This window comes from Excalfactoria chinensis, chromosome 1 (assembly GCF_039878825.1).
Source record: "Excalfactoria chinensis isolate bCotChi1 chromosome 1, bCotChi1.hap2, whole genome shotgun sequence".
NCBI lineage: Eukaryota > Metazoa > Chordata > Aves > Galliformes > Phasianidae > Excalfactoria > Excalfactoria chinensis.
Genome location: NC_092825.1, coordinates 48,860,569 through 48,924,042, shown reverse-complemented (window position 1 = coordinate 48,924,042; position 63,474 = coordinate 48,860,569). Strand labels below are relative to the sequence as shown.

Sequence of the window (63,474 nt, the reverse complement as noted above, 5' to 3'; positions counted from 1 at the left end):
AGACCTCCTTGTCCTCATACCCAGCCCTACACCCCCATCTTCCACGTCTGTGTCAACCTGGAGGTTTCGACAAAGGGAAAGTGAAAGGAGGACAGTGGGGTTTGGCATCACCCACACATTGTTCTTCTTGGTGGAAAACCAGCACAAGTGACAGTGTGCTGCCAGAAGGGTTCACGTCTGCACCAGGCTGGGATTTGCAGCCCAGGACCTTGCCTCATTTTTGTGCCCATAGGAAGCAGCATAGCCCTTGCTCTTCTCAGAAATAATGGTGAAGCATTGAAACAGGCTGCCCGGGAAGGTGGTGGAATCACTGTCCCTGGGGGTGTTCCGGAACCATGTGGATGTGGCACTGAGGGACGTGGTCAGTGGGCATGGTGGGGATGGGCTGGTGGGTTGATTGGATGATCGTAGAGGTCTTTACCAGTCTTAATGGCTCTGTGATTCCTCTAGCATTCCTCTGCTGCTGGGAACTTGAGCTCTGCAGGAGAGCAGGGCCTTCAAGTTAGGCTCTTTGTGTGGGAACCTCCTGGAAGTGGCTGGACGTCTCCAGGCCATGCTTGAAAGTTATCCTCCCTTGCCACCCCAAACCATGGCCTCCTCCTCCTGCCTCTGCCACAGAAGCCTCCCTGCAGCAAGAAGGCCCTGTGGGGTACCTGCTTCTCTGTGAGGCCAGCCTTGTGATCAGACAATACCCAGGACTCCCAAGCAAGCCCTGTCCTTGGCCAGTCTCTCTCAGCCAATCTCCATAAAATCACAGAATCACTGAGGTTGGAAAAGACCTCTGAGATCACCTGGTCCAACCGCCAGCCCATCCCCACCATGCCCACTGACCACATCCCTCAGTGCCACATCCACACGGCTCTGGAACACCTCCATGGACGGTGACTGCACCACCTCCATGGGCAGCCTGTGCCACTGCAGCACTGCTCCTTCTGACAAGTTTTTCCTAATGTCCAACCTGAGCCTCCCCTGGTGCAACCTGAGGCCATTCCCTCTCACTCTATCACTATTACTTGGGAGCAGAGGCTGACCCCAACCTCATCACAACCTCCTTTCAGGTTGTTGTACACAGCAATAATGTCTCCCCTGAGCCTCCTCTTCTCCAGCCTGACCAACCCCATTTCCCTCAGCCGCTCCCCATCACACTTGTGCTGCAGACCCCTCACAGCTCCGCTGCCCTTCTCTGGACACGCTCCAGGGCCTCCATGTCTTTCTGATAGTGAGGGGCCCAGAACTGAACACAGGACTCAAGCTGCAGCCTCACGTTCCCCATTCCTTCTGTTGCTTTGCCTTCTGGTTTCAGGAGTGTCCCGCTATAGCAGTAAGGCAAGCAACCTGCATGCCTGGCACTTGGCCTCTCCCTTACAGCCGTTTGGCACTGAAAATTATCTGCAGACAAAAGCGCCATACCTGGGTCTTAATTTCCTCCCTCGCCAAACCATTACTACTAATTACTGCTCCTAGGTGTTGAAACCGTTTAAGCGACACTGCTAAATGCCCTGTGTTAATTTAATTGCCATGGAGCTGGGTTTTCCCGCATGCAGAGCTCTCACAGAGTCTCAGCAGAAGCAAAGCTGAGTCTCTCATTCATTCTTCAGCCCTGTCTTCGGGGGACTGGACATGTTGGCTGTTCTCAGTCACAAGGCAGGAGGTCTCTGACATCCCCTGGCCCTCTCCCTGCATGGTGGTGTGGAGGAGAAGGCTGTGGTGTATTCTTCATAGCCGGGGGCCAGTGGAACCAGTGCTGGGAGAAGTGAGTGGGGACAGGAGGAGCACCGTGACCCTGGGTGAGGACAGGGCTGGCACCCACCCAAACTGTCCGCATAGCCCAGGGGATGGGGCAGCGGAGGGCTGCTGTCCACGCGCAAGTCCATTGCATTGCTCAATGCGACAGATTCATTAGAGAATGTTAGGGAAGTGCTTTGAACGTGAGAAGTGCTGAGTGCTGCTGTTCCTTATTACTGCATGGAGGCCGGCCCTGTCTGGAGCACTGAGCAGAATTGGGTACGCCTGATTCCCAGACGTTACCTTCCCCCTCCTGCCCTGACCCACAAAAGCAAGGAGGAAGGCGGGCAACATGGAGGGGAAGAAGGGAGCACACCTTTAGCCCTAGTGAGGAAGGAACACCTCTTAGAGGTGGGGGCTGAGCCGTGCCCCCCATCATGGCTGTACACCGTGCAGGACATGGGACTGGAGCCACGTCTGGCAGCGTCCCACTTGCAGGGTTGGCTGCATCCTGTCCCGCTTTGCTGCCTCCCCCTCCCTGCCTGTGCCCTGATTTTATGAGGGAGGGGTCCCCGGGGAGGAGCCGAAATGGGGCAGCAGGTGGGGGAAGCAAGGGGAGCCATGGCTCAACCATCCCATCCTGCCCTGGGGAGCACGGCCGGGAATTTGGGGAGCAGTCAAGCAAAACCCTCAACGCACCCATCCTCATGGCCACTTCTGGAGGCTGAAGGACGGCATGGCTTGAGTTTACCTGTGCTCACTGTCAAGCAAAGCCTCATCGTCCCTCTTCTTCCTCCTTTGCCGGTGGAAGATGCGGGGCTCAGTGCCACCCCCTGGGTGAAGGCATCTGTAGGCAGGGCTCGATCCCCATTGCTGTTTTCCAGGTGTTCCTCCAGCGGGGCCCTTTTCACTTTAATTCCATCCCCCCCCAAAAAAATAAATCCACTTGAACGAGGACCGAGTTATATATATATAAAAAAAATCTTTATTTCATGTACCAGGATTTTTTTTTTATTTTATATTTTTTTTTATCATTTTCTCTTTTTTATTTTTTTTTTCTTTCCTTTTTTTTTTTTTTTTCTTTCATTTTTTTTTTTTTTTCTTTTTCTTTTTTAACAGTCTGAAAAAAACCCACGAAAGAAAGTAAATGGAGGTCGGTTTTTTCTTGTACTGCTTTGAGCTGGACATGTGCAATACCCTCGTTAGAACGCATCCCTGCCAGCCCTCATCCCTCCCCATCCCTTGTGAGGGGGTCTGGCACTCTCCTCCCCCACCTTTCCCTGTGAATGCTCTCCAGCTCCATGGAGCGTTTGGGTTTAACCCCAAACACTGCTTTCCTTTACGCTGCAGTCTGGGGGTGTGGAGAATCACTTATCCCTATGGGCTGGTGGGGGCTCGGTTTGAATGTTTGTCCCCTGTTTTTCTTTCTTTTACTAATATTTGTTAGAGTTTGATGGTAGGGGTGGGGAGGTAGGGGAGAATTGTGAGCAGGGATCTGGATATCCAACCTGCTCCCCTCGCCCTAACCCGGGGGCTGAGGTTGAGATATTTGGGGGCAATGGGGTTGGAAGCATCGGGATGTTTTTAAGCAGGAACCCCACTGGGAGCCGAAGCAGAGCCTTTCAGGCTTCTGAAATTGGAGCAGCAGGGACGGGAATGGAAAAAAAAAAAACCAACCCAACACTAAAAAACAAAACAAAAAAATACCCCCAAACCCACCATATTAAAACCAAAAATTGGGAAAAAATAGGTCTGAGCTGCCCCAGGGCTCGGCACAGCCATCCTGCACACCCCACAGCTGTGGGGGCAGCCCCTGTGGGTCCCATCCCCAGGGACCCTGACACCCCCCCACACCCTTCCCGTCCCCATTTCCTCCTGCGCAGGTGCACCAATGAATTCAGCTGAATCCAGGTGGGATGGGGGGGGCTGCTACAAAGGGACCACCCCCCAGTGGGAGAGGTGGGTGCCCTGGGTGGGGGGAATGGGGGCTTGTTGTCGGAGGAGGAGGGGTGGGGGGTGACCAGGTGCATTTAGGGAGCCCGTGAGCATTCACAGGGGAGTGAGTGCGTGCCCCCCACCCTGCTGCAGCCCCCCCTGCAGCAGCACGTTGAGCACTGTGAGCCCCTCTCCCCTCTGGGTCCTCCCTCCCTACAGCCCCCCCCCCCCTCCCATTTTGCTGCCCACCTTGATTTTTCACAGTTTAAAGCTGGAGAAAATAAAACCGAAAACAAAAATAATGCTATCTGTTTTCTCTTGCAAGTAAATCCACTTATTATATTTACATTTATTTATAGTTGCTGTTTTATTAAAAAAATTGCCACTTTTTTTTTTTTTTTAAGAAACCTTTTTTTCGACCTTTTCCCCCCCACCCTCCTCTTTTTTTTTTTTTTAATATATATATTTTTTTCTTATTTTTTCTCTTTGACATCGCGTGTCTTTGCTTTTTCACGCAGTCACTGCTGACCCTGGGTGGTGGGAGGGGAGAAGGGGGGTGTCCCCAGAGCCGGGGGAGCCCTCAGGACCCCTGGGTACACTGCAGGCAGCTCCTGCTCTCCCAGGGGATAGCAGCCACCCTTACTCATAGGGACCCGCAAGCAGCTCCTGGGCTCCCAGGGGAGGCTGAGTGGGTCTGGGGTGGGGGTGGGGGGGCTGAGTGCTCCCATGCACCCTGAGAGCCCCCACAGCCTTCGGGTGGCCTTGGGGACACGGAGGGGTTGTTGCAGGCCCGCGCCCCCCGGGAGCCTGCGCTGAGCTGAAGGAGGTGGGAAATGAACCATAAAATTAAAGAACCCCCTCCCGCCCTCCCCCCAAAACCCAAAGAGCTGCCACCTCCTTCATCCTCCTCCTCCTCCTCCCACTTGGTTTATTGTCGTTATTTCTTGGTTCCCTTTTATATTTTTTTTTTTTCGTTTAAATCTCTTTTTATTAAATGTTAAAATAATGGTACATGGGAAATCATGCATTTTCTTTTAAATTTATTTCTATTTTTTTTTTTTTTTAAATCTCTTTCTCTCGGTTTTAAAGTTTTTTTTTTCTTTTTTTTCTTTTTTTCTTTTTCTTTTTTTTTTAAGTTTTTTTTTCTTTTTTCTCCGTTGTTTCTTCCCTCACGTTTCCTTTAGTTTTTGTTTGTTTGCTCGCTGTACGTTTGCTTTACGTTCGCGTGCTCGTTTGTCTGCTTATCTCTTTGCTCGCCGGTCGCTCCGTATTTTATTTCCTATTTTCGCGCGTGTTTTTATTTTTTTAATGCTTTTTTTTTGTTTGTTTTTGTTTTGTTTTTTTACACTTTTCTCGCTATGTTTTTCTGTTTGTTTGTTTCTTCCTTTGTTTTTTTGTTTGTTTGTTTTTTGCGATTGCGAGGGCCCCACCCTGGGGGCGCTCACACCTCCTCCCACCCCGCCACCCTCTTTGTCCTCACCCGCTCGCCCACCCCCCCCTCCCCGCCCCCCACCCTGTCCTCCTTCCTCCTCCTTCCCCACTTGCAGCTCCTGGCGGCGGCTTCATACCGGGGTGGTCCGGCGGTTGGCTGTGTTGGTGTGGATCGAGTCCTTGTTCTCCTTCTGGATACAGTTGTGAACCTGGAGGAAGCTGTTATCCCTGTCGGAGTTGTAGGTAGCGGTAGGGGTGGTGGTGGCCTTCAGCGGGTCCCTGCTCAGGGTGTACATCGAGATCTCTGTTGATGGGAGGGTGTTGAACCCTTTGATCCCGACTGGAGAGGCATCCCTGGAGTGTGAAGGCTCGGTGGAGCGGGAGCTGGAGCGGCTGCGTCTCTGGTAGCGGTACCGGTAGCTGGGGATGCGGGTGATGGCGGAGGACTGGAGGTAGTCCGTGGCGCGAGCGTTGGCGCGCAGCTGTTTGTGCCGGTCAATGAACATGTGGACGGCCAGCACTCCCACCATCTCGGCTATAATGAAGGACAGGGCCCCAAAGTAGAAGGACCAGCCGTAAGAGTAGCTGTTCTTCTTGGAGTCGCTCTTCGAGGGGTCTCCAGCATTGGCTGATATGTATACGATGATCCCAATTATATTACTCAGACCTGGGGGAGAGGCAGCCGTCAGGAGGACAACCTGTGGCGGTGGCCATGGGATGAGACTCCTGCCCTCCTGCTGCCAGGAGGGGCAATGGGGTCCCAAACCTACCTGCTGGTCTCCATCACAGCTTTTCCAGGGCAAGCCCTTGCTCATGCTCCCCCCACACCCTGATGACCCCCCAAAGCCACCAGCCATGGGGATCCTCCCTCCCTATGTGGCAGATGAAGAGGCTTCCTCAGGGTGTTGCCTTCACCCCAGGTTGGAAATGCAGCCCTCCCGTAGCCCTGAGCCCGGCCCACACATGTCCCATTACCTGCAGACACGAAGAAGATGCCGGCACTAAGGATGATGTTGTGTCGAGTTTTGTAGAACTCGCTGGCTGCAATGCAGAGTCCACCCATGAAAAGCAGAATCACACTCAGGATCGGAAAAATACTAGAGGCTCTAACAGCCCCTGCGGAGGAGAGAGGGAGGGGGGCAGAGACAACAATGCACATGTCAGAGAGAAGAATCAGGGCTGTGGAAGCAACATGGGGCACGGGGACCAGAGGGCATGACCTGGGGGAGCCAGAGTAATTCATGGAGGAGTAAAAAGGGGGTGAGAAGAGAGACAAAGTGTGTCAGAAGGTGCTGGTGATGAAAGAGCTGGGCTTATTCCAGAGGACAGGGGTGGGTGTGCATGTGCCAGCTCCATACACACACCATTGGTCAGTAGTGGATAGCTCAGTTGGCAATGACACCGATGCACGCAGATGCACAATGAACCCCAGAGCTCCGGGGGAAAACTCACACATATTTGGGCAGTCTGGTTTGTGTTGGCACTGTTTGTGTTTTTTACCAAGAAGGGTTTCCCTCCTCTCTTCCCAAGAGGAAGTAATCTGTAAAGCATGAAATGAAGCCTTGCTTGCTAAAGAAAGGTATCAGACGGGCTGGTGCGATTTTGCTTGTGGAGCAAAGATTGGGAAAGAGGGAGGAAAGCCAAACCCTCCTTGCTTACAGGAACGGACCCTCCTGAAGCAAATCATGGAATCATAGAATATCCCATGTTGGAAAGAGTCCATAAAGATCATCAAGTCCAGTCCCTAAGTCCCAAAGGTGGGACATTTTCTGGTGCAAGAACAGACTTCTTTCAAAGACCCTGCTGGTCTTGGAGTCCCACCAGGCTGAAGGAACAGGGTCTTTGAATGGGGGGCCAAGCCCCTTGCCTGTGTTTTGAGAATGCAAAAAGTAGAGATAAACCTCTTTCTTGCTTTCTGTCTATCTTTGGCTGAGTTTCAGGAAACAGGAGAGTGATAATAACCATCTTAATAGCTTCTGGAAGGCAAGGCAGAATTCAACAAGGTGAAGCTAAATGGAGGTGAGCAAATATCAAGCGGGCATCCTCTGTTTGGAAGGTTTCTAGAGGGACGCTCACAACCCTGCTCTGACCTTATCAGTTTTAACTGGGTATTATTTCAGAATTTCCCACCTGCTGGGAGAACCAGAATGTGCCAGTCGATTTGGGGAGCTGCGGGTAGCATAAGAAGTGTGAGGGTAGCCTCTGCTTCCCACTCCTTGAAAGGACCAAGGAAGCAAAAAAGGGGCAGGGTTTCATCTGGTTTTCTGGATCCTCGAGGCTAAGGATAAAAGGGATTTGTGATGGTATTTTGGGTGCTCATAGCATCTGCCTATTTTCTAATTTCATTTTAGCAAGTGAACATAAGGAAGCCACTGCTTCCTCTCTAATGGGTGTTTAATTCTCAGAAACATGAGATACCTTCTGAAGATGTCTGGCGGGTATCAAGTCTGAGCCCTTCTAGACAGGCCATAGGCACTGTCCCACGATTATCCTGGTCCTTGAACCAAAGGGATCACTTAGGTTGATAACAGTACCCTTCTAGCTGCCCTTGCTAGCACCACCAGGCATTGCCCATGCAGAGCACCCATTTGGCAGAAGGCTTGGAGAAGCAGCTGCTTGGTGGGGTCCTTATGCAGCCAGGCAGCAGAAGCCCAACTCTGTTAAGGAAAGACTCCTTAACTAAGTGACCAAATCCCACTTTGAACCTAATTCTTCAAAAATGTTCTGTCTTAGGACACTCTCAGGTCCTGGCATCGGCCAGGTTCTGCATGTGGGTCTTGTTCCTTCTGAGGGAATGGATCCACAGCTCTTGGGATGCTCACTCCCTTCCCCCAGCTCTCCTTTCTGAAGTGCAGAGAATGCTTGCAGTTTCCTTGCTCCCAAACAACCGTGCAAGCAGTAAGAGCCATCTCTTTTCACATACAAATGAGCTTTTCAGAGCCTAAATTCTCTCTCTCATCTCTGCCGCAGGGGTGGGTCTCCACATCTGGCTTCCAGCACAGCTGGCTGACAAGGAGCAGCTCTGAAAGGCTGCTGGTCTTTGGAGACCTCTGATACTTCACCTTGGGAGGTCAAAATCTCTTGTCTCAGATTCCTGAATGGAGAAGATCTCTTATCATGGTGCCAAAAGATGTTGTGAGTGTGCAGAGGGTGGAAAAGAAGGCAAGGTGAGGACCTGGAGGGGGAGTGACTCCTGTTCAGCTGAGCTCTCAGGGTAGGAGGAAGTGGTGGCTCATTGCCAGCTGGGGTGGTGTGTGCTCAGGATCTGCTCTGTAGAGATGCAGTGCTTGAAGAGAGGGGAACAAGAGAGAAATGGGTATCTCCATTCACTGCAGTCCAGCAGATTTCTTAGATCTGATGCAATCAGAGTTTAAGTTGAGGAAGCACAACCTTGTTCTATGTGGGTATGTTTGAGTAGAAAGGATGCTTGAGTTAAATCAGTGGTACAGAGGGGAGCTCTGCTGTTCCTGTGCCCAGGATCTGGCTGCAGAACCAGCTGCAGCTATGAAGGATGGCCCCTGCAGCCCTCCTCTGTCCCTGTACTTCTTGTCCACTGGAAAGGGGCTCAGAAACTGCTATCATCGTGTGCCAAGTTCTGATGCATTTGGGTTAGAAGACTTGGGGTTTATATCACCAAGAATCGCTGCTAATAAGAAATGCTATTGGTTGTCATGACACTTGACCTGTCTCAATGGCAGGTCCAAGGGAGGTGAGACTGCAGCCAGATGCAAAGACTCAGTGGACCTGGGGGACCCCTGCCCACCTTTCACAGCTGTCCCTCCCTCTGCCCCTTGAGCCCCACGGGATCCAGGATCTGTGCTGCACTGTCTTCAGAGAGCAAAAGGCACCTGATGACAGCACTTATGAGCAGTTGCAGGGAAAAGGGCCTGTGGACTTACGGAGGAAATATTCTGCTGTATCGGCTTCATAATCTGCATCCTCAGGGAAGTGATCGATTTGCTTACACAGACCTTTAAAATTCCCTAGGGAACAAGAGAAAAAAAGAACAAATGAGAACACCAGCAACCTCCTTGAAGGAGCAACTGCCCTCTGTGTCGCTCCTTACTCCCTCCCTTCCTTTCTCCCAGGCAGCATGCACACTCACATGGGGACCATTAGGTTCTCTCCTCACATGCTCACACACCCATTTCCCTCTTCTTTGCACAGGAACATGGGCTGGGCACAGACTGATGTCCACTTGGACCAGTATTCCTTGCTCTGGGATTTGGCAGCACCGGAGGTTTTGGCCATGTGTGGACTAGGGGTCTGTCCCGCCTCTGTAGGAGGTGGAACTGTAGTCACTGATAGCAAAACTCATGAGTTAGCATTGCTTCTGTTGGCATTGACTGAGGCAACTTCGGATGTTTGCATAGTTACAGAGAGGCTAATTCTCCACTTGAATTTCACCTGGCATAGTCTCGGTGAATTCCAGTGGTGTTGCGTACAGAGGGCTGATTGTATTTGTGCAGAGAAGTGTTTGTTTTCCTCTGCTGTGAATTTGCTATACCTATTCATTTCACTGGTGGGATATGTTCCATTGTTCCGCTGTTGTACAAGAAGAACAAAAGCTCCTAATCTACTTGCTCCGTATGACTGCTTGCTTTGTGTACCTTTAGCAGGCCTCCTCTTGTGTCCGCTCACAGATTAAGCCTGCAAGAAGCTTGGCGTGAGTGTTGGGGTTCATTCCTACAGCCAAGGACCTCTTGTGCTGGATGAACCAAATCTTCTGCTGTGGTTGAGAATCTGTGTCACCCACGGATTCACCAGGCTGGTGAAAAGCCCGCATACAGGTGCTTCTACCAGCCTCTCTGCTTTAGCCACGGGGCACCCTCTTTAACTCACCCCGTGACCAGCAAAGCCATTTCACCAGAAGGTTAGAGAAATCTTCCCAGTCCATCATCATCTGAGATTTCTACCAGTCTCTTCTTTTCAACATCTGTGTCACTCTCCTCTTGAAATCAGCAATACCACTGCAGATTGGTAATCTTTGAGCATAGTCAACATCATGGCCATTGGTTGACTGGACATTGCTTAGTATCTTGAGATATCTGTTTGTTCATGTTGGTGTAGGGGTGGCCCTTGGGGAAGGAGGAGCACAGTACCCAAATGTGGTGCATGGCTAGGCACGGCAGCCCCAGGGGCTGATCAGCCATCAGTGTTTCAAACTGACTGAGCCCTCAGCAAGGGACTTTGCAGCCTGAATACTGAGAGTGGCAAGTGTTGTGGCAACCTGAGAAACCTTCCTGCCATCCTTGCCCAGCCATTGTACCATCCAGGTGTGCAGGGCAGGGGACTTTGAAGCCACAACCATAGATGTTGCCTCCTGGAAGGGTTGTTTCTGAGGAACCTAGAGCTCTTCCAGGCTAACTCTTGCCAGACTGAGACCTCAGACAAGTTTCTGAGTCATGTCTTGGAAGATTTGTTCCAGATGATTTCCAATGATCTCTCAGGTATTTGGGAAATATAGACAATTCTCCCTGGGTTTTTCTCCAGGCAAAGCCTTGCTGGAACAAGGTTTGAGAGGTTGCAGAGACTGAAGTTCCTCTGGGTCAGCTTCTATGCTTGGCTTTTCTGTGTCCTGTCAGTTTTTGCCTGGTAATTCTGAGAAACCTATCACCCTTTGCTGTTAGTTCAAGATGTTTCCAAGAAGAGGCCAGTCACAGTGGAAAGAAGTGTGTGTAAAAGGTAAGCACTAGGAGGAGAAAGTAGGAACAAAGCCTCTCCGTGTATCTTTGAAGTGTTATTCCTACATTTAACCCATGGGCTATAAGTTATTAATCACCCTTCCACAACGCAGTTACTGAGGAGCTGCTTTTCACCCCGGGACAATGCGCTACTCTGGTCTGGTCCTGGTTCAGCCTTACTCGTGTTTATGAGGACAACATGCACAGCACTGAGCTGCTGCTGTCTGTGATACCAGCATGAAGCCGTGGCTCCAGAAGACAGCTGCTTGCCTGTGCTGCCACAGCTTCTCTTCCAATGCCTCCTAGCTCATCTGGGCAATGGATGAAGAAAAGATGCAGAATTTAGGTCATTAACGTGGTGACTGGGAATAGGAGAGAACAAGATTCAGTTTCTGTTCTGCCACAGGCATGCTGCTGAAGCCATTTCTTATCTCTGCCTTGGAGACCCACCTCGTGTTGGGGGGACAGCACTGTTCTGCCTTGTGCTCCTCCAAAGGACACAGGGTGGCTGCATGACTGTCAAGGGCTGTGTGTGCGCTCAGGGCAGATGCAACGGCTCAGAAATCAGCTCAGTGTGGAGAAGTCGCTTCTCATGCCAAGGCAGCTTGGCAGTCCTCCCCTGGACATCTGTGGCCTGCTGGGATGGTGGGACAGCCTCCCCAGTTCCTGTGCCAGCGGAAGCCCCTCAGCCACTTGTGGGGAGGGTTTAGAGAAGCTCAACAGTGTTTCAGAGGTCTGACACAAGGCCCTTCTCCCATTCTACACATGCCATTTGCAAACCCAGAGAGGGAAGAATCATGTTTCACACCACAGTTAGTACCTCTGAATGCCTGAGCATGAGCATGCTTCTATTTTGGAGGATGTTCAGGACTCTGGGACCCCTTTAAGGAGAGAGAAATGATGTATTCTCATGCCTACTCATGTCCTTTTGCCCTTCCCATTCTTCCTGATGAACTACATCATGCTGTGAACCCCAGGCAGGTGTTGAGCACTGCGACTTCTGCAAGCCCATGAGACACTCAATCTATGCATTTCCACCCTCTCACTGCAGCTCTCCCAGCTTCCAGCTCTCCCCTCACCCTCCAGATCCTCCTCCCATTTCACAGTCTCATTCTCTACAGCCACCTTCCTCAGCCCAATATGTTGATGTGGAGCTCCTGGGGCAGTCTGAATTTGGATGTACAGAACAGCTTGGGAAGAGCTCTGACTTGTCTCAGGACCAAAAAGGTGTGGATGCCCAGGTCCATGGAAAACACCCCTGATCCTGGCCCTCAGCCTTCTGACACCATGGCAATATCCCAGAGCATCCTCTAAGATGCTACTGGGAGTCTTTCAGCCAGCCCCTCAGCATTTACCTGCCTGAGCTTTGGAAAGCTTGGTTGCAGAGGCAGCACTTTGGGCTGTGACCTGCCATAGTGCCAAGAGAGACTGAACATCTAAGACGCATAGACATCAACACTGACGGAGCGCTTGGTCTCAGAGAGGCCTCCTGCAAGGCGGCCAGCCATCGTTTGGGTACACGCTGTCTATGCAGGGCAGCTGGCAGCTGCCGGCTCTGCTGCAGCGCGAGCCGGACCAAGTTACCCCTGATGGGAACCTGGCTCAGTGTTGTTGATGGCATGGTTTATTTTTGTGCCGCTTTGTGCAGCCCCTGGCTTTAGCAGAAGACTCGCCTGCCTGCGGAGTGCAATCCGTCGGCAAATAGTAAGTTCCAAAGAATACAAAGCTGCTCCCTTCCCGCAGGGAGAAGGGAATGCTTTTAGATGGTCAGGGCTGTACATCTGAAAACTGGGAGCCAGAGGGAGAAGGAGAGACATCCAAAAGGAGAGAGGCAGACAAAGAGGGAAGAGAACAGAAAGACCTGTTTTTTCCCAGAATGATTTGTGGTATTTCCATTTACGGAAAAAAGCAATCCGCTGAAAGCTTTCCTTTAGCCTCCCTCTCTAATTTAGCAGAGGTTTTGGCATGGTGGCTTCTGGAGAAATAAATAAAGGTGGCTGGATATAGCTGTTGTCTCTAAAAGCTCAGAATGATGGCTCGGTGTTAGCCAAGGAATCAGCACCTCCACACATTTCCTGTATCATTTTAGCAAGTCACTTAACCCCACTCTTCTGTCACAGACAGAGGGAATAACGGCATTTCCCTGCCTTGGGGAAACAGCCTGAGGATATTTGTATTAAAAACATGAAGGAGATCAGACACTGGAGCTGTTTGGGCCAGATATTTCTCCCCAGTTTCCAGTTCAAACACAACATGCTCCTCCTTGACGTGACCTTCTCCCAGATGAACGCAAAGGCTGTGCCCACATGAAAGACTTCCCAAATCCACACTTGTGATTCCTGCCTTAGAAGTGATCGTCATTGCAGATTAAATTGATATTTACTTTTTGCCCATGAAAGAAATGAAGAAAACGGCACAGGAAGGGCAGGAGGGAGGACGGAGAGCTTGAACATTTCTTTCTGCTCCAAGGTTCTGTTTCTGAGATTATTCCCTTTGGGACCAGGTGCTGAAGCTTGGAACTTGGAGGACAAATTCCAGAGCTATATGGCAAACTGCTGGCATGTGAACTTTGCAAGTATTGCCCAAAAGACTTGCAAACCAGGAGAGAAGGTTCACCATCACTGTCCCAAAATGGTGCTGGTGATACCAGTGGGGTGGGGAATGAGGTCTGCAGGGCTTAGCCTGCACTTAGGACATAGTGGAGATCCTCTGGGAACTAAGGGCCATCAGAAGCCTCATCACCTTCTCATGTAAATGCAGCGTGCCTGCTTTGATGTGGCCTTCCCCAACATAAACGTGCAGCAGTGCATATGTTAAACAAAAAACCAACAAAACCCTAGCAACATAACCAGTATGCTGCATACATAATTCTCTCCCTGGGGAGAGGATAAAAGAACAAACCACATGTGACTGATATCAAGCCCCATCACTTAATGTGCCACTGGAAATCATTCAGATATTGTGGCAAAGAAGACTGTAAAAGGACTGATGCAAAATAGAAATTGATCTCACAGTTATTAAAGAATATCCCCCCTGCCTACGAGGGAGAACCATTATACCAGCTCTCCTCACCTTATCATTAATAATCGTGTTTATTACAGCTGCTGCTAAGGATCAGATAATAAAGAGGTTTCTCTGCAGAAAAATGGTACAAACACTGCCTTACAGTGCCTTGATGAGCCTGAAGGAAGGGCTATATCGCACTGCATTAGCCATGGCCAATGCTGCAGCAGTAAGCAGCCTGACAGGAGCAATTCTGGGGGAATGACTCGGGTTGGGAGGCGGTTAGTAGATGGAAATAGAAGCACTGACATAGGTGGGCAGGGGAGGAAGAAGTGAGACACCAGCAGCAGGGAGGAGAGGGTGAGCGGAGCCAGGTTCCCATTGTGGCCTCATGGTGCTGGGCCTCCCTGCCTCCTCGTCCCAGTCCACGGCCTCTGTGTAGGGAGGTGCAACAGAAGCAAAACCTACACTAAAGAATATCCAAAGATTTCCATTTATAAGCACCCTCTTGTTATAGGCTTGTAATTTTCAAGAACGTCTGTGCCATTGCTTAGAATTTCCTGTGCTTTGTCACAGGGCAGAGAAGGGGATTGGCTGAGGAACTGGGCAAAGGCTCTGGAAGGCGTTTTGGTGCAGGGACAAATCCAGCACGTCTGAGCTATATAAGCTAAAGCATTGCGGGTGGCTGGTTTTCAGGCACTGCTAGACATCTGTCCAAGTCACAAATTAAAAAACCTAGCACAGCAATAATAAAAGTCATTCAAAAAAATCCTTCTCTTTTTTTTTGCATACGTTCAGTACAAGCATTTCCCCCGGTAATCAATTCCCTCTATTTTCTAGATGCTGCCTGAATCAAACCTGAGCTGAATTTCTTCTAAAAGCAGTAATAAGCAGAAAAACGTTGTAGGCTTAGTTAAAGCTATGGGTAAGCTCACTACTCCTAATGTTGTATTTCCTGCATTTCCCAGCTGGAAACGAAAACAGTTTTACATCTACATATACAGCAATTGCATGTTGTGATTTCATGTAGACACATCAATGAATGCATTTGGGTTTGTCTTGCTGTTGTTTTCCTTTGTGGTTTGATGGAAGCGTAAAGCACTGACAGCATCTGTGATTCCTCAGCAGATTGTTTAGGAACTAATTCTGCAGAGACTGGTGCACAAAACCTTGTGGACTTCCACATGTACAAGTCCTGCCACAGGGTTTTCAAGGTATGTCAGCTGTGCTGGTAGAAGTTACTGTCTTTTCCATTTAAAGAGAGGCAAAACAGGTCTGCAAATGAGCTGAGAACCAGAAAAGGGATTGAGGTAAGGGTTTTTAAGTGTCTGAGCTTGTATGTTGCAGCATTATGTTGGGGTTTAACCTCCCAGAGCACAACTGGAGCACCAGAGCTGCCAGGTGAAGGGTAGAGGCATGGAGAGAAGTCCTGATGAAACAGAAAGGGCAAATGAAAGAAATTGAGATATTCCGGAAGAAAGGAAAAGAGAAACACAGCCAAACCCAAACTGGCAATTTGTAGCAAGAACATTTGTGTGTGTGTGGAAAATGAGTCAAATGTGACACTACAACTGTGAGCCGAGTGACAGGAAGGGTGATGCAATTATCTGCAGTGAGAGAGAAATGATGTGCATAAGGTGTGGGAGGAGAGGAGCTGCTCCACCACTACCACAGGCAATCCCAAGCCGTGGCGGCACATCCAGATGTCAGGGGAAGGCAGATACTAATGGAAGCCTGGGGGGAAAGGGGTGGATGGGATGAAGGGAGTGTTTAAGAGCTGTTGCTTCTTTTTTTTTGTTTGTTTGTCACGGCAGCAATATTGAAACTAGGACAGTTTTTACATGGAGGGATACCACATCAAACTCTCAGAAGGCAGAACACGTAAGCACCATCCCATCTGATGGAGACGTAGGCACTGAACAGCCTCCAACCTGAACTGAAAGCACACAGCTCAGCTGAGCTCCTCTGGTCCTCCCCAGAAGCACACGTAGGAAATCCTTGCGGCAGAAGATTTATGGTTCAGCTCATCTGCTGGGGTTGCATTTTCTCCCCGGACAAAGCTACGGTGCTGATCTGTGTGTATACATTGGAGGACAGGGCCAGGTTTGCCCTGGAAGGTCATGTTTTGGGTGGGTGGTGAGATCATAACTCTAGGGGTGATCGGAAGTCATGGCACATGGATACCAACACTCACAATTGCAGTGCCATGGTCAGAAGGCTTTGTGACCACCATTTCATTAGTCATTTTTAAATTATGAAGGAGGAGAAAAGGCAACTCAAATTTTTCACCTCCAACCCTACGCTGCATTTATCTCTGACATATCCTGCTGGATCTATAGGGAGAGGCTGTCCTCAGCTGAACTGGTGCAAACCCAGTGTGACCCTGAGCTGCTCCTTCAGCAGATACGGTCACAACCGAGTGAGGAATTAGGCTCAGCTGGCAATTAGCTTATGAAGTATGTGGTGCGCTTTAGGGTCCTTCAGGATGCAAAGTGCTAGATAAAAATTAGTTATTAATAATAAAAACATCCGAGTACCCCAGGGAAATAATCCAGAGAGTGGAGAAAGCCAAGGACAACGGCAGCTTTTCCTCCATCCTCCATATTCTCTTCCCTTTCAGCACTGCTGCCCCTCTGCAAGCCCCTCCAGGGCTTGGAAAGACCCCATCCCATATATTTAGCAATTGATATCTGTAATGAGAACTAGGGGATTGGCCACAGTTGCAAGACTTGGGGTGATTGGCTTTGCTGGGCATGCAAACCCTCTTTTGGCTAGGAGACAAGTATGGAGATGGTTTTAGGCAAGGAAGCAGAGCAAGGGCAGGACTGGCTTTCCTCCAGCATGTCTGACACTGGGGGAACCCAGAGCCCTTCACGCAAGGCTGAGGAAGGTCCCCAAGTGCGGGGCTGTCGCACATGAGCGCAGCTGCCATTATGTGCTTACTGAGCTCGCCCAGGCTTTGCCCAGATGGGGAGCATCGCTAATCCCTTTAAGATAAAGTGCCCTGGAGATTCTGCTGTCCCTTCGTATGCCTTCAAAGCAATAAAGAAACCAGGGGGAGAATGGGGCAGATGTTATGCATAGCAAGCCCATTCTTGCCAGCATCTGGGGACAAGGCTATTGGTGTCTCCAATGGCTGAAGAGGGAACCTCCTGCCCCAGCAATGTCCCCTTGCTGGGAATAGTTCTCATTGCAGCCCCTTCCCCAGTCCAAACCATGCTGGCAAGCATAGCTTACACCATGTGGAACTAAATGGGATGTTCCACCAAAGTATGGCATCCAGCTGTGCCACAGCTCCCAACATCACTAGGTGAGCGAGTGTCGCTCTGACTACGTGCTCCTAATCCACATCAAACACCAGATGTTGGAGGAGGTATTTCACAGATTTAATTTCAGGTCCCTTCCTTATGCAGCTAGAGAAAACAAATGCCAACCCTCACAAGTAGTGTTAGCTTTCAGAGGCTGCTATTAGAACGTTAATAATTTTATTATTGTTATTCCTCCTGAGTTGCAGGTACCCTGGTGCTTTACAAGGAGACAAACTGCCTTGGCCCTCTCCTGAAGTGCTTGTAACAAAAGTTAGACTTAAGCACAGCACTGGGGTTATTTAACAAGCAAACAGTGCCAGCAGGGTGTTTGGAAGAGGGAGGTTTATAGCAGCACATGATCATGAGACATTTATGGTTGTGCGTGCGCCTGTATCCTGTTAAGTTTATGCTTGCTTTTAAAATGAAATCCACGGAGGACAGAAGTGTGCCAGGTTTAGGGATGATGCCTGCAAGAAAGGTGAGTGGAGGCCAGTGAGGGGAGGATGATCTGGAAAGGAGCAAGCAGGTGGGGGACTGTGACGGATGAGCGTTAAAACCCCTGTGGCACAATTGGACCAGGTAGGGCTGCTCAGCCACCAGAACCCCTTTGAAGCTTGACTGCAAGCTGTGCTGCTGCACCAATATTTTTTCATTCATTGAACACACTAATTCATTACGAAAGAGTCTGGATCTACGTGCTAGGGCTAATCTCTGAAGCGTTTTCAGCTTCGCTACACGTAACACTGCTCTTGCGTCCTGGGGAGGAGGCTATTCATAACAGGATAAAATTTACTCACAGTACCAGACTGGGGAATATCATTTCTAATGTGACCTGGTCCCGTTACACTCAGTTAGAAACCTGAAGGGCCGTTTCAGGGTTTTGAATCATGTCCGAGCCACCTCATGTGGTTGGGATTGGATTCCCTGGAGACGTGCCCATTAGAGCTTCTTGCCCCAAACCACATCCCTCTGTCTGCCCCATATGTTGGGTAGGGTAGGTCTTGGATCTGAAGCTTGCTATAAAACCTGTAAAACAAGAATTTGCCACATGAAGGCTGCCAAAACTTCCTTCTGGGCTTGTCCATTTTCCCTTGAAAATATTCTCAGTTCCTTCTGGAAACACTGAGCTGAAATTCCAGCCCCTTCCTCACTTTCTAATTGACTGCTGCACTGACAGCAGCCTGAAAAGCAACAGAGCCTTAAAATGCTGTGCTGCACCTCAGATCTTACCCTCGTGATCTTATCTTTGTGCCGGAGCTGCCTGTCAGGACGTGTGCCAAGATCAAAGAACTGCAGCGTTTCAGCCTCACTTTGTGTTTGCCTTGCCATGAGTAAACCTCTTTTTTTATATATTTTTCCTCGTGCTACAGCTGCAGCAGAAAGCCTTTCTCTCTAGCAGGTGGTCAGGGCTTTTCAGAGGAAATTTCTTTGAGGGTTACAGAGACTGTGACTTGATCACCTGAATCCCGGATGAATGAGGTGAATGCCTGAACTGTCGGCTTACTGACATTTTCAGTACATCAGACTCATGGTTTTGGTCTAGAAAAATCTCTTTTTTTTCTGTCATCCCACCCAGCCTGTGTCTTTCTTCTATGAACCCCTCTCTGACCCAAACTGTCTTTCTCAGAATCACTTTCAGTGAACATCAGAATAAGATTTGGCCAAGCTAAGACCTAACCGTGCAAATGCTTCTCCATGGCAAGCCTCCACCCCTACGAAGGGCTTCTCTCCTGCTGCAGTGTGCTTGGTGATGTGCAGCAAAGCAGTGGGGGTTAATACATCACAGCAAGAATGCTTGGCTTTGCCCAGCCACCGGGATCCTGTAACAACCCTGGTGCTTGGAGATTCCCCGGCAGGGAGGGAGAAGATAGAGCGTTTCTTGACTAGCTGGAAGCCCTGTGTACAGAATACCTTTGGAGACTGGCAGAGCAGAGCGCAAGCTGCGACTGGATGCCTTCCAAGCATCAGAACAAAACTGAGTCTCTTGGTGAAGGATGCTATATTTTTACAACGGGAAAGGAGCAGATAGACAAAAGGGTGAGTGGGAGGGGAAAGCCTTTCCCTGCTAATGCTGTCTACTTGTACTGTGAAGCAACATGTATTTCCACATGCCTTCATGTGTATGTGGCACTTTACTGGCAGCTACAAAGGCAGTCTCTTGCCCTAGAGTTTCATTATACAAAGACCCCAACCTTTGAGGCACCAGCTCAGCTCTTACAAAGGGGGCTCCCAGCAGTCAGACCTTTGGGCTGCATCCATGAGGCCTGGATCCTGCTTCTTGTAAGGCCAACGGGAAATCACTGGGAATGTTATTAGGACTGAGATGTGCAGGCTGGAATGAGGAAGCATCTGAGAAAGGTCACAAGCTAAACCATTGCATGTTCATGTCTTGTTTGATTCTGTCCTTAGCTGGGTATCTCTGAATCATTTCTCATTCTGAAGACGCGGTGTAGTAAACAAAGTTAATAATCAAAAGGGGAAATGCTTGCCAAGGACACAGAAGTGGAAGTCATTATCACAGGAAGACCAGCTGCACTGAATGAGCCCTGAGGGTGGCTGGCAGGGAGGTGGCCAAGGCTGGGCTTGAGAGGGGGAGAGAGAAGCAGAGCTATGGCTTTAGGGGCATGGAGTGGCTGAGGAGTGGGAGACGTGCTGGGTCAGCACAGGGTAGGGTAGGGGACAAAGGGAACTAAGCCCCAGCAGAGCCACGTGAGGCCCTGGAAATGAAGTGAAGAGCTGAACTTTGATGTTGAAGGAAGCTGGGAGTCAGCACAGGGATTAGAGCAGAGAGTGACACAAGTGGAACAGCAGGTAAGAAAAAGATAATGCTGTTGTGCACTACTTTCAGTGTGAGTATTAAGCCTACCCTACAGTCCTGCTGGGCCTCTCCATCTACCAGAATTGAGTGGGTTTGTGTTTTCGTGATCTAGTCTGAATAACTGCAGCACTGCCTCTGGGTTGCTCCTGCCTAATCAATCACCCACACGTCGGGAGCAATAATTCCCAGGAGGAGGCAGTCACAGGGAAAACTCTGTCTGCATGCAATGGGATGAGACTGTGGGCACACTGTGGGGCTGAGCACCTCCTGCCCTGGATCACAGGTGTTGGGCACTACAGAGAAGAAGGTAATGGGGTTGCCTTCATTCTCAAGAGCTCTCTATTTCCACATTCTGCAGGGTACTGGGGAGATCAGTGCTGTTCTCTCTGCTGCTTATTGCAGTTTCTCTGGATCATGTCCAACCAAGGATGCTCCCTGCAGGACAGAACTGCCAGCATAAGCAAGAAACCTCCCCATCCCCATGGATCCCCCACAGGAGAATCTCCACCTCCCACCTTCTGTTCAGGGTAACATCTGGGACAGAAGGAGCAGAAGTCACACAGCAGTCCCTGAACAACAGCCTCTTTTCCCAAGACACACGGAAAACAAGAGCTAAAGGACAAGCACAGTGCAAGATGGAAGGAGGACAGAATTCACCTCTGCATGGCAGCCAGGGACAGGATGTGCCAGACCTGAGTACCAAGTTTCAGGTTTAAGCTCAGTTAGATCATTGTGAGAGCAAGGACAGCATCCAGATCACTAGGCTGTGAAATGAGATGGATTCAGTTTCTGAAACTCTGAGTGGATCCTCCTCTATTTATTTATTTATTTTTTTTAACAGCTCAGCTCTCCATCAATCCTGAGACAGCTTCCTGCGTGTGAATTTCTCCTTCTTTCTTGCCTTCCACAATGCTTCAGATTTCTTACAGTCTTTGTTTTATTGCTCTATGGTACTCCATTTACTTTTCCTTCCTTCCCAGATATTGCCATGCAGTTTCTCTCCTTCAGCTTCCTGACCTCTGAGACTCTGCCTAACGAACCCAACTTTTCCATCCTTTCCCACTGCTGCCTTCCTGGGTTTGCACCATTTCTCTGTTGTCTCTTCATCTCAGGATCACATTGAACTTTTGATTGCCTTCAAACACTGCCTGCATGCCTACTAGTGTTCCTCCGCTGTGCAGCTGGCTCCCTCCTTTCCTCTGAGTCCATTATGGCAGTACCTGCAGAGATGCATAATCTCAATTTCTGTCCAACACTGGCTGCATTAAAGAGCAGAAAAAAATATCCATCACTTCAAGATCTTCTTCATGATACTTTGTCCAGTCTCTGGTTTTCAATCACTTGGCTTATACCATCAAAAATGAAAGTATGAACCCCTTCTCCATGTCCAGCAGGAGACTTAGGGCAGTTCATTATGGGTAGTACTGCTTCTATTCCTCCTTCATTTCTCTAGCTGCCATTAGCCCTTTCTCCCCATTTCTCAGACTCTGCTGTTCTTCCCAGAACACTCATGTTGTTCTCACCTAGTCTTTTTCCAGACATGCACAATATATACATATATATATTCGTCTTTTAGCCACAGATCGCGCTGATTTAGCTCACCCAGACTTAACATCTCTCTTTCCAGAACCTTTCTCGTGGCTCTCCTCCTACTCTCTTTGTGGCCTTGGAAGCATCTGACATAATTCATTCACTCAAGAAAGCAACCACTTCTCTTGACCCTGGTACCTCTCATCATTTAGGCCTATCTCCTTACTCCGTCTTTTCACTTTACTCCTGAATCCAGTAATTCCTTAGCTTCTGGTGCACTGCTCAGCTCTTTGAAAATAAGCCATTATCTGCTGTGCTCTCAGGCTCCTGCACTGACATTGGCTTCCCATTTAACAAGCACCCTAAGCCTCCTTATTCTTCATAGAGTGCTTAAGAGAGTCACTCCCTCTTATCTCTCCTACATGACTGTCCTCAGCCATTTTCACTGTAGGTTCATGCAGACCGTAGTGCAGAAATCTAATGATCTCCTTGCTGCTAATGATGCCTGGCCCCATCTCTTTTTCACCTTGTGGCAGCTTTGTGAAATGGTTGCCCGCTCCATCCCTCTCAGGGTATTCATAAGGATGAGGGTACTCTGGTTTCTTAGCAGCTGCTCAGCTCTCAGGCACTTCTTCAGACAGGGATGCCTCTTCTCTTCTGGGATCCCTTCTCCAGGAATAAACGATCTTTTATGTATTTTTCTAATAAGAATGATAATCGTACTTAACATCCACTCTGGTTTACATCTGTAGAGCTCAGAAGTATTTGGAAAAAATCAGTAAGCATCATTTTCTCCATTGTAGAGATGGAAAAGCTGAGTCACAGAAGATATTAGGGCCAATATTTTCATGTGTTCATTCATCTTATGCATCTCAATTTCTGGGAATTCTGTCTGAAATAACTTAACCTAATTGTTTTGCTGTAGGACTTGAAAGGGATCAGTAGGTCTTCAGCACCTTTGAACAATACCAAATAGAGCAGGAAATGCAAAATATCTGAGATGAGCACTCAGAAATGAGCAGCTACGAAAATGCAGTTGTTTACTACCTGATCACGGCCACACAGAACTCAGTTACTTCTGGCATCAGAGCCAGAGACTCCATTCAGGATGATACTGCTGCTTCATGGTCTTCTTCTGCCTGAAGTGATGGAGGGGTGGTGATGCTGCAAAGCATCCGGGTATTCTAGAAGTTTCAAAATAAATCTGCTGTTTGTACTGTGATGTATCCAGTCCTCCTCAGTTGTTTTTGTATGTGCTCTGAGGAAGGGAGAAAACCCTGCCCTAGAAGATGTAGCAGCATAGCAGCTGGGCTTGCTGTCAAAATTATGAGAACACTGGTTCAGAATTCTTCCTCTCACATAGCAAAGTTTCACCCTGGATTTTCTCTATTTTAGGTGAGTGAACTAATTACTTGCCTCTTCTGATTGCCTCTTCCCTTTCTCTCTTGACTAGTGATCCCATCTTAGATCTAAGCAACCTTTTCCACCGAGACTAGAAAGCATGTTCCAACAGAGTGCCAGCTTCAACAAACTGACTTCGCAGATGAAAAATGTGTTTCAGAAGAAAATTCCTGTGAGCTCTACCAGTCACTTTTATGTCAGTAATGCTCAAATACACACATCTTTTATGTCTTCACTGGCTCTTCCCTGCTTACCTGCAGTATCTCTTGTCTAAGAAAGCATCTGGATTTGTACCAGCTTTTCTCAGTTAACTCCTTCACAGCTAGAATAGGTCCTCTTAATCTAAAATGCCTCACATATTTCATCTTTCTTTTCTGTCCCTCTTTGAGATTTGATCTGTGTATGCTAGGCATAACTTGGGCCTTATTTTTGCTCAGAGAATCTGTGGGTGCCCCATCACTGGAGTCACTCAAGGCCAAGTTGGATGGGACCCTGGGCAGCCTGAGCTTGGTGGGACTTTGAGGTCCCTTCCAATCCAAACCATTCTATGATTCTATGGTTATTCTGAGTTTTTACCTCATTTTCTCTACCTGTCCCAAGCGCTGACCCACCAGTCCCCACGTCTACAGCACAGTCTGACCTTTGCAGCACTCTTGCTCCACGCTTTTCCAATTGGTATGCACAAGAAGGCACAACAGTATTGCATCTTTGCCTGCTCATCTCAGGCTCTTTGCTTCCCATGCATTTTGAGGCAGATTTTCAAATTCCTCTCCTTTGTTTCCAAAAGTGATTTGCTCCCGTCTGTGCCATTACTCACATTTCTCTGCCAGTGCCAATTTCCTCAGGGTCCCACACAGCTTCAGCTGTTGACCTATCTTTTTCAGTTCTGCTTCTTTGGCCTGGGCTCGCTCTCTTCTCTCTCTCTGTCTTGATTTCAATTGATCTCAGATTTGCTTCCAATTGTTTTTTAAAACTTCATTCTTGTATTTTTCCACTGTGAAACAGGACAACCTACATTCTTCCAGCGTGCGGTACAAATGTTACAAAAGATGGGATTTAAAAGCAATGTAAACGTACTATTCTGTGCCTGATCAGTAGAAAAAATCTTTCTCTTTTTTTGAAGAGCCTGAGAAATGTTCACTCCCACAAAACAATTAATCCTTACTCCCATCTGTTTTTAAATCTTTCTTGGAGGAAAGTCATAATTTCCCCTAATTTGTTTGTTGATTGACATTTTTTGACAACACAAGGTCACTTCAACCTCTGATTTGTTTGCTAAACTGTTTCTGTCAGCACAGCTTTAAGTATATGAGATGTGAAATATAAGGTTTTTTTTATTTTTTCTGACTGGGCATGTATTCTGAGTGACCTTTAATCCATGCAGTCAACTGGAAATGGAAAATGCTTTACTTTCCATTGCTCCTTCCCCCCAAAAAAAGAACTTGCCCCCCAAAAGAGCTATTTGGCAACCATTGTCATCATCTGTAAATTCTCAATTTCCAAAAAAAAAACATTTCCAGTAGCTATTTGGTAGTGGCTTTAACTCGTTAATACCAAATACTGTTTCACTGTAGTTTCAACATCTGCTTTTTACAAACATGTTCACTTAAACGTTGCTGTTTGGGTGAAAATCCATGCCAGTAAACATGTTGCTGGAACACTCACAGAAGGCAGATACAAATGGAATGGGAACACAATCGAAGCAGATTTGTTTAACATAAATTGAACGATCGCATAGAAATGTTTAGTGTGCTGTTTACCAAAATGCGTCTTCTCACCTGCCTGATGGTCACCGCTTAATTTTTGCAAAGTAAAACACCAGGTCCTGACAATCCCGTCAGATGGTGGGAATTAACCAGCAGTGGGAGACGCAGAAGACCGAGATTTCATTAGGAGAATAGCCTTAGAGGCTACTCCAAAATTCAGGTCACATACACTGTGCAGTCCAAATGTATGCATGCGCTCAGTTCCACTTTGACTGCAGCTGCAGAATCCCTCCTTGATGAAATAAGCCATTTAACAAAGAAAATGTGACTGGGGAATCAATACTTAAGGATAATGATAGGTAGAGGGTATGAATTGCTACCTTCTCCTGGCGGAAATATATCACGTCTCTCAATTACTGGTCTACCCAGCTACATTTCCTTCCTTGGCTGCTCTAGGAATGCTTCTGCTGTGGCTCAGGGCAGCCTGCAGGTGCTATTATGAGCACCACATCACTATCTGGCTTATTGGGTGGCAAGGGACAGACATGGGGGAGTCTGGCATTGGTAGAGATAGCTGAAGTTGTGTGAGTTATGTGCCTGCAGGATGGAGAAAATGACATATTACAGCGGCTCACACTGCCTCCAATTCACTTAGCTCAAGCTGTGAATGCAGCCAAATGTATACGATTTGCCGGAATTTTTATTACTTATAAGCTCCCATCTTCTCTGTCCCAGCCAGCCAAACTGCTCTCGTGGCTCACTGGACAAAAGGCTCCTGAGTGGGGAAGTCCTGGAGCTCATTCCCAGATGTTGCATGCAGCGAAATGGCTGCAGTGCAGTCATGGCTGCGGGTAAATCAAGGTGGTAGAGGAGCCGGCATTGCAAACATCTGATGAACCATTTAAAAGAGAGCTGACAGAGCCGACAGTGCTACCGCATCCAGCTCTGGATCAATCGTGCTCCTGCAAACCATTACATGCCTAACATATAGATTATAAGCTAGCTATAAAACCGATAAGCAGCCCTTGAAAACACTTGCATTTCAGACCCAACAAAATACCAAGTGCTCATCTACCATATGCAGTGCTGTGATGCTGTGCCACAGGGTGTACTAGTGAAAATAAGCACACGGACTGGGGGCCATTTGTAAAGCCATTTGACTGGGTTCCTCTGGCTGCACAGCTCTGAGCAGGGAGTGGAGAAGCCACCTCCAACACAGCCTCAGCTCCCAGCTGAGCACTGGGCTCTGCGATGTGGGATTAATAGAATCATAGAATCATGGAATCATAGAGTGGCTTTGGTTGGAAGGGATCTTAAAGATCCTTGGGCCCCAACAATTGCTGTGGGCAGGGCTGCCACCCACCAGCTCAACTGCCCAGGGGCCCCATCCAACCTGGCCTTGAACCTACAGGGATGGGGCACCATGGCTCTCTTGGCAGCTGTGCCAGCACCTCACCACTCTCTAAGTTAAGAATTTCCTCCCAAGATCTTGCAAAAAATTTGGGAAGGTTCCTCTGTCTGTGGGTTTGCTTTGATTGAACTCGACCCAGGGTGGGCTAGATGAAAGCCTTTTTCTGTGTTTATCTAACACGTATCACAGCAGGAGATACTGCTTTCTGAAATACTTGCTGTTTCTAATTACAACCCAGGGTTTTCCAGATCTGTGGCATTGGCTGACAGACTGTCACGTGGTCTCAGATTGCTTTTTACTGTGTTTTTTGTCCTCCCATTTGTCTATTGGGCCATTGAACTATTGAGCAGCCCTGGCTGACACAGTTTTCAGCCCTGGGACTTACAGTAGCGGATCCTCAGTGCATGGGAACTATGAACCCTTATCACATTCAGAGTAAAAACAAAAAAAACCAACAGTTTTTTGTCTGAAATGGCTACGTTCATTGGTGTTGCTATTAAACCTTTCCTGACCATTTTGCACTGCATTACAAAACTACTAAACTCCCTGTGCTATTGTCCAATTTCCTGCATAAAGTACCAAACAAATGCAATTTCACAAGGATATTTTTCTCCTTGTCCCTTCTGCCATCAGCAGCACATTGCCTCCTGGTGCAGGAATCCAAATCCAGCAGTACCCAAGCTAATCAAAGAGAGCTGCACTGGGTTCAGATACCTACTCCTCCTCTCAGGGCTCTGAGCATGACCCCGATGGTTGGAAATGCCTCCAGCCTCACCGTGAAAGACATAAATTGCTGTAACATACACAACTCATGTAAGGGGTGACTCACAAAGAGGAGTCTGCTCACAGCCAGAGAAGAGGAGAGTCTCACATGCATCTGACTGCAGGGGATTAGAAATAAGGCGTGTGAGATTTCACCTCTGGTCCAGAGATGCACAAAGAGATGTTTCCATAGGTTAACAGGCTCTGGTGTCCACCCATGAACTCTCAAAGTCCTTGGTAATGAAGATCACAAAGATCACATTTTTCTGCATTTCTCAATCTCCAGCCTCTCTCTACCTCTTCTGGGACACTTCCTTGATCTTCTGTGTGAAACCTCAGGAGTTCAGTTCTGTACCATCAAACATGACAAGACTCTGTCTTGATATGCGCCTCTTTCTCCCTACTTTTGTGCATCACTCTGGACAAGTCATACAGTATGTCTTCTTTGGCTTTCTTACAAGAATCTGGCCCGGCAAGGCTTGGAGCTAGTATTGGTTTGACATCTAAGATGGGCTGTTTTCAGTCCTGGATCAGTACATAAGGGAGGCTGCTAGAGTAAGGAGCAGGGATAAGTTTCAAAGATGTGATGCACGAACAAACAAAATCAAAGTATTAATTTTTAAATAGCCATATGCCTCTGGAAGTTTGAGAATCACCGTTCTTTAGTGACAAACAACATTTGTTTGAAGTTCTGATGGGATATGATATCAAACCTGACTCTGGCTATATAAAGTCCAAAGCAAACTGGCCTGGCCTCATAACTGACCCTGCTCTGAGCAGGGGGGTAGACAAGGGACTTTGTGAGGTTCCTTCCCACCAAAAGGCTTCAACCATCCTACAACTCAGTCTTGACTAACACATCTATCTGCCTTTTTTTTCCCAACACCAAGTTTCCTGTGATTGGAGGGTGTCTATAAGCAATCACAACCAGAGGTGAAAGTCAGTGTTATGTCATCACAAAGCCTGGAAACCCAGTACTAAAATACATACACAGCATGATAATGGCCAGACTATAAATACCTACAGAGCAACTGTAAAATTTCATCCTGTCACGGGATCCAACTGCTGAACTTGAGCTATAACTAGAACTTGCAAGGAGAAAAGGAATGAGATTAAAAACCATGTATAGGGAAAGACAGACTTTCCTAGACTAGCTGCATATTGACAGACATCTGCGGGGCATCGTATATTAGAGAACAAGAAGCACACATATGAGTCAATACAGAGGGAAGGGTTGAGTGCTCCAGCAGATCCACTCCATTGGCTGGTCATGATGATAAGGCTTATCATAACCAATAAGCCTCTGAGTTCATTTAAGATGAAAATCCAGGGTTAAGATTTATGATGCATTATTATTTCCAATTTACCAGTGAAACCAAATGAGAGAAAATAACTGAAACTGAACTCTGACTCAGGCCACAGGTGCCTTTTTTGAGCTGGGATAAACATGGGCCCACCACATGTGGGAAGTGCTATCCACAAAGCAGGAAAAAGGGATTCCTGAAATCAAAGAATCACCGAATGGTTTGGTTTGGAAGGGATCTTAAAGATCCAACCCCCTTCCATGGGCAGGACTGCCAACCGTCAGGTCAGGCTGCCCTTGAGCACTTTCAGGGGTGGGGCATCCACAAATCCTAATGAAGCAGAGCCAGCAGCCAAAATGCAATGCATTTAAGTGGAAAACAAAAATTCATCTTGTAGTTCACAAGAAACTGCAGCAAATATCCAAACCCCGCTGACTCTTAAAAACATCAGCAAGTCCTAGCTACTTTCCTCCTCAGCTGTGGGCATGGGGTTTCCTCAGAGACTTGCCAGGTCACTTCCAGACACGCACTTGCTGTACAAGAAAGAATGGGGGTTATTATCTTTGTCCCCTCTCCAGTGGGGTTTGTACGAATTTATTCAATTACTGCAATGATGAGACTGGTGGAGGCAATGGGGTCATGATTGCAGTTGCCTTGGACCTTCGAGGGTCCCTGGGGAATTGTAGCCCTCTTCTCTAGGAATGCAGCTGCACACTTTCAACCTGCATTTATCTGACAAAGCAGCGCGTCTGGAATCGAAGTTCTGCACAACAGGATTCTTCATAATGGACTTGACAAATCTGGGGCAGTACAGAGAAAATCTCCTTGCAAGGGAACAGGTTCAGGTGCACTGACACGGATTTTCACTCTTCAGCAGATGGAGGGCTATTTGGAGGAGTAACACTGGAGATGGCGTTATTGCCAAGACCTGCACCCTGGGGTTGAGGGGAAGGGAACTGTTAAATGGTAAAGTTATGCTGTTAAGAAACTCTCAGATAACTCCAAATCCATTCCTCCGCTCCAGCAGAAGGAATCAATGACCTTGAGCAGATATTTCTGTCATGGGGTTAGAGAACTTAAATTAAAAAAATTGCTGTCCTTGAGGAATGTGTGCAAGGAGAGCTTCTGAGAGATGTCTCAAGTAAGAACCTAAGATGAAGCAAGAAGTGTACAGCTACCCAAGTGGATGGGAAGTGCTGACTGGCCCAACATTCATTTGTATGTGGATGGTGTAGTCTGGGGATGAGCTGCCAGGGATGACTGAGCGCGTTCTGTCCCTGGGGATTTCTGTATGGGATCCTTAGCCTGGGATCTCCCTGTGAGCTCAGTGAAGTGTACACCAGTTCCAGACTGTGTTGCCATGCTCCATAACCTGTGGGGGATGAGCAGTGTAAGAACAGTCTCACAACCTTCATTCCTCTGAACTGAAGGAAATGTCACAGGGAGGAACAAAGTTCCACAGTAATCATAAAGGAAAAAGCTAAGATGGGCACACTTCAGCTTCTGATGAATGGCAGAAGGAGAGGGATGAGCAGGCTTTTCCTCTATCCTGCCAGCAGGCTTTGGACTTTAAGGCTGCTGAAGTACTGCTAACTCACTGTGGTACTTCGCTTGCTGTCTCCCCATGGACATAAAGGAGGAGCAAGGGCTCATTTGGGAAAAGGCAAAAAGAGAGGGAGTATAGAAAAGATGCTGGTTGGCAACCCAAGGGCAATCTGATGTGGTCATGATGCTTTGGCTGAGATATATACTGAATAATACTTCCGAGTTGCTCGTAAAGTCAACTACCTGGCAGAGGATGGCTCTGTATGCTAGCTCAGCATTTATGTGCTATGGTGAGAATACCACAGGGAATCAGACCATTTTCCTCATTGAAATGATCAACTCAAATAAAATGAATTAACTTGATTTCCACCTCACCCTGCCTAAATCACCCTCCTTTGAAGTTCTCCTTCCTCATTCATGCTATGTCTGTGCCCTATATATAAAATCCATTGTGTCTCAAGGGCAGCTGGAGTAGAAACCACAGAAGGGACACAGAGGCCTTTTATCCTAAACAGACTTACAAAGAAAATTAATCCCGTTTTGGGACACTGTAACAGCTCTCAGATTAGAGAGTCAGAAGAAGGTAGCATGGCTGGACTGCTGACTATACCTCTGCTGGCTGCCCTTGAAAGGGTCTGATTCAGGGAACTTTGTTCACCCACAATAAAATGCTCAGTGAGTAAAAGGAAGGTGCAAAACCTTGTTCTGATGCTACCTAAGCACATTGTGTAACTTAAACTGTGGGATCAGTTCAACACTGTAACTGTGAGCAGGCATAACCATAGTGGAGTAAAATTGCTATAAGGAGTGAGAAAGGGTTTAGGGACTGACTTTTCTGTCATATCTCTCAGGGAAAAAAAAAATCTCAACAAAAGCCACCAGTATTAATGAAAGCCATTTGGAACTTGATAGGAATTATTCTGCTGTTTTGTCAGCGTTGGTTGGAACACAGGGATTTTGGAAGATTTCCTTTGTAGAAGCATATGTAGCAACACTGTGCTCTCTCCTCGGGGCTGTGAGATGCACAAACCTTTGGGAATTCGTATTCCTCTCAGGATCTGTTTTGTGCTCAGCTTTTCAGTCTTTTATGGGAGACCAAGAAACCCACTTCACTGGTACGCAATAACTGGATGAGAGGGCAAGAGCACAGACACAAGTCCTACCTGCGTCCTCTGAGAGACCCAGAAGAACGGAAGGGAAATCTGGGTTCCCAGCTCTAAACACTGCACTTCTTCTAAAAATCACCCCTATGAGCCAGAAGAGGAGAACCAGGAGGGATAAACACAGGAATTTTCAAACTGAGTTAAGCTACCAAATCCCAAAGGATGGGCTTTAAGAAAGTCCTTCTCAAATTATTAAATAGGTCATATCAGAGGAACAGAAAACAAGAAGGTGGGCTCTTGCTAGCAGCTCTTCATATCCACAGGTCTGCCAGGCCTATGGGGGGCTCTGTGGAGTAGTAATTCAGTCATGTGTCATGATAGTGTGAGGGTCCAGGACTGGAATGTGCAGGGGACATGGTAAGCAGGGACCAGCTCAGCATGTAGGACTGAAATTTCCTAGTTGTATTTGCTGGTATTACGCTTGGCTCTGACCAGAGATATTTGTTGCTCTTTCTTGGTAGCATACAAACGCTTCCTCCCGTGTAAAAGGAAGGAGAAGGAAGAGCTCAGCTGCAGGGGAAAACAGAGAAATCACAGAGCAAGGGAGGGAGCAGTGGAGGAAGGAGCAGGTGTAACATACGTCCTACAAGGTCCATCTGTTCCTCATTAACCAGATGTCCCCCACCCACCTCCTGAAGTGCCATTGACTGTACATTGTCAGGACAAGAAGGGGATAACAATGCCACCATGGCGCAGACATTCATACACCAACAGGAGTCCTGCCATGCAGCCATCCTTCCCTCTACTGCCCTTCCAGATTGGATGCCAAGTCCCTCTTTTCCTAATCAGCTTTTAAACAGTTACATCCTCATAACGCTTCTTGCATTATAATTGCCATGTGTTTCATTCCGCTCCGAAAATGGCAAGTTATTTCAGCCCTACTTATCAGAATCTGATCTTACTTCCTGTAAATGTGTCACCACTTCCTGAAGTCTTTAAGTAGGGGAGAGCGAATCCTTGATCTAAAAAGTGATTTCTGGTTGCCAAACTTCATCATTTTAAGAGTCAGCGAGTCCTTGGATTCACACCTTGTATCCAAAGAACAGCAAATAGATTTATGGACAATTCAACCTGCTAAAGATTATTCAGAAATGCAGGAAGAGCCATAAATTACTTTGTCTATGTTGTAAGCCAAGGATCATTTATAATAAGAGCCCATCGAACCATCTTTACTCCAAGGGTGATCTGTGCATTGGTCTGTGTGTGGGCATGTCAATGTAGGAAGATTTTGTCTCACCCTAAGCTTTATTCACAGCCTGCTTATGGGAATTCTTCCCTCACCTCCATGCTCCTGATGAAACTAAAGCTCTCTGTCCTCTAAATCATACCCCATCACGGCTCATAAATTGCATTGTGCAATTGGAGCATCTGCTGAGCTGCAGCTGCAGATAATGTGATGCTTCCACCTACTTCCACCTACAAAAACATGCAGGTTTTACTGTGCCATGAGTCCCTGACATCAGGAAGACGACCTGTATCCTGATCTTGTCTAGATGCTCTGAGCTCCTGTTCAAGGACCTTGAATGGGTGGAGGAGATTCAGGTGAGCAGGCATCCTCCAGACCCAGCAGCCCAAGTCTCTTGCTTAGGCAAATGTCTCTACCTCATTCAAAGTCACTGTACCCACTGAGCTTTCAGTGCTACTGGATTAGCACTAGGTCTTCCCTGGATGTCAGTTTGGAATGTCAACTCAAGTCATTACGGGACCTCTGCGCGAGCTGAGTGCCTCCTTGATGTTATGGTGCCATTACATAGCTGTTGCTGAGGGAATAGTTTCAGTGTGGATATGTGCTGATTATTTGACAGGGGAGAAAGTGAAGCTCTTCACACATCTCTGATGGTAGCTGCCTTGAATCCTTTTGGTCATGACTGAGATCCAGAAGAAGGATGGTGGGATTGCTGAGGCCTCTGCATTTTATGAAAAGCTGAACAAAGCCATGTAGGGATGGAAAAGATTAAAGAAAGACTTGGATGAGGAACAAAAGCACAAACTTCATCAAGAGGCAGGTGAGAGTAGATGGCATAGAGGGGAGTGACTGTTCTCTGAAAGAAAAAGCTAAATTTAGTGAAGGGAATAACCATGTTCAGAAAAGACAAATTATGAGCTGGCAACCTGAAGGTAGGAGATCCCCCACAGAGTCAAAGAGAGAGGGAGCTGTGCATAGGGCATTGTGTTTGTTGTTTTCTCATGATCTGTATTTTCCAAGCAGTGCTGGGTTCAGACATTGTGTGCAAAGTTCATCTTTATTGTACATTTTTTACATCAAGCAGTGCCTGATGAAATAAGTGTAAGCCAGGAGGCTCGTGCCTCATGACAGCTTTCTGTGAGAGGCTGCATTTAAGCTACCTGGGGAAGTTGTATGAGCCTGCAGGGAGAGGCAACTGCAGCAGGAGGTCAAGCTCCTGGGAGGGGACAGTCAATAAAGGTTCTGTGCCCCTCAAACATCCCTGGAGACACCCAGTCAGGTGTAGTGCTCGTCTCTCTTTATGCTCCACAGGCTTAAAGCACAATGGAAAATCAGCACCTGGATTCTGGGGTAGCAATCTGAAGCACATCCAACGAGTGGCTCCCAGCCAGGTTTGTGACAATCTGATCCATCAAATTCAGAAAATCCCTTTTTAGTGTTCTACAATTGACATTGGAAAAAATTTGGGAACATGCCTGGGAACTTTAGAGCTGAAGGCACTCACTGAACATGAATGAGAAGAAAAAAAGTAAGCAGGTGGAAAAGAAGTAACAAACGATAATGAGATGGTTCCTTGTGCTGTTGCATGGTAGAAAACAAGCAGTAAGTGCCAAAACTGTCTCTGCCTGCATCACGTAGCACACATGAATTTGTACTGCTGTGGCAAGTTAATGCAGATGCACAGCCATGGCTTACTTGTGTGGTAGAACACACCTGAAAATTTCTCCAGGTGGCTTCCAACTCAAATGGACAGCCTCAGGAGGAAGCTGGTAGCCAGCAAGATGTGGAAAGGCATACCTACAATGACTGCTGTTGCTATTAAACACCATCTGTTGCAGATGTACACGGGAATTCAGTACTGGATCCTGCTTACATCACAAAGGTTAAATGAGATAATCTATTGCTTAGCCCCACGTGCATCATTGCCAAATAGAAGAATCAGTGGTTTATGTTCACTTGTACCAGCTATGGATTTGACCCAGGGTGCCAATAGAGGCCTTACTTCCCTGGTAGTCTCCCTGCCCAAGACTTCGACAGAATGGATTTTCCTTTCTCTTTTTTTTTTTTCCTTTGATTTATTTTATTTATTGTTTCTTCTGTCCTGAAGCATTGTAGAATTGGTTTGTTTTTTAACAAAACCTTTTCTAGGTACCAACTATGCCTGCAACTGCAGTAAGAACAATACCCTAGTGTTCTCCCTTTCCATTTGGTTCTAAGAGTCTCTGAGTATCAAAGGGACTCTGCTTTGGAGAGAAAAAAAAAGATAATAATGAGTGACTTAAAATAGCTCTGCTGAGGAAAATATGAGTTTGATTTCAGTTGCTGAGGGAATAAGATTTTTCCTGGCTCGCTCTCTGACTTCAGCAGAAGACTAGCTAGATCTGATGCAGTTCCTGCAGAGACCTCCCATGTGCAAAGAATCCAGGAGCTGGTAAGAAGTATCGTAGAGCTTGAATTGGTTCTAATACATTACTGATTGCATCCGTGACATTTCCATGGTTCTTTAGAGATCATCTATGTACTTCTCACTTGGAAAACAAGCCATGTCCTTCTGAGTTGTGATAGGCAGTGGGGCCAAGTAAACAGAGCTCTGGAAAGATGACAGAGGAGTAATCTGGATATGGACCTAAGTCTCAGTAAAAAGGTGAGTTCATCTCTGTCACAGTCTTTGTATATTTGACAAACCATTTAGCCTTCCTGGGTCCCACAGTTTCCATGTATATCATGGACACAGAAGCATTTCCTTGTGCTCTAGGGACACTGGGTGCTGGGATACATCGAAGAGTGAGAAATGAATGACTAGCAGAATGACTTCAGTTGCCCTGAGCAGAGAACAGCAATGTTATGCAGGGGAAGTACAAACTGAAACCTCACCAGAAGCATTGTTTTTGCCAATGGAAAATGGGACATTCCCTGCAGTAAATCATCTGCTAGTCCTTGTTTTTCTGACTAGCGATGGCACCAGTGGGCTGGGCATGTCGTCCTGATTGGTACCAGTAAAAATTTCATACCATAATCTGCCGCTGTCTATTCTGGAGATGCCACATGTCATAGAAAGTAAATTTACTTTGAGGGGCTTAAAAATGTTATTGAAGCTATTGTTGTGTTCCTCCTCTGTGAAAGCAATCATCAATTTCTACTAAACTAATCACATAGACCATGGGATGCCACGGTATTCTTAAAAAAAAAGTGACTCTCAAATAGTCCTTCCACGCATAAAAATGTCAACCTTTTAGATTCCTGTCATCTGAAGTGAGTTCTTTAGAGGAGTTGAGTATTTCCAGCTTTCTCAGTGATATCTGAAACAGTGTAGACAGTGTGGCAGCTAAAGGTGGCTTTATGCTGCCTTTGTATTTTTCTGACCATTAGACCAGAAAACATTGGCTTAGTCTCTGATGCAAGTTAGAGTCACCTCAAGGCTGTTCTAATATACACCTGACCAAATCGTAACTCAAAACAGGGTATCACTAAAGTCCCCCTGACTCCTGGCAGAGACGTATTGCTGTCAGTAATCTTTTTCTCTTGATCCCAACCCCTAATTGAAGGGAAGTTTATGCATTTGTTGGCTACATGGAGATTTCTCTTTAACAGGTTGATCTCCAAGCAGCCACTAAAACTAGCAATATGCAGTCATATTAGTAGAGGGCAGGATCCCTTTCTGACTCTATGGAGTCAGACAGCAATATAATCAACTGGCATAGCATGATGTTTTCTGCTCTGAAAAAGAGGTCACTGGCTCAAGACTAGACCTTGCCTGTTTTGGGCCTTGGGCAGGTGGTATTTTGGAGGGGACAAAACACAGAAATCGAAGTGTCTGTTTGAACTAAGGAATTAAACGAATGCACAATTTCCAGGGAAGGGGTATGAAGAGGTACTTCATCCATGAGAAGAGGCAATAACCAGGTGCACCAAAGGCTATGCAACACACTGCTCTCATCATTCCTTCAATGCACTCCAGGATTGCTCCTGACAATTTCAGGAGATGGTATCTAAGGGACCCTGCATGACCCCATGACCCAGCAAAAACCTGTATGACACAGCAGTACCTGATATAACCAGTGCAAAATCACCACGATAACCTAGTGTGACCCACTGGATTGACCCTGTGACAAGATTTGATTTATTACAAATGACATGGATTTAATCACTCACCAGAGAATGCCGAATGACGCAGCACAGCGATGCTCACTGTGGCCCTACTGAACTGGCACGCTCTGATTGGCTTAAGGAGCACACCCATTGGGTGATTCATCCAATTAACGAGCGGCCAATCCTCCCAAAGCTAATGAAATACAGCTCTATTTTACATGGAGCACTTTCTAGCAAGCCATTTAGGCTTTTCTGCTGTTCTCATCACCCTGAAGTAGGAGCACATTGTAATTGATGGACAGTTTGTTTGTGGTTGATGATAAAAAAAAAAGACCTGGTTCCTAACAGGACACAGTTGAATAATTTGTGAAATTATGATCAAAATGTAAATGTTCAGCCAGCTAATTAATTACTGTATAGGTTTAGTGTACACTGAATGTGTCTTTCATCCCAAAACATAGAGTTAGAACTATTAAGGACTATGAATACTGAGTCAATCAGTATTAATACACTGCTGCAAAATGCATAAGCTGTATCTTCAATATAGTTTGAAATTTCCTGCAGACTATGGGAAAGACGTTGTGGTTCTTCAGTACTGGAATGGAAAGCATAGATAATTTCAAGGTGCATAGCAAGCTCTGACTAAAATTAGTATGGTACTAGCGTTTGTTACCCAGAGCACAGATGTGGGGCTTGGCCCTTAAATTACTTCTAGTTGTTTCACACCACCTAATAACACAAACCATCAAAGATATTTGCCTAAATTCCTTTTGAAGACATTCTGTCTGTATGATATAAGTTTGGAGACATGCAAACATGAAGGTACTGGTAGATGCTTTTTTCCTCCGTCCTTCTGGAATGAGTGTAATATACACGGGCCAGAAGACCAAGTCCAAATGTAAAGGATAACCAATAGGGCCTACTTTGAACTGCCATAGTTCTATAACTTATCTTTCATAATAAACCTCTTTTCCTATCAGAGCCTCAGTTTCCCTTACTCATTTTGCATATCCTATCACTAATTTCCATGAGTTCCCAGCTTATTTCCTTCCCTGCAAGAAGAGGAAATCTCCCCTCAGCAGTAGACTCTGCCCTAAGGCCACATAGGTTTTGCTGCTGTACAATCCAAAACCAGGTTCTCTCTCACCTGTTCTCGCCACTTCCTAAACTGGTGCCCTGTTGTTGTTTTCCTAACAGCATATAGAGACGTGAACTGATCTGACTCCCATCCTTCCATCTTCTGACACAGTTCCCAGGGCCTGATTCTGTAGAATTATGGGCATTTATTCTTGAAAATTGATTACTGGCCCGTAGGCTACGTATTTGTTATCTGGAAAAGAAATACGACATAACTATTTTTCTTGATTTAGGTCCTGAAAAGAGCAGGAAGTCCGACTGCATTAGCAATGAAAGGAAAAAGGGTGGCTCAAGAGAGTCTTGGCAGGTTCAAAAATCACAGCATTTGAAAGTAGAGTCCACATTTGATCACCTATCAACAATTTATCAATAGCTCAGTGATTAAAAACAAAGCTCTTTCACTTCATTAAACACATTCAGTGCCATTTGCTCTACATTCCAAATGGCTGAACTGATGTTCCGATGCAGCCTATTTTTAGTATTTCTGATTAGTTCATTATTTGGGAAAAGCTGCCGATGGTATATCAGTTGCAGAGATCTAATTCTTGACCTGGATCCCAAAGAAGACTGAGGTTCTATGTGGGTCTTAAGAATTCGTTTGGATGAGAGTTCAACATTCAGCCCAGCTGTGGTGCAACTCAGTGAAGAGGTGGCCTTGGAGTTTTCCTCTCCTTGAAACCTTTATTTTGCTTTTATTATACGGAAGAAGCCATGTAACATATTATACCTTTTTTTTTCTTCCTTCGAGAAAACTAAGATCAAGAATGACAGAAAATGAGCAGTCTCAGTGAGAATTAAACAAGATACTCAAAATAAGTGATCTCTTGGGTGTCTGAGTAAATTACCACCCCCAGATCAGATTTTTATTTATTTTCAGAGCAAACTATTTCTTTGCTGGTAAATTCCACAGTTTTGTCATGAATCCAATGAATTTTCACTGGTAAGTGACAACCCTGGAGACAGAAGTGGCCATGTATCCCCAGGGCAATAACCACATGGGCGAAAGCATTCCGGCATTGCCTTTTCAGCAAGCTTCAGCCCTTGCCCTCATGTGAAAGGACAGAATCTCCAGGTCACGTGGAGATTAGTTTCTGTGTCCTTCAGCCCTGCCTGCTAAAACCACAAAGGAGAAATCCAGCTGTGACAGCTTCTTCTGACTTCAGATCTCCCACGCACTCAGAGACACATCTGGGAACGAGCTCCCCTTCAGAATCCCAAATAACACAGTACCCTTTCTTGAAGAACTGATATGAGATGCGAGCTGTTCATTTCTTTCATACTACCTGTGGTTACCTAATAAGGGAAAAAAACCTCCAAGTACAGAGGCCTATCTATCTGGGGATAGAGGAATTAGATTTAGATTGAGAATTGAGTGAGGCTCTTGCTATAAGTTTCCATGGCACAACATAATGTGACCTCACATGGGTCTCAGAAGCAGCACACGCGAGTAAGTGTTGCATCCTGACAGCTCTCAGACGCACTGCTAATTTGTCTGTGCAGAATACTATGCTTGAGTAGCCATTAGAGATGGAAACACCTAAGCTAGCTTGCTTCGAGTTATTCAGGTATCTCTTTCTGGTACAGCCTGGTGCTGGGCAGATGTGCTTTGTTCTGCGTTCTGCTCTCCCTGCTCTGGAGAAGGCGATGAAATACTCTCACTGGTATCAAAAACAATGATCCAGAAACAAGATTTACACGTTTGTTGTATTCTGCTTTGCTGCATTTCATATGTCATTTATCATCTTAGACCGTCGCTTTGACATCTGAATGAGCACTTCAGTGTATGCACAGTGTCTAGAATAAGGTGTTTCCACCACACACAAAGCATTTTGGTGCAACTGCAACAGCACAACAGCAGAAGCAAGTAAAATGCTCAGAAACACTCTGCTGAAGAGCAGCAGCCAAAGACGAGCATTCCAGTTTGGCTCTTCTGTTTTACTGAAGATAATCAGTCCATGCCATAGATTCTCTAGCACCAAAACTGTACCCCAGACCTCCAGAAGGAGACAGGTCTCAAGCAGGGAGACACATCGTAGGAGGTGGCCATGTCTGCTTAATTTTCTTACATGGATAAATTTCTTAGCTTTGCCAAGAAAAGGTTAAGACAAAAATTGCAAACTTTATCTCCTTTGACTCTTCTCACCAGCCCTCCTTTGTCAATCTTTTGTTGCCTAGAGCCATGACCACTGATCGCACTTTCCATATTGGTTGTGCAGGTGTAAACAATCCTTCCCTGCCGATGTGTATTTAAATCCTTCTTTATGCCATGGAACAGAGCAGGGGAGAGAGGGTGAAGAGGTCTCTAGGGGTGTCATTCAGGAGGAAATCAGTGCCATTCCACAAGGCAGAAAAGATGGACGAGGAGGCTGTCTCTCCATCCATCAGCTCTGACTGATATTCCTGCTTCTCTCAGACCGGAACAATTCAGGTCTGTCCTACATATGGCTCCCATGATTTCTCCTGACTCAGTCTTCTCTCTCTGACCATATTTCTCAGCTGTCTTCAAGACATCTCCTTCCAGCCCTCACCAACTCCCTATACCGTGCTGTGGCTGAGGCCTGGGTCCCCCTTACTTTAGCTCTCCTTCTGGCCAGTTGTGCTTTACAGATGCCACATCCCCGACCTTCCCTTTCTTTCCAGCAGAGATGCTTCCTTCTACCATAAGTCTACTCCCAGAAAAACAAACAAACAAACAAACAAACACCAACAAAACCAATAAACCCCTGCCCTTGGTTTCTGCACTAGAGTGTGAATCCTTACTGGTGCTGGTTCCTCCACATCCTCACAGTGCTCTTTCTTGAAGTCTTGCCTTGCTCTGAATGCTTTCCCCCTCACTGTTCCCGCAAATGTGGGCCAAGCTGTAATGATGCAGCACACAGAAAAACACCTTTCTCCTGTGATCTTAGACAGCCCCTGGAATTAATTCCTGGAAAGCTGCTCTTGGTCTTACTGAGTTATTCTTTCCTGCGTACAAAGGGACAAAGTGATGACTGAAATGGGGGAGAGTGGTGCAATGATTGGGGAAGAGTGCTGCAATGAATAGGCAGTCACCTGAAATTTAGGAAAATTGTCAGTCTTACACTTTTTTCCTGTGTGCTGTGCTTCTCTTTGCATTACACTTCACTCTGCAGGGCTGGCATATTAGTTTCTCTGTTTTTCCTCCTACCAGTAGTGAAATAGCTGCACTGGTCTGTTCTCAGCAGTTTTTTTCTTCAAGACGATGAGGTGCTTGAGTACAGCTGCAATGGATGCGTCTTAGCTAGAGGACACCGAAACCTTCAGCTGCATTAATCCCCAGCTGTCCACAGCTGCTATGTTAACCCAAAGCCCTGCACTTCAAGACAGACCCTGCAATTCTCTCTGGTTTCCTCCCAAGCTTCCTATTGACCTTATCTGTGAGTTTTCTTCTGCAAAGGAATACGTGGATCCTGCTTTTGGGACACCAAGGCAGCAGAAGAAATGTAGACATCTCCATGACTAGAAGACTGAGGAGTCTAGCCCAAAGCAAAATCTCTCCCATCTTGAAAGTTATAAAGAATCTTTGTTCTGGTTATTTCTTGAGGGAGCCACTACATGTCTCCAGTTCTGTTGTTTTATAATTTCACTTTGTGCTGGGTACTGGCAGGCTTTGGGCTCCAGGAACGAAAATCATCCAGGGAATTTCTAGGACAGAGGCTTCTACACTGAACTGTAGCACCCCTCATTTCAAAAGCACACTGCAGCATTGCTGTGAAGCAAGCTGGAGGAGGTAGAGCCTGGAAATGGCTACTCCTGGACCTTTCCTCTCCCGTGGGCTGCATTTTCTTAGCACGTTGAAAATCTGTGTCTCTCACTCAGCTGTTTCCTTTGCACACCACCTCCTCTTTCTATCCCCAAAATACCTGAAACCACCTTCTTCACCCTGCCTACGGTGTTCCCACTGTCTGTGGCCAAGTGTGAACTCCCAAATGCAGGAAAACCATCCTCCAGTCATGTCATTTAATAAAGGTTCATCCTTGCTTCAAACTATTTCCTGTACTTTATTTCACCCCTCAAGCGCTATTCCTTAGTCTCTGAATATTTGATTTCTGCCTCCCCCCCTTCACACAGGATGACATTCTTTTCTGCTCAAGTCCTCTCAGGGGCTGCTGATCTTGAAGCTGCCCAATTACAACCACTTTTCTTGTGCTGGTGACACCTTAAGAGACAACAGCAGCTGCCTATAAAGGGCCTCTGCCATCTGTTTCCTCTGCCACTTCTCTGAGACAGCTCAAGCTATATACAGAAAAGTATTTATCACAGTTCATTCACTCCCTCAGTCAAAAATGAGTAAGAGAAAAATGTCTTCTTTAATGGTTCTGCCACTGCCCTTAAAAAACAAAAACAAAAACAAAACCACCAACATAACATAACATAACAAAACAAAACAAAAATGCCAACAAAACCATGACCCTCAGCCTAAGGAAAAGGGCAATGCTTGAATATAATAGAAAGCAGCAGAAATTCCTGATGATTGATTCCTTGGGACCCTGTCCTCTGAAGGCAATTTTGAGGGCCATCTGCATTCTGAAATGACTCCTCAGGGGTCTCTGAAAGGCAAAAGTCAGAGCTAGGATACTTCATCTCAACTCCCAGGCTTTCTGACTGGCCACATCTGAAAGGAGATACACACACGTGCACACACATGTACACATTTAGCTGTCAAACTATTTTCACCACTTCACCGTGGAGGATGAGCTGTTTGGGAATGGGGGTGTCTCCTACCCAGGAGAACTGAGGAATGAGAAGAGAGGAGAGGAGAGGAGAGGAGAGGAGAGGAGAGGAGAGGAGAGGAGAGGAGAGGAGAGGAGAGGAGAGGAGAGGAGAGGAGAGGAGAGGAGAGGAGAGGAGAGGAGAGGAGAGGAGAGGAGAGGAGAGGAGAGGAGAGGAGAGGAGAGGAGAGGAGAGGAGAGGAGAGGAGAGGAGAGGAGAGAAGAGGAGAGGATGGCAGATCTGAGAGAGTAAGTAGAGAAAAAAGGAAGAAAAGTAGAAGCAATGAATTCTGAAGGGGACCAATGGAATGAGCAAAGGACAAAATGAAAACAAGAAAGGAAATCTCTAAGCAGCATTTTCAGGAGGGAATGAAGATCCAGAAACATGTTCTCAGAAATGTGCTATTTGCAACGGACAGGTTTCAGGAGTCAGCAAATAGGGTTGGATGAAAAGCTGTGTGATTGATAGTGCTTGGTCTATGACACTGAACGAACAAGACCATAAACCTGGGAAATATTCAATGTTCAAGTGAGATCCATCAGACTGCAGCTACACTGGTGGTATAAACAGGACCTGAATGAAGAGGGAACTTCCCTGAGCGATGGCAAATTTAAGAATGAAATGCAGTTATGAAGCAGTGGGAGGAGAAAAATAAAACATGCTAAAAAAATCATGTTCGTGGAGAGAATGGAAACTGAGAAATAGGAAGAAATCCAGGGGATGGAGGTGGATAGTGTTATTCTTTATTTGACAGAATGTATACTTTAAACAACAAGCAAAATCAGAAATTTATAGTTGTTCCGCTTCTAGCAAAAACAGACATCAGAGGAATTCCTACCCATGGATAGCATGGCACTGCAGTCTCAAGTTTTTGTATAGCATCCTCATTTTCTGTTTTTCAGGGCTAACAAGTAGAAGTATATGCTCTGGGGTAACAGGAGGTACAGGATAAAGTCCATATACTTCTCTGGGGAGTTATAGGTTTGATAGGAAGCTGGTATAAAAACTCCAGCAGCCTATGCCACAGAAACAGAAGTAGATTTCACCTGTCCTGCAGGGCTTGTTATGAAAACTCTGACTGTGTAGTTTGGAAATTTATAGGGGAGCTTTTCTGTAGCACAAAGGGGATAAATGGGGCTGGGAGACAGAAAGCTGTCAGCAAATGACAGAGATTCTATGAAGGACAGAAATGCAGAAGGAAGAAAAGCAGGAAGCTGAATGCCAGGGGATGCGTGGTCTCCTCTGCCATTTCACACTTCCACCAACCTCAAGTGAGGAGCCCGTAAGAGGACTTTTGTCCCACTGTGAGGGATGCCAACTTGGACTTTTCTAGAGAGGGTGAAAGATGAAGAAAGTTGAAATAGTTTTAAGAAAGGTACTGATGGGCTGGAGGAACAGATGGCATAAATGGGCATTCCACTCACTGAAGGCAAACTGAGCCTCTGGTTTGGTGGGATACAGCATTGTTGGAAGCAAGGCACACGGTAACCTCAAGGGAAATAGCTGCTTAAAGCATGCACAGCCCTTCCTCAGTCTGATTTCCCTCTTGCCTTCATGGACCGTGAAAGCAGCACAGCTCCTTCCCAGTCACTGAGGTTGCACCAGTGCAAAGGAGGGGAGAATCAGGCCTTCATCCCTTGTGCATAGGAACACTACAGTGTTGTACGTCATCAGATGCCAGTTCAGTAATCACTGCCACAGATGCAAGAGAAAAGCGACAACCTCGTTTCTAATTTAGTCATGATAGCATCAAAGAGACCCAAAGCCTATTGCTTTCTGGGAAGCAGGGATATCAACAATAATAATTCTTTGCACTTATATAGTACCTTCACTGCTAACTACTCACTTTATACCCTGGGGTGTGAAGAAAAAGGACTCCACTTAATTCTGTATGCTCTTAATTGCTCTACATTCCAGATCCTTTCTAACAAAATATGATAGAAATATCTAAACTCACAGTTAATTTGTCAAATTAGGGCAGTCATTGACACTAGCAGAAATGCAGGCCTAGTTTGCATCTTATGTTGCAATTGCATAGCAGAACATCTAGAAACAAAGGAAATGCCAGACTAAGTAAATCTGAGCTCCGTTTAATCCCTGACAAATGTTTCAGGGAAGAGGCAAGAAGCACATGGCAGTCAGATAGGGGATAGACTGCCCTTGTGAAATGTTATCCTAGTTTTTATGGAGCCTAGCTTAATTGCTGAATTACGAAACACCCAAAACGCTGTTCATATCCATTATGAGGACACTTAATTTTCGTGAACTCTGTTGTAAATGCCCACTTGCTTGCTAAATGTTGTTAAAATCTTGGCCACGGGAGCTCCGGTGGCAATAAACTCCACAGCCCTGATATGCATCAAATGAGAAAGCTTTAACTGGGTCTCCGGTGACTCACGTCAGGTCCTCTTGTCTGTGTGTTACAAAATGGGGAAATCAAGAGCTACTGATCCATCTTCTCTAGCCCATTCATTATTCAACACAATCCAATTGCTTTCTCACTCATTCACCTCCTCTTCCAGGCAAACACATCTAGTCTTTCAGCCTGTCCTCACACACATGGTCTTCCTTACTCCTCTTTATCCCTGTCTACCTTTAATGGTTTTACTTTCTTCCCCAGATGACTCCTTGTACTCTGTTATCCACCCTCCGCCATTCCAAATGCTTGGGGACTTGCTGCTTGTGGGTTTTCTGTCTACAGCCATGCACTGCCCTGAGCCATGGGGTAGCAATATTCCTGTTTCAGGGAACTGGGAAGCTGCTGTGTTTCATTTAGAGCCCTGAAAACCCTACTGCCCTCATTTTCCCATCAGCCAACGGTACTCTCTGATCTGAGGATTGAGACCCACTGAAGACCCCAGCCCCATTCTCCTCAAACCCTTTGGCGGTGATCCTGAGGATCTCAGAGAGAATTCTCTCCCTGTATGCAGCTTGAAAAGGATGGCTGTTTGCTGAGACATTCCCTGTAGTGCACAGCAACGGCCCCAGGGTGATGGCTGCAGAGACCCTGATTTTCCCGTTGGAGACTGGCCTGATTCATGTCTGAGGGCTGCCAGGGAGGGTATTTAGGGCTGCCGGGAGCTCCTTCCAGTCCAGTTGCTGGCTGCATGCAGATGAGCCAGCTCATCAGCTGTGCTGCCAGTGAGCCCTCCGGCCATGGAGGTTGGAGGCTGCAAAGTGAAGGGACGTCGGCTTGACCACAGGCAACGAGCAATGAGGGGAGCACAAAGGGGGAGGGGGGCAGAGGGATCTGTAGTGCCCTGCGGGTGAGAGAAGGCAGCAACAGCAACCGGTGTCATAGGCTGCTTGGAGCAGGGTTGGGGGGGAGGGAGGTTGGCTAGAGAAAGAGGTGGGGGACATCCACTCCGAAGAGCTGCCTTGGAAAGGAGCTCTGAAAGGATGGGTTCTCAGGGCTGAGAGAATGTGAGATGGGGGCAGCCAGGGTGATGTGGTAGCAGAGAGAAAAGGAAAGAGGACAGACAGATGAGATAGCAGGAGCAAAGGGGACAGAGGAAAGCAAGGGCAAGCTAATGTAACAGAGGAAAGAGCAAAGGGGGATGGGCCTCGGAGAACTTGGAGAGAATCAGGGAGGAATAATGAAGGGGAAGCTGCTTCTGAGAGAGCGCAGAAGAGACATGAAGATGAAAGAGAAAAATAAAGAGGAAAAACAGGGGAGGGAAACGAGAACAAATTAAAATGGAGATGGATAGAATGAGTCAAAGATGGAGGGTGAGGAGTGAGCTGGGGTCATGCAGGCGAGGGAAAAATAACTTTGGGGTGCATTGCATTTGCAGTCTGCTCCCCGCACTCCTGATCCATCCTGCACTCTGCGTTTCCCTGTCAGGCTGCTGCAGCCCTGGGGCTGGGAGCCTTGATGGTGTCCCCTCCTCAGGCAGCAGACCCCAGTCCTCCCGGAAAGCCCCTCTCAAAGAGGAGGCTATGGTGCCCCAGAAGGCAGCAGTGCATCCCCAGCAATGGGGCGATGTGAAGGGGGAATAAGCGCAGAACGCGGTGGCGAGGGCTCCCCCTGGGATAAAGAGGGTATGCTTGACTGGGAATCCTGCTCTTAAAACAGGGGCAGGGGGCAGAGCCAGATGAGAGCCTGAAATGTTCCCTGTTCCTCTCGGCAACCTCCTCGCTGCTGCTTTTAAAGGAAATAAATATGGAGATGCTGCTGGCGAGCCCTGGCAGCCCTCCTCCCATGAATTCCCAATGAGGTTGCACTGAACTGCAGCTGAGCGAGACAGAGCAGAGGGGCTCGGGTGGGAAAGGATGGGTTAACACGGAATCGTGGGATAGGAATAGCTCCTGGTCTCCCTGGCAAGGAGACATTTGTTCTATCTCTGTGTAATTTCTTTATACATTACTGCTGCCACACTGCATCTCCATGTCCCTCCCACTGCATTTCACTCTCACTCTCTTCAGCAAGGCAATTTCTGGTGCATTTCAGGACAATATTAACCCATTCCTATTTCTCTGCCAGTAGGGAGATCCAGAATTTAAACACAATTTAGAAGTCAGTTCTAGCAGCTGGTTGGCAAGGAACAGCATTTCCTTGTCAAATCTGAAATGAAGTGAGCTTGCAGGTCTCAGCCCATTGAATCCCCAGCTCTCAGTGATGTGTGAATTTAAGCACTGTGAGATCTAAAACCACCCATGCCTGGGATCCCACGTGCCTCCCCCTCACCACCTGCACCCCACTTCTGGAAATCCTTTGCCTCCCTCTTCACACCAGGCCCGTGTATCTCTGCATCCTCCCTCTGCCTGGCAGAGGCAATGCCAGCAGCAGGCAGTGCGGCACCAAGCCTCTGCCTCCTGCATCTCTGGGCTGTGATCTGGGATGCTCCTGCACCACTGAGCATGGGGACTCTCATTCAGTCTTCTGCTATTTACACTGCTTCCTCAGAAATCTTCCAGGGTAGGACAGCAAGAGGCAGGGGAAAGGACGCCACCAGCTTTGTGGACCCACAGAAATAGGGTGGCAGGCAGCACTGCAGGGTGGAACTAGGGATGAGGAAAATGAAGAGTGAAAGATAGATAAGAGGGAAGACAAGGAAGAAATGCTCATATCACGTGAAGGGAAAGAAGTGGCCCATCAGCAGACAGCACTGAAAGAAGCAGTGTGGGGAAGAGACGCAGCACCAGGACTGTGTCCAGCGCCTGTGCTCTGCCTTGCCTTGCCCTCAGCTTTTTGTTTCTGCAAATACTGAAATTGCACTTAACTCTCATGCGCTGCTCAGATGTAACAAACTGGGACGGGAACAGATCAGCTCATTAATTTTCCTTGGGAAGGGTCTCCAGGCAGGAATTATTTTCTGCACCAACATCCATTCAATTACTTGCCTTCACACCGGTAAGATCTACAGGGATGTCTAACCCCATGCGCATCACTCATGCCTGCCTGCCCTGGACTCCAATCTCTCCCTTCTCAGTATAAAAGCCTCCCAGACCTATCCCTTTCCTAATAATAATGACAACATGACAAAACCAATAACCTACAGATATAAAATACATTTCATTTACTTGCTTCATAAGACCCTGATAAGGCTTCGTCATTCACTTTTTGAGATCCTGTAGGAGATCTACAGGAGCTAATGAAAGAATTAGACAAGGCATCACTCATAATAAAAAGTGCTTTAAAAGCATGTGGTGCCAAGGAGGAATTAGGCTGGAAGCTCTGCAGACATTTCAAAGTTGCAAGAGGTGCAGCACCTATGTGTGCCATGAGCTCATGAGCCTCAACTGCTAGACGTTAATGCACACTCAGTATATACGTGGTCATTGGGTTGACAAAGGTTCTCCCATTCTTCTCGAAGAGCAAAGGTTTTTGAGCATCTCAAGTACACATTTAAGCACTCCCAAAACCTTAGAGAGAATTATCTGAAGGAAGATTAGGAAAAGAATTGTAAGTGTGGTCTGCAGTAATGGGAACCACCATTACCTTTCTGCTCCAGCCCCAGTATTAAACAGGGGCTCCCTGTAAGATTCAGGAAAGAGAGGAGAGGGATCCCAACAGAGTCTGAACACCAAAATAACATTGATTTTGGGAACAACACAAGGCTCTGAAGATACTGACTGAGAATGCTGAATGACTAGACAGAGGGGAACCCTAAAATCCTAAAAGCCCAGGAATCTAATTGTTCAAGGCAAACTTGCTTTCTGATTGCAGCATGTCTGTGTGCACAGGCTTAGCCTCCATGTTCCTTTTTACTATTGGATATCTTGGCCAAGATAAAGAAATACTATTTACCACAGCGCTGGAATAGGAAGACTTCACCATTTCTGACAGTCTATAGTGCTGGCTAGTGCTAGCATTCCCTGATATCCCCCAAAATGAAGTCAACCTCATCAGAGCCTTCCTATTGTTAGCAGAAGATTGTTTTGGCTCCTTCTGTGCTTATTTGTTCATTAAAATTCCTCTGCCCTCCTCTTCACTGACTCTCCAAACTCTATGGGCATGCACCATTTCTGTCCCACACTCTTCTCCAGGTATTTCTGCCACACTGTGAGCAGGGTGTGAACAGAGTCCAAGGGTTTGGCCATTTCCACAGCATCCTGGGAATGGCCATTTCCCTTCCCAAACCCATCTAACCCACACATCATGAGGGCAAGGAGTCTCTGCAGCACCCTTCTCCACCCAGCTTGCAGCTCTCACTTGGGAGATCAAGTGAATCAGGGACACCTTTCTGGTTCCTTATGCTGAGAAGGAAGACAACCTTCTGGCTTATCAGATATGACATCTGGGGGTTGCCCAGTGCCCTCTCGTGTGTGTCTATTGGGGATATATATGGCTGTGCCATCCTGGGATTAAGGAGTGACAGCCACCAGCCCATGCAGACTTGGAATGAGAGGAGCCAGTTAGAGGCATCCTCAGCCATGAGGCACAGCCATGCCCATGTCCTGCACAGTGTATGGCCATGGAACTCCTGTTACCTAGCTCAAAGTTTTGGGACAACCTGTCTCCTCAGGCTGGTGATGCTCAGAGCAGGGCATGCTCTCAGGTAGTTCCTAGCACCTTCCAGCCCCACTTACAACTTCTGCCCCACATCCAGCAGCTCTGGGGAGCCAAATAGGCCCCCTTGTTTGTGTCATGGGGACAAAAAAGAATCTCACCACCCCTCATGCTGCCCTTCCCAGCTCTTGTGTTGGGCTGCAGTCTGATTTTGCGTGAGAGCATGGGCAGGGGACCAAGATGGCACTAGGAGGGGATGGGAACACTTTGGAACCTTTGATGGGGAGCATCCTGGCTCTTTCCCTTATCACGCAACCACTTCTCCACAGTCCCTGTGGGGTCCTGTTGGATGTAAAGGAGAAGGAGCCTTGAGCTCCTATGATCTGACAAACCTCACCCGCCTCTTCCTCCTCCCCCTCTGACCGCATCCCTCTGGATCCGGCTCCGTGGGCACATGGACATGATCTGAATTCACTGCCACTCCTGGATGGGGTCCTCATACCTTGTCTCCTCCCCAGCCTCCCTCCACCCTCCGGCTCAGGGACTCAGCTCAGGAGGGGAGTTCTCACTGCAGCCTCCCTCCCTCCCCACATGGCTTCGCTTTTGGGCTTGCTTTTTCTTTATTTCTTTTTTTTTTTTTTTTTTTGCTTTTCCTTTTTTTTTTTTTTTTTTTTTTTTTTTTTTTGCCTCCTCATTAATTTTTAATTAAGGAAATGTCTCTCTCTCCTGTTGTAATGAATAGCTATGTGAAAGGCTTTTCATTCTTTATTAATATATATCTCCATATATTTATCTATTTGGAAGAAATGCGTGCATGTGCGCGAGTGAGTGTGTTTAAAACATCCCCCATTAATTTACTGCTATTGATTTTCTGGCGTGGAGACAGCATATAGTATTCAGCATAGAGCTCCTCTGCAGGATATGTTAAAAGGCAGCAGTTTGGGTTGACAAAGGGCACTAAATGCAGTATGCGTCAAATAGACCATCGCTCAATGAAGTCACTTAGCTATTCAAAACATGTCCAGCCATCACTCAACCGTTTGCACCAAGAACGGGGGGGAAATTTGCGCTTCTTCCCGGACACAACCATTTCTAAACAGCAGCTTTAGCTTGCTTTGGTGGAAGACGTTAGGACATACACAGTTTATTCCCCCTCCCCCTGCCTTGCATCTTCCAGTGCACTCTCAGAAAATCGTTCCTGCGGTACCTGCTTCCCCTCTTGCCCATCAGGGAGCTCCAGGCACACCCAACTCTGGGGGGCACTAGCAGACCTAGGCGTTATCTGCAGGCACCCACCAGCCCCTGTAGCCAAGTCTCTGGCTGGGGGCTGATTCATAAGCAGCATTTTGATACCGGGCTGCAATGTGCACTGCCTTGCTCTTACTCCCTCCTTCTCGCTACGTGTATAACAGAAAATCACGCATTTACATTGGTAGCCCCTATCCCTCCAGCATCAGCTGCAGCCCACCTCCCCAGCCCACAAGTGTGCCAATAGCAGGACTGAGCAACACATATTCAAAAGTGAACTGCTGGCCCCTCACTTCTCTCCCCCTCCCTTATGAATGTCTGATTCCAGAAGTTGGCTGCGGCAGTGGCTCTTATGCCATCAGACATGTCACTGAGTTGCTGTGCAGTTTCACCACATAAGACTTATGCTGATTTTTCTATTCAGACACTTGTTTATTTTTAGCTTCTACCATAAACCTTAAAGAAAAGCCCCTGAACAAAAATCTACCCCCAACAACAAACAAGTGGGGGAAAGATCCCAACCCCAAAACAAACCAATCAGCTGCCAAATAGAACCCCCTGCATCCAGCCCAGTAAGATGTGGTTGCTCATAGACATTATGAAATGCTCTGAACTCTGCTTGAGAGGACTGGAATCACCAGTTTTACCGTATGAGACATTTTGGACATTGCAGGGTTATTTCCTTTTCTCTCTCTTTTCCTTTCTAAAGTGAACCAATAAATACATCTGAATTGCTTTGCAGCCACCCCCTCCCCACATTGCCCCTCACTCCCAGTCTAGTTTTTTCAAATAAGCCATTTGCAAAAAGACAAATTATTTCACTCTGTGGTTGCAGACGGAGCACAGCAATAACACAGCATTTTGGCATTGATTTCCCAGGCAATACAAACAACCTGAAGACAGGTAGACCACATAGTTGCTTTTTTAAAGGGTCTCTTGGTGTTTTTGTAAGACACATATTATTCCCGCCGGAAGGGGGGCAATGAAATTCTGGGGAGATTGTAGGGCAGAGGCTGAGGAAGGGAAGAAGGGAACGGAGCAAAGAATAATTTGCTTGTCTTCTTGCCTCTGTGACCCATGTAACTAAGCCCACCACTCTCAATTGTGGTGAAAGGAATGAAGTTAGAAAATGGTGGAATGTGAAGGGATTATTGGGAATGGGGGGGGGGATATGGGATAGGGGGAGAGGAAAGTGGAGGGGGAGGAGGGGGGGAGGGTGGAGATCCAGAATCAAATACCTTCCAGGCAGCAGGTTCTCCATAATCCAGAATGGGTCATGACTTCCTCGTTCTTTTTGCTGGTTTCGTTCTCACTGACAGTTTTAGTCTTGCAAACCCCTCTGGAGTAAAGCCAGTAGTCGGTCCCCACAGCTATGGTCATCAGGCTGAAGGCAGCGAAAGCACCAACGGTGGTTAAAAGCATCTGAACACCTCTGTCAAAGAGCCCCATAATTCTTCATTATACAAATACCCAACCGCCTTCTGATTCTTGGGGTGTGTGTGTTTAATAAAATAAAAGAATAATAATTCCGACTAATAATATAATGGGTATATATAGAGAGATAGATATCAAAAAAGAGAGGTAAGAAAGCCCACGGAAAAGAGTGTAAATTAGAAAGACCACACGGGAACAGGCTTGCCTTTTAAATCGGAAACGTTCTGGTTGAAATATAAAAAAAGGAAAAAGGAAAAAGAAAAAAAAAAGAGACACAAAAGAACCAAGAAAAAACCAAACAAATAAAGAGAGAACCCCCCCCAAAACGAGACGCCTTAATCCCTTTTTCTAAAATTCTGGTCTCCAGTTTCCATATGTAATGGCTAATTTGGAGATGGCTTCCACAGTGAACAGGGGAGCAGCAGCAGCATCCTCAACACAATCTCTCATTATCTGGACCTAGACAGTTAGAGACTGTAAGAGCAGAGATGCAACCTTCAGTCTTCTTGCTTAGCTCTGCAGCCTGCGCCATGAAAATCCTTTTCCTTCCCAGTTATCTTCCTTGGGTTTTTATTTTTTTTTTTCCCCAGCAGCGGCAGTCGCTCCAATCCTCTCTCACTTTTTCTTGCTTGCTTCTCCTTCCTTTCGTTCGCTCCTATCACCAAGCCAGACTGCCCAGTATACTGTAAGCCCTTGATTTCAGCTGAACAGGTGCCGAGGTCTTGCCTCCCATGGCTTTTCCGCACAGCCGCGGCGCTCGCTCCCGGCGGAGGTGGGCGAGGAGAGAGGGGGGATCCTAGGGGAGGAGGGGGACAGGCGCGGCGCCCTCCTGGGCTGGGGGCGCGGAGCGGCGCCCGGCTGCGGCACCCCCTGCCCCGCGGCGGCCCCCGGCGACTCCCGGGCCCCGTTACTGCATCAAGGCGGCGGCGAGGCGCTGGACAGCTCCCCGGCGGCGGCGGCGGCCCGCGGTGCTGAAGGACAGCTCCCCGGTCCGCGGCGCGGGAGGAGCGCTCCCGGCCCCCCGGTGCTGAAGGACAGCTCCCCGGGCGGCAGTGCCGGAGCGGCGCTCCGCGGCCCGCGGTGCTGAAGGACAGCTCCCCTGCCCGCGCCGCCCGCGCCGCCCGCCCTGCCCGCGCCCCAGCATCCGCGGGCGGCAGCCGCCCTCCTTCGCTCTGCGCGGGCAGGCAGGCAGGCAGGCAGGGAGGGGCGGAGGGGGCAGCCTCCCCCCTCCCTGTGCCTACCCCTCCGCTGCCAGCCCCGGGCTGGGTTGCTCCCCCCGGCTGCCGGAGCCCGGGGGAAGGCGTAGCTGGGGCTCTACCTCTTTCTGCCTTTCAGCCTTTCGCCCCCACCCGCACCCCCCTTCCGCCCCCCGGCTCAGCTGCCTTTGCATCCCCGCCATACGTGCCCAGAGCGGCAAGCACAACCCGCACATGCTGCAGTTAGATCCATACAAAACTTCAGGCAGCCGTTTCTCTCCCCCAGGAGACGGATGAACTGTAACGTGGAAGGGTAATTTTCAAATAAGCATTTATTTCTCTTATTTTTGTTGTTGTTATTATTTTTAAGTGCTCGCTTCTCACTCTTCTCGGCTTTACTGCAAGTTGCATATGTTTTGGTGCTGCTCGTTTTCCGTCCCTCTGTCTCCCCCTGACCAATGTTGTGTGAATCCCTGCGTTTTGACTTTCTCTTTGTAGCTTTCAGTGAAATCCCATAGCTTCCTTCAAGAAGCAGACATTTTGGGAAGATTCTTTACAAGAAAGGTCGATTTCTTGTTATTACTGTGATTTTGCTAAGGAAAGGGACCGCCAAACCGAATTCCTCTCCCCCAACCCTGGAAAATATCCCACCTATCAGTCCTCTTTTTTTTTTTCCACAGCAATATGCATGAGGTGAATTGATGCAGACTGAAATCTATCAGTGCTTAAGTTTTTGTGTCAGACACAACCTGATAGTACTGAGAACGTATATAAAATTGTGCAATGCTAACATCTTAGTATGTCATAACTGTCTCTCCTTTCCTCAGCAGTATCATTACATCAGGTTAATTACATTAGTCACCTCCTCGTTCTATACATGTAGCTGCTCATTAATGCAGCAATCATAAAGAAAAGAAACCATCTAATTCATGATGCCTCCGATTTTGTTTCACTCTGATCAGATTCATTGTTCAGTGAATGAGAGACCAGAAGGGCTGCACTAGGTTCACTGCTCTTCCAGGGGAATAAAGGGGCTGAGTGGAGGGAGTGCCGGGAGTTGAACCGGTTGGAGGGCCTCAGCCACACTGTAATTTCATAACTCCATTTCTCTTTTCCATCGTCCTTCTTTGGGTGCAGCCTGGGACTGCCATTTCAGGACAATCTTCCCCAGGATGGTTGGACATGAAGGGCTCTATGGCAAGCAGCAGGAGAGGAGGGGGCACAAAAGGCAGCTGAGCATTTCCTCTGCTCAGCAGGGAGCTGAGAACGTGATGGGGTGTTGTACTAGCAAGCATGGATGGTGTGTGGCATCAGCCATACGCATATTGCTACCAGTAAGTCCTGGGGAGGCAGAAGGATGGAGGATGAGGAAGGTGACAGTGTGGGCTGGGCTCACTAATACATTGCAAGGGGACTACCATAATTCCTAGCCTCATTTGGGGGGGGGGGGGGGGGGGGGGGGGGGAGAGGCTGATGGTCTTCTCTCTTGGAAAAGCTGTTTTTTTGTTTTTGTTTTCATTTTCTCTGCACTCATGGAGCTGCCAAACAGCTGAGGATGGGCAAGGGAGGGGGTGGCCCTTGTGGACTGTGTATTTCAGCCTGGTGGAACAGTGGTGAGCATGGTAGCTGTTGGCAGACTCTCTGAACTATTGGCCTTGGTTCAAATAAAGGGTGGAGAGATACAGAAAATCCCCCTAAGATAGTGGGAGATTAAAGCTCTACAGAGGTGGCTTGTGATGAGGAGGAGGTTCTCCAAGACTTTTAGCTAGCGAAGATATACAAGATCACCCTAGGACTTCTCCTCCACTCCTGAATGCTTTCTGTTGAAAGGAGGCAGCATAAGGGATGAATGTGCCATTCTGGTGGTTCTGAGCTATTTATTTTTGTGTTGGTGGTCATTACTCTCCGAATCCATTCCAGCACTGAGGTTCTATAATTCAAAGGAAGGAAGAAAATTTGAATGAGGAGCATCCTGGAAGACTCTGAAGAGGAAAAATTTCAGCAGACTATGTTGGCACTAAAATCCATCAGGCATCAACACTGAGTACATGAAAGTACATGGGAGTACATGGAAGGGAAAGACACACTGGAAATCTGTCCTCAGTTACTTTGTGCTCTCAAAATAGTGCAATACAGCTCTCCCAGTAATGTCACAAAGCAACCTGGCTGGAGTGAGTGGAAACAAAAAGGACTCAAGCCTTATGGAACCTCACTTGTGCTCAAACAGCAGGGTCATTCAAAGAGGATAGGGAGAGAAGGCGTATTTTCACTCAGGGCTCCCCTGGGCACCCCATGCTGTTAAGTGTTTATTTTACTGTGACAAACTGGAGTGCCCCTTCAGATCAGGGTGCATGGGACCGCACAAATGGGACTTGTCTTTTGGTAGCTTCTGTTGGTAACTGAGTAGAACGAGACAAGTAGAGTGAGTGAACAGTCAATGCAGAATTTGTAGACTGGGACTTTCAAGGCATCTCAACACAAAGAGAAATCACACATTTCATCTGTAACTAGAAAAATACTGCTGGAACTGCTGGATTACTTATCTTTACATTTGACTATTTCAGACAATTTCAGAGGACGAAGCAGAAGCTGGGCCAAAACAGTGGCACTCAAACTAATCTGTAACTGTTGCCTTTATTATGTATTTCTACATGTTTTACAAGTTTGATTTCAGATGACTCCAGCAACAGGACAGGAACACAATGTTTCCAAAGAAACTGCCAGTGTAAGAAGGCCAGGCCTGCAGAACAATGAGTCTTTTAATCTCTGGCTAAGAGCAGTGGGTCCTGCGATGGTTCATTATGTCTCAGGATCAAGACTAGAGGTGACTTCCCTCCTCACACTTCCCAATTTTCAGAAATAATTCTCTTCCTGCTACCCTACTTATATCCTCTTAAACCATTCACAATAATCCCTCTACAGTTGTTCTAAATGCCGCTGGAGAAGGACGGAACAAAGGCAATGCAAATGCCAGGATGTCCTGTGTGACTGCTTGTGCTGTGGCTAGATGCTGTGCTGAGATTTCATCTTTCCTACAAAGAATCGTTAAAAATGATAATACAAAACAAGAATGCAGATTAAAAACACCGTGGCAGAATTTTACAACAGTCGCATCTTACTGAATAGTGCAACACGGAATGACATCTATAGAAGAGTAAGGAGAGAGAAATTAATAGTCTGGAGGAAATAGAGAGATTTTAAATTACATTTTAAATTACTTGAAATGAGAGGCTGATGAGACAAGGAGCCGCAGGAAGTCTGCTTCCAATGGCAAACCAAGAGTGCTGCTATTTGTGGAGAGAAGGGGCAGTGCTGTAGGAAAGAAAGGGGCACAAAAAAGATACAGGAAGGGAGATGAAGGGCATGAAGTCGGAAGCAACTCTATGGGATGGTAATGGAGCTGAATAGAGAATCTCTGGATTGAGTGCTGCAGTGGAGATTTTTGTCTCAGGATAAAATCAGACAGTGATTTGGGAATCCAAATCCAGGATCTTCATACTGGGCAAGCCATCTCAGAAGGAGCTGCTGTAATGAGATGTAAAAGGGATGGAGTTGATGCAGTTGTATTTGCAAGCAGAGCAGAGGTGTTAATAGACAGCTGCACCAGCAGAGGAGATGTTAGGAAAAATAAATTGGGGTTAGAGTGATGATTATAGAACTGAAAACCAATGGGGCAGAAAGACAGAAGCAAGGTGTGATCCAGAAAAGGAATTAATATTTAAGAAGTTTCACTGGAGAAGGTTGAAGAAAAACCTGTATATCTATAGGTAAGAAGAAAGGGTGATCAGAGCAGTCATCACTGGCATCCAAATCTGGGGGACCCAAAATATGTAAGAGACATAATTTACATAGTATCTGCATGCTGGTGGTTTTCTTAGACCAATTTAACAAACTAGCAAACTGAAGAAAGAAGGAAATCTGTGTTTTGTCCAAGAACCACATGTGGAGATGATGAAGAGATAAATACAGATGTATAAATCCTCAGTGGTCCTGTCTCCTTAACTTCAGATCTTAACTTGAGGATCAACATAAAAGACAGTGTAAAAATCAAATATTTGAATACTATATGAAATTCATCTCTAGCATAACACTACGATCAGAAGGGGAAAAAAAAGGAGACATGATACAGAGGTCTTACAAATAAACATGCTGCTAATGTAACACTTGAATTACTTTGTGAAGGCACTGAGGAACTGAAACCACAAACCCCATGAAAGACAAAGTCTATGCACTGATGTTAGTGAGATCCGAGTATTGTCATAAATGAACTGAGATCAATGGTTGTCCAAAAAATCTGTTGCGCACTGAGTCTTGAAGCTAAAGCACCCATGCTTCCCAAGCAAGACACCCTTGTCTCACACAATGTTATTTTCCACTGAATGGTAACCTCTGAAATGTTTGCTACCTCAAATGGTAGGAAGAAAAGGAAGTCACCTCATGTGCATAATGGACTGAGTTCTTCAAAAAGGGAAAGGTGTCCTTCTCTACTTGAAAGGGATAGTAAAAGAATACTGGGACTCCCAGCACAACATTTCTGCCATCATGAATTGCTGGGATGAGAACTGTTTTGCCTCTCTTTCCCTTTCCATGCTGAGGTTTGTATGAACAGCAGCCTCCTAATCAATAGGAATAGAAAAGAAAAAAAAATCAATGCCTGCAACCCATTAACTGTAACAGAGGGCAGGCTGCTAACCAATCACTCTATTTGGAATTACAGCATTTGGTAAAATATCCTCAGTGAGGATATACATGCATACACATGCAAAGTCACTGAATGTGACTAAAACAGACAATTTGCTGCAGGAAAATTCCCCACCTCATCAGAATGTCTATTCCATGCATTTGCCTGTGTTAAACTAAAGACACTACCCTCCTCAATCAGATGCTATCCCTCATAATTTTCCATTCTGTTATTATGCACCTGATATATAATCAGAGTTTACCTTCACACTGGTCCATACTGTGTGTAAATAAATGCATTTCTCTACACACCCTTACTCCTTGATAAACTATGTCCCATAGAAATCTAGTTTAAGACCTGCTTATTCATATGCCATTCCTACTCTGTTGCTGTATCCTCAGATTCCTCATCTAGACCTTTTTTTGTTGTTGTTTTTCCATCCATATGCAATATCAGGCATACACAGTTCTCACAGACATACATATAAATCCAGTCCTGGAAGCATATTCCAGGAAACAGGGCAGAGAGGTACAGAGCCTTGATACCCGACTAAACAAATGCCTGAAAAGCAGAACAAAATGATACAAATAAGTGGAGAAAAAAACCCAAGCTGAGTCACACATTCCTCACAAAAAGTTAGTGAAAAGAATATAGCACAGGCTTTGTGATCAGAATCTGCTTAAAGTCAAGACACAGGGGAAAAGGTCTTCAGAATACATCATAGAGCAATGTGTCTCACTGGAACTACATGAAACATTGGCACAAATAACTTGGTCTTGTTCATAATAAATCCATTACCCATCCATCAATTAACTTTGATCAGAATTCACACAAGATCCACCTCTCATGATCAGGAATGGTCACTATTGCTCAGAATCCAAGGGCTAAAAAAGCCACGATTTCTTGACAAATAGGTCAAATAAAATTCCAGTCAGGAAATACGCAGTAGCTGCAGTTTGACTCTTAAAGAACAGCAAAGCTTGTTTTCATGTAAACATAGAAGTAATCAGAGAACTGTGAAGAATAAGGAGAGAAAGAGAAGTTGTTGGGTTTCTTTTTTGTCTGAATTGAAGGTTTTTGGAAGCTTCCTGGAAATATCAGCACAGTGATAAATTCTGGAGGAAAGGTGAGGCCTACAGTGAGGATGCTTCATGTTGACCTTGATCAGTATTCTCTGATATCAGACTTTCCTCCAGTGAAAAGGGCGAAGATGAGGACAAAGAGGATCCTATGCAGCTTCATCTATTCAGTATTATCTTTTAAAGCCATAGTCCAGCCTGAAAGCCAGCTTTTGCCTCTGGTCCTCAACAGCCACAGAGGCATCTCTGAAGCTTTCTGTATGGGACAAACTTGCTCTTCTAGGTCTGGAGGTAACAACACAGGTAACCCTTCTGCAAAGGAGCTATATAACCAATTCTTCTTTAGGGTGTCCTTAACTCTTTTTCTGTCGTGTAGCTTAGGGTAGCAGGGAAGGAATAATGAACTTTTAATTTTTCTGATGCTCAGTGAAAATAAAACCCCACCAGAATTAAAAAGTCTCTTGAAAGAACATCCTAAGCAAATTAAGAGAAATGATTAGCCTCTGGGATAGATCGTATCATCCTTCTGACTTTTCAGAGGGACAAATCAAGAGAAACATGTATCCCAGCACCTGAGAGCTCAGCAAGCAGGGAATCTTAGAAAATTCATAATCACTGGGTCTCACCGACATCAGTGATAGCAGCAACTAATTCTAAAGTGAGGGGGATTTCTTTTTGCAGCATCTTATCATTGGGGAGACATCTCATGAAACGTACATGTATTTCAGACACAGTGAAAGCCAGTGGCTGTATTGTGGCCACAAAGCCACCAAATGAATTCCTAGGATTTGCATTTGTATTACTTTCGTAATTGTTCAGGATCCAGCGAGTGAATTCCTATAGAGGGATTAGGTAAAACACATTGAGTTAAGACAGTTAGATGCTAGACCACAGCATTATGGCTATGCACAGAAAAGTGTACATGAACAGAAGCTGTAGAGAGATGACATTCCCCTTCTTGGGAATGGGGGTCTGTTTTAAAAAGAAAGCAAAACACGTGTATTTAGGCTTCTAACTCCATGTTTAGACATTGAAGAACTGTCCTGATTTTCAGTTATGCTGAGCAGCCAGCATCTCACATTCATTTTACAGAGACGAAGACTCTGAAAATCTGGATGTCTGTTTTGATATCTAAATGTCATCTTAACAGATGACTCTTATATCAACAAAAATTTTTTAATAGAAACAAAATCAGAAGTTACTCATCAGGATTTGCCACTTTCAATCATTCACTGCAGCTAGTAGCCACTTGTGAAACTTTCTGGGAAAGGTCTGAGAGCAGAGTTTACAGTCTGTGGTAAATCATGGCAAGTGAGGATTCCTAACGCAGAGCAAATCAACTCCCAGCACTGCCAGGGAGAGCACTTGGTTCTTCCAACTTGACCAGGCCAGGCTCAGAGCCTTGGCGACGTCTCTCTGCTGGTTGTGTGAGGCTCCTTTGCAGCACAATCCTCGGCAGAGGCTGGCCAAACTTCTCCAAGGGTTTGGGGGTACAGTCCTCCTTGGTTCTCCACTAATCTCTTTGCTCTGTTGTTGCCAGCTCTGACCTGGTGAGCAGGTCTGGAAGCGGGCACAGTGAGGTGTATCTCCACCATGTTCCCCATTCCATGCAGTGGTCAGAGGGATGCACATAGGAGAAGACTGCTCAGAAGCAGCAACAAGGAATTTCAGGCTGGTTATTCCCTGCATTATGGAGGTGGCTGTAGATAAGTGAAGCCTGTGCAGGGCTTGGCTCTGCTCAAATTGCTCAAATGCTCACCACTCCTGCACTCTTTCACAGGACACTTTTCCAGGCTGCTTGCGTCATTTGGATAAAACTGTTCAGTTGCCATCTTTCCAGTAGCCAGTCTGAAGTGTCAAAGCAGTTCTCTGATTCACAGACCACTGGGACTTTCTCTGCAACTGACCTATATTATTTTCAAGCTTCATTCGTTCTGGCCTGCACTCCCCTGTATTCTCCCACATGGAGCACATGCACTGCTCCTCCCCCTCAAACAAACACCTTTATACATCCAAGGACATTGTAAAAATAAAATGATCACAACCTGGCCCTCCGGGAACCTCAGTTTTACAGTTTGTCCCACTCTGATGCCGACAGAATTCACAACCCAGTTCAAAAGAGACAGACAGAGAGTGAGAGAAAGCAAGCAGACAGGCACAGACTGGAGGAGATGGAGGAATCAGGGAGAGAATAAAAGGAGCAAAAGAAAAGGCTGACTAGAAGGAATAAGCTGAAACAACAAGGGGAGGCACATAACCTAGAAGCCTAGAACGTAATAAAGAAGGTGAATTTAGGGGGAAGAGTACAGAATTAAGATGGCAGAAAGTTGAAGGAAGACATTAATAAGGAGATGAAAAAAAGACACAGCAATGGACTGAAAAGAAATGGTCAAAGAGAGGGGTACTGGCTGAGTCAGGCTGCAGGGCAAAGTGGTATCTATGACATGAGGCAGAAGAACTAAGAAGGTGCCTGTAAATTTTGGCACTGTTCTTTTTTCATGTCTCTTTTTCCATTGAGAATATGCTGTGAGGAAAAAAGCGCAAGAGAAAGGAGAAGAAAATTAGAAATAAATGTCTGACCTGCCACCATAAACAGCTCCTAGCAGTCAAGCAGGTATACTGGAAATAGGCAGTCCACAGGTTGCAGATGCTCAGGTACATTGCAGGTCAGCAAACAGGAAACATCCTGCACTAGAACAGTGGCATTTACATTCCCAGGTCCACTGGGTCTCTGTGCATTGGCAGTGAGCCCTGTGTGTAAGAAAATGCTTCTTTTTAGTCTTATGGAGTCATGCTCATATTTTTGCCCTCTATCCTCTCCCAGGTCCCAGTAAGAGAACCTCAGCTCTGAACACGAGTACTAGCACTTAGTCTCCCTCCTTCTCATGAGAGCTTCTCTCCTCTCTCCCCACCAAATCTCCATTCTTGTTTGCACTCTGAGGGCTGCCTTGCCTTCCCTCATCTCTCTTCTTCCCACATTTTATCTCTAGCTTTGCTCTTTTGCTCTTTCTTATAGCACTGCTTTATCTCTTTCCCCTCTCCTTATGGCTGTTCTCCCTCTCTGTCATTCACTCAGCTACCCCCTACACAGGCATATACAAACACAGATGCACACACAAGCAATCTCTTCATCCCCATCTCTGTAGTTATCCAGTTATCTATTACCATAGTACCTAGCTGACACGTCTCTATCCCGCAGATAATCCATCTCTCTCCCCAATACATATCAGACAACTCTGCCTGCCTGCCCTTCCTTCTCAGCCTTGCTCTCACTGTCCCCCAGCCAGTCCATTTCTTTGCCTTCCCTTACCCCAGTTCTTCCTTCCCCTCCTGACAACCCATTCCTCTTGCTTTCTTCCCTACTGTCTGTATGTCTGTCCGTCCCTCCTTCCCAGTTTTCTCTAGCTGATACATATGTACCCCAGTTCACGTCCCTCCCATGCCCTCCCCTGCTCCTTCACATATTTTATCTCTTTGTGTCTCCTACACACCCAGGCCCACGCTTGCTCTCTCATACTGAGAGGAGGCGGCGGCAAAGAATTTGCTGCTGACCGCTGCATTGCTAGGAGGCAAACACATGGCCGGCCTTGTGCAGGCCAGTTTCTGCCTGAGTGCCCCAAGTCACATATCCCCAGCATCATCTCTGGCACTGGGAAAACAGATGGTGTAATAAATGAGAGCAGTCTAATAAAAGGAGGAAAGGGTGCCTGCTTCAGATGCCCCTTACCCGCAAAGAAACACATATCCAACATAGGCACAGCTCTCTCACTCCCATACCAGTTCGGTTTTGTGCCAGAATTAGCTGGATGAACAAGCTCTACCCTAGCACCAGATGGAGAAGAGAGGGGCAAGAGAAGGTAGTAGTGGATAGGAAGACCAGTGCTTTTTCCTGACATTGGTGCATAACCCTACAAGGGTGAGTATATGTGAGGATTTAAGGAGTCTGAAGGTAATAGGGGAAAGAAGGGGCATTAGCATGGGAAGTGAATCAGAGTTGAGGGGATGTACGGCTACTAGCAGCAATCAGACCTACGTGTGCAGGGACTGTTCACAGGCTAGAGGTGTGGACAGTACAGAATCAAATGGTTGTGAACCTGCCTAGATGAAGAGGGATGCCACCCTACTGGCAGTCTTAGCTAGAAGGTTCATCAGCAGCAATGACTCAGTCCACTTGAAGGAAATATCCCCAGGACTGAGTGGGTGCAGAAACTAGAGAGGGCAGAAAAAGCTGCATTACTCTGTTTGTGTCCATACTAGAAATATTCTCCTGCCCTTTCCCAGCTTTATGATACTGGGTAAGAAAGCTCCCTTACCTTTTCTGCTGCCTCCCCTGATATTTGTATCCAGAGACTCGCAGCATCATATTTAACTCAGTTCCAAGAAATGACAATTGTTTATAAGCTACCAGCATTCCTAACCCATCTAACATTTTCCCGTTCCTTGCAGCCTGATACCTCTCTGCTGACAATAGCACTGAAAAGCATTATCTTAACCTTGTAAGTGGTCTTTCCTAGACATATTGTTCTGCATTTTATGCCTGGCGCTTCAATTGCAACATGAATTCCAACACTTCCAGTTTCAGCCCCCACACCAAAGCCATTCAGCATCACAAAATCAGAGACCTAGAAACAGCAGGCAATGGCCACACACAACCGTGATACTAAGAGATGCTTCACAAGTATCAAAATTGAGTAGCAAGACTGAAGGGAAACCAAGAGAGAAAAGAAATTCCACTCATTCGCAGCTAAAGGCATTTTTATTATAGTTAGTAGCAAATTCACAAACAGGGTGATTTCTATCCGCTTTACATCGGCCACATACACATTGCATTTTGTATTTTAGAGGTTAATATCGATATTTTCAGGAGGTCTTCCACTGCATTAGCTGGTCATGAACAGTTTTTGTAGTGAAATGTCAATTCTGAAGTTGTAGTTGTCCCTTTTGCGTGGTCAAATGAGATGAAGGTTCTCTTTCCATTCTCTGAATGGATGGATATAATATATGGTGCAGCACGA

At 46.7% G+C, this 63,474-nt stretch overlaps 2 protein-coding genes across 4 annotated transcripts in view; both read right to left on the bottom strand.

The window, feature by feature from the left end:
* Positions 1–4,812: 4,812 nt before the first annotated feature.
* On the bottom strand, positions 4,813–52,265 carry CACNG2 (calcium voltage-gated channel auxiliary subunit gamma 2). 2 transcript variants are annotated; one of them, XM_072358002.1, is made up of 5 exons: positions 51,999–52,139; positions 51,308–51,453; positions 8,991–9,074; positions 6,067–6,207; positions 4,858–5,758 (listed from the first exon to the last, which is right to left on the bottom strand). In XM_072358002.1, exons 2-5 carry the CDS (start codon positions 51,447–51,449, stop codon positions 5,223–5,225), a joined length of 903 nt encoding a protein of 300 aa, XP_072214103.1. In that variant the 5' UTR covers positions 51,450–51,453; positions 51,999–52,139; the 3' UTR covers positions 4,858–5,222. The 2 variants fall into 2 exon arrangements, with proteins under 2 accessions (XP_072214094.1, XP_072214103.1); XM_072357993.1 differs by having other exon boundaries at positions 4,813–5,758; positions 51,308–52,265.
* A 10,933-nt stretch (positions 52,266–63,198) lies between these two features.
* Positions 63,199–63,474, bottom strand: part of IFT27 (intraflagellar transport 27) — a 13,654-nt gene continuing 13,378 nt past the window's right edge. For both annotated transcript variants that reach the window (XM_072339276.1, XM_072339285.1), the window contains exon 7: positions 63,199–63,474. This exon is cut by the window's right edge and continues 6,492 nt beyond it. The gene's annotated coding sequence lies outside the window, so the exon portion shown is untranslated.

What these genes read in the sequence shown, in the direction of transcription:
- CACNG2 (XM_072357993.1), bottom strand. Translation starts at nt 51,518, where the DNA reads ATGGGGCTCTTTGACAGAGGTGTTCAGATGCTTTTAACCACCGTTGGT. An exon ending in TACAGCAGAATATTTCCTCC is followed by an intron (nt 6,208 to 8,990) that starts GTAAGTCCACAG and finishes TCTCCTCCGCAG; the next exon opens with GGGCTGTTAGAGCCTCTAGT. An exon ending in CATCTTCTTCGTGTCTGCAG is followed by an intron (nt 5,759 to 6,066) that starts GTAATGGGACAT and finishes CCTCTCCCCCAG; the next exon opens with GTCTGAGTAATATAATTGGG.